General features: G+C 43.6%; 1 long non-coding RNA gene across 1 annotated transcript; it reads left to right on the top strand.

Moving 5' to 3' along the window:
* Nucleotides 1-35,133: 35,133 nt before the first annotated feature.
* On the top strand, nt 35,134-41,075 carry LOC121009592. Its single transcript, XR_005780781.1, has 4 exons — nt 35,134-35,144; nt 38,415-38,418; nt 38,923-38,933; nt 40,931-41,075. It is a non-coding gene; the product is annotated as an uncharacterized LOC121009592 (long non-coding RNA).
* Nucleotides 41,076-72,089: the final 31,014 nt, after the last annotated feature.

The raw sequence follows: 72,089 nt of genomic DNA, 5'->3' as shown, positions 1-72,089 counted from the left end.
GGCAAGGGTTATCACCCAACATCTGCTGCCCTTCAATATTGTGGACTGCAATCCATTCCGGCAGATGTTGGAGCAGGCCCAACCCAGATGGCATGTCCCCAGCCGCCATTTATTTGTCAGGACATGGGTCACTGCCCTACACCAACATATTGTGCAGAATGTTTCCCTGTCGCTGGATCATGCTGTCAGAAACAGGGTGCATCTGAAAATTGATGCCTGGGCCAGCAGACATAGGCAGGGACGATACATCAGCTTTACAGCACATTGGGTGTCCCACCGAAGCGCCGGGGAGGGATCATCAGATATGGTGGCATCTCAGTTTGTGGTGCCGTCCTGGGGTGTCCAGGGGAGAACTGCTGCTCTCCCTCAAGCCACAGTCCCCACTGTTGCTGAGCCCCCCAGCAAGCATCCCCATAGCTACATAAGTGTGGGGCATGTCCACTGCCAGGCCGTGCTCCAGCTTGTGAGCTTAGGGGAATGGAGACGCACTGGACCTTATGTTCTGGCCGCCCTCCTGGCTCAAGTCCACAAGTGGCTAACATCCCAAAGGCTCCAGGCAGGTACGGTTGTCTGTGACAACGGCAGTCACCTCCTCGCCGCCCTCCATGCTGGCAGTCTAACACACATGCCCTCAACCTTGTGGTACAAAAGTTCCTACGCACATACCTAAGGTTGAGCCACATTGTGCAAAGGCTACGGAGGATTGCCAGCCACTTTCGACGCTCCCCAAACGCCACCGCGTCCCTGTCCAAACTGTAGCAGCACAACAGCCTGCCACCTCACAGTGTGATGCGGTGGAACTCCACCCTTCACATGCTGGAGAGGTTGTGGGAGCAGCGAAGGGCGGTGAAGGAGTATCTGCTGGACCAAGCCACTTCCAGGCCATTATACCCACTCCCCCATAGTGATGAACGGCAGGGGCAATATTCAAATTCGTGATATTTCGCAAATATTTGTGCGAATATTCGCCATATATTCGAGAATTCGTTATCTCCAGTCATTATTTTCTTGATTGCGGAAATCGGCAATTAAAAAATTTGCGATCAAAAATTTCATTACGAAAATTCGCATTTAACACTATTCCTAAAGTCAAAGATATTGCAGCCTTCTCATTGACCACAAGCTAGAAGCAGGGAGGGATCATGTGAACTGATAAAAAAAAAAACTCTCAAATATTCGAAATTACAAATATATATCACTATATTTTAAATATTCGCAAATTCTCGAAGTGCCGATATTCACGATAAAAATTTGCAATTCGAATATTCATGATCAACACTACTCCCCTGCATCACCAATGTGGAGTGGGGGCAGATACACCAGGTCTGCCACGTGTTGGCCCCATGTGAGCAGGCAACCAAGATGGTCAGCGGGGAGCATGTCAGCCTCAATGACGTGCTACCCATAGTGTTCATGCTGGACAGGACACTAGAACGCTTGCTCGATGCTGGGGAGAGTGCCTTGGTGGAGCAAGAAGAGGCAACACTGCTCCACCAACATCAGGCCCAGGACGAGGAGGAGGAGAAGGAGGTAGAATTTGTTGAGAAGTTTCTTGACATCCAGGAGTCTGGGCCTGGTCAGGAGAGACAGCCGATGCTGGGGACGAAGCAGCAGGAGGACCAAGATGTCATGGTCCCGGGCAGCCAAGAAGAGTCACAGCGGGCTGTCCTCTACGCTATGGCTGCCCACACGCTGCTCTGCCTCCAGAGTAACCCCCAGAGTAAGGAGAGGGATGATTTTTGATTGGCCACCCTTTTAGACCCTCGCTGCAAGGGGAAACTGGAGCAGTTCACCCTAGCCAGCCAGAGGGATGCCCGTATGCAAAACCTGCGGGCCTGTCTGCTCCTTCAATATAAATAAATAAATAAAATAGTCTCTGGTACGTTGCCTTTTTCTGCGTCACAGGTCCCAATCGTGAAGTGTGTACAGTTCACATAAATCTCAATCCTTTTTCCAGTTGGACCGCGCTGCTCCAGAAGGCAGGAAAAACACCACTTTAGACTCCTTCCAATAATCCGTGGATATAGGGAAGCAAAAGGTCACAGAAAACAGCAGAGTCTCTACTCATTTGCCGATTTCAGACACCAAAGGATAGCCACAATAGTGAAAAACCATCACATAAATGTAATAACATTATTTATTATACTCACAAAAGTGAATAGAATACAAGCAGTATAAAATTGCATACACCCGACCCGAGTTTCGCTTCGAAAAGCTTCGTCAGGGGCCCCTGACAAAGCTTTTCGAAGCAAATTTTATACTGCTTGTATTCTATTCACTTTTGTGAGTATGATAAATACTGTTATTCCGTTTATGTGATGGTATTTCACTATTGTGGCTATCCTTTGGTGTCTGACAGAGGCAAATGAGTGGAGACTCTGCTGTTTTCTGTGGCCTTTTGCTTCCCTATATCCACGGATTATTGGAAGGAGTCTAAAGTGGTGTTTTTCCTGCCTTCTAGAGCAGCGCGGTCCAACTGGAAAAAGGATTGTCTGCTCCTTCGGCTGGAGCAGGCAAACCCTCTGCCATAAACTCCAGTTCTCCCCGCTCATCTCACCCAGCAGGTGGCTGGCCCAAGCAGCTCCAGTCGAGTAGGTGATCTTATGGGTGAGATGAGGTTGTTCTACCAGTCTGCATGATCCAGTAGCAGCAGCAGCAGTCACCACCAGCGGCTGGCCCGCATGGAGGCAGACTACATGGGGTCTGTTGGTGCTTCCGACAGCATGAGCACCGACGACCCCATGGAGAACTGGGTTGCCAGGCTGGACACCTGCCGTGAGCTTTCTCAGTATGCACTAAAAGTACTGTCTTGCTCCCCCTCCAGCGTACTGTCTGAGTGGACATTCAGTGCGGCAGGTGGGGTGGTCACCGACAAGCGGACGCATCTGTCCACAGACTCTGTGGATAGACTGACATTTATCCAAATAAATGAGTCCTGGATCGGCAGCGACTTCTTGGCCCCAGCCGTCGGTTCAGGCTGCTGAAGGTTCGCTTGTCAATCCCTCGCCTTGGCTCTTCCTCCAAAACATCGTTGTTTTTTAAATTCTGCATATATTTCTGGATAAATTTATTTATTTATTTAGGGATGAATTTATTTATATATTTATTTATTGATGACTTTTAATTATATATTTCTGTATTGATGAATTTATTTATATATTTATTGATGAATGTATTTATGTATTTATTTATTGATGACTTTATATATTTCTGTATTGATAAATTTATTTTTGTATTTATTTATTGATTAATTAATTTATGCATTTTTTTATTGATGACTTTTATTTATATATTTCTATATTGATGAATTTATTTATTTATTGATGAATTTATTTTTGTATTTATTTATTGATGACTTTATTTATATATTTCTCTATTGATTAATTTATTTATGTATTTATTTGGCGAATAATTTTTTTTTAAATCAATTAATGAGTTTATTTATCTATTTTTTCATTCATTTATTAAACCTCTTATTTATTTATTCATTCAATTAACTAGTTATTGGAAAAAATAATAATAATAATAAAAAATTAAAAAATATATATATATATTAATATACTGTATATATATGATATAAAAAGTCTACACATCTCTGTTAAAATGTCAGGTTTCTGTGATGTAAAAAATGAGACAAAGATAAATCATTTCATAACTTTTTCCACCTTTAATGTGACCTATAAACTGTACAACTCAATTGAAAAACAAACTAAAATATTTTAGGTAGAGGGAAGAAAAAATATAAAACTAAAATAATATGGTTGCATAAGTGTGCACACCCTTAAACTAATACTTTGTTGAAGCGCCTTTTGATTTTATTACAGCACTCAGTCTTTTTGGGTATGAGTCTATCAGCATGGCACATTTTGACTTTGCCCACTCTTCTTAGCAAAAACACTCCAAATCTGTCAGATTGCGAGGGCATTTCCTGTGCACAGCCCTCTTCAGATCACCCCACAGATTTTCAATCAGATTCAGGTCTGGGCTCTGGCTGGGCCATTCCAAAACTTTAATCTTTTTCTGGTGAAGCCATTCCTTTGTTTATTTGGATGTATGCTTTGGGTCGTTGTTCCTCTTCATGTTCAGCTTTCTAGCAGAAGCCTGAAGGTTTTGTGCCAATATTGACTTGTATTTGGAACTGTTCATAATTCCCTCTAGCTTAACTAAGGCCCCAGTTCCAGCTGAAGAAAAACAGCCCCAAAGCATGATGCTTCACTGTGGGTATGGTGTTCTTTTTTGTGCCAAACATATCTTTTGGAATTATGGCCAAAAAGTTCAACCTTGGTTTTATCAGACCATAACACCTTTTCCCACATGCTTTTGGGAGACTTCAGATGTGTTTTTGCTAAATGTAACCTGGCTTGGATGTTTTTCTTTGTAAGAAAAGGCTTTCGTCTTGCCACTCTACCCCATAGCACAGACATATGAAGAATAAGGGAGATTGTTGTCACATGTAGTGATGGACGAACATCTGCCGGGACGGTTTGTGAATGCAAACGCGCAAACGCAATCAAATGTTCACGAACTGCAAGTTTGCGGCGGGTCCCATTAATTTTAATGGCAGGCGAACCTGAAAAACATTCAGCTCATATTTGCAGCCAAGAAATAATTACTAGAAGTGCACAAATAGTCCCACAACATGGACAGGGACATACCAGATGTAGTATTCGAATTTGCGATCTCCATTAATTATTTTTTTCAATGCGAAAAATCGGAAATATAATTTTCGCGTACGCGCATGCTCGCACCAATTATTTTTTCCAATACCATTTGTCACTCTGTGTAGCAGAGGGAACGCAGCAAAAACGCAAACAAATGCTGCAGTACCCAAATGCACTATAAAGAAAGTATATTAATGGTATATAACACCCTGCTTCTATCAGTGTTTTTGGCCCTGGCTGTGTGACACTACCCCCCGTGTGTAGCCAAGCTTCACAGCTAAAGGCTTATTCAGCAGCCTGACCTGCGATCGATGATCCAGGCTGCGCACAGGAGGCAGCCGCCGAGGACCCCGCCAGCAGCCATGGACCATGACTGAGTCATCACCGAGGGGAGGGGAACTGATCCCGACAGCAGAGCCGGGGACACTTCCAGACCCAGGCCGAGGCAAGCTGGCTCCTCATTGGCTTTTGTGCTCAGACGGGCAGAGGAGGGCTGGGTGCTGCCGTGTGATCTGATCATGTATGGGTCGTGCAAGCGGCGGTAACCATGCCTCCTCACAGACAAAAGGAGGATGACAGAACCGCTGCTAAACCCCACCAGTCCTGCTGCCATCTGGCTTGGAGGAATTAGCACTTGGCATGGCAGGCTACGTTACCGCAGTGTTCTTCTCCAGACTCGATGTGCCCGATATAGAAACTGAGAGCAGAACGGTGCAGACAGCGTGTGGAGCAAATGTTGTACTAATTTATAGTGGGCTTTACAAACTTAAAATATATTTGAAAAACTATTTTGACAAAGGAAAATATAGCATTTTGTATGTATGGGTAGACATTCCTGCTCTAGACAAAGAACCTGCTGCTGTCAGAGGTGTTTAAGTTTATTTTTGGTGTTGCCCTGGTCTGGTGGGAGCTCATTCCTAGGAACACATTCCTGATGCAAACAAAGTTCCTGCTGCTGTCAAAGGTGTCTAAATTTATTTTTGGTGTTGCCCCGGTCTGGTGGGGGCCCATTCCTGGGAACACATTCCTGCCGAGTTATGTGTAGGCCTTATACTCCACCGTTACCTTTACCAGCTGCTGCTGTCTGTCCTGATCTTGATGAGTTATGTGTCGACCTTATACTACAGCGTTACCATTTCCCTAGTGCTGCTGTCTGTCCTAGAATTGCTAAGTTAAGCCCAGCTATGTGTATGCCTTATACTACAGCGTTACCATTTACCAGCTGCTGCTGTCTGTCCTGGACTTGCTGAGTTAGGCCCAGGTATGTGTATGCCTTATACTACAGTGTTAACATTTCCCTGCTGCTGTCTGTTCTTTTCCTGTTGAGTTAGGCCTAGCTATGTGAGTGCCTTATACTACAGCGTTACCATTTACCAGCTGCTGCTGTCTGTCCTGATATTGCTGAGTTAGGCCCAGCTATGTGTATGCCTTATACTACAGCGTTACCATTTCCCTGCTGCTGTTTGTTCTTTTACTGCTGAGCTAGGCCCAGCTATTTGTATGCCTTATTCTACAGCGTTACCATTTACCTGCTGCAGTCTGTCCTGCTCCTGCTGAGTTTGGTCGAGCTAGGTGTATGCCTTATATTACAGCATTACCATTTACCTGCTGCTGTTTGTCCTGCTCCTCCTGAGTTTCGTTGAGCTATGTGTAGGCCTTATACTATACCCTTAATAATTACCTGCTGCTGCTGTTTGTCCTGATCCTGCTGAAGACAACCAGCATGGACCATTTATTCACCCTTGGACGTTATCAACTATTGAGTATTAGAATTCTCTTAAACAGGTGTGCAGGCTTCATTTTTGCGCATGTGCTCTGTTCATTATATATTATAAACATATGTATATATATATATATATATATATATATATATGAAGATTTGTTTGAATAAAATACAATCATGTGGTGTTACGTTATTTTTTTACTTTATTTTATATGTTATAATTTTGCTTTACTTGGGTTTTGGGCGGCCCTGGTGTGGTTCTTGCTAAAACTAGATGGGGACCGCATGTGGGCTTCCCTTGTCAAAAGGTCTTGTGCAGTTAACATTGTACAGGACTGATTGAGGAACCTAATTATAGTTTTATTTTATTATTTTCTTGTTTGTTTAAATCAGGATTTAGGTTCGAACATGGAGTTGTCTGTCGTCCTGAAAAGGATGCCTGACTTCCATGTTGATCTCTCCATATGGTTGGGTGGAACTGGCATTATACTCATCCGTGTGGTAATCTGGTTTTGGGAATGGAGCGTTGTTGCCACATGTAGATATCTATATATATATTTACATTTTATGTGACTTCTTGACAACTATGTAATAATTTGCACATGCAATTTTTATATACTCATAGCTTTTCACTTTGTAATATAAACTGTGGTATATATAATATTCTTGAAGCCATTTTGGGAGTTATTCTTCTCATTTCCATGGTTGCTATCATGTGACCGCATAGACAGGATGCGTTTGTGGCTCAGCTTGCATTCAATTTCACGTGCGAACACGTGATCTGTTATGATGTGAATGCCCCGTCTATGGACACTTGCGGCCTATGTGTTCCTCCTTCGATGTGATCATGTGATTGCATCAAATGTTTCTTTATGTAATGCGGAAGCAATGCGCCAACATGCACTGTTAAACAAACGGGATGCTATATCGGATCCATGCTGGTTAGTTCTTGGCCCCCTCCATTATGTTTTAAGTCGGTACACCTGATATTGTAATGACACAATTGGTTTTGGACATCATTTTTTTTAATGTAATTTTGATGAATTAAGCACATATTATAAATTCACATAGTTTATTTGAAGTTATTAATCTCTTCATAGTATAGATACACATTAATTGTAACTCAATTATTAATACTTTTCATTAAATAATCACCTGAGTTCACCATTCACTTTTGTCACTGCTTGAGAAAGGTCCCATTGTGTGGACCGAAACATTGCTTTGGGGTGAATAAATGCACATTTTCTTGAGGCTCTGCCGTGGCATGAGTTTTTATATATATTCAGGTGAAAAATTAGAATATTGTGCAAAAGTCCATTTATTTCAGTAATGCACATTAAAACGAATTGCATTAATGCAGCTTAAAATTAGAATTTTATGAAAAGGTTTAATATTCTAGGCTCAAAGTGTCACACTCTAGTCAGCTAATTAATCCATACCCCCTGAGCAAAGGGTACCTCAAAATTGAGACTTTGGTGTTTTATAAGCTGTAAGCCATAATCATCCAAATTATAACAAATAAAGGCTTGAAATATCTCGCTTTGCATGTAATGAGTCTATCTCATATATTAGGCTACTTTCACACTAGCGTTCGGGGTTCCGCTTGTGAGCTCCGTTTGAAGGCTCTCACAAGCGGCCCCAAACGGATCCGTAGAGCCCCAATGCATTCTGAGTGGATGCGGATCCGCTCAGAATGCATCAGGATGGCTCCGTTTGGCCTCCGTTCCGCTTGCAGCGTTCGGGTGTCCGTCTGGCCGTGTGGAGGCAAACGGATCTGTCCAGACTTACAATGTAAGGCCTAGTTCACACGAACGTTTTTTTTGCGGGTGTACGGGCCGTTTTTTTGTGTTCCGTATACGGTCCGTATACGGAACCATTCATTTAAATGGTTCCGCAAAAAAACGGAATGTGTTCCGTAGGCATTCCGTTTCCGTATTTCCGTTTTTCCGTTCCGTTGAAAGATAGAGCTTGTCCTATATTTGGCCGTAAATCACGGGTCGTGCCTCCAATCAAGTCAATGGGTCCGCAAAAAAAACGGAACACATACGGAAATGCATCCGTATGTCTTCCGTATCCGTTCCGTTTTTTCTGAACCATCTATTGAAAATGTTATGTCCAGCCCAATTTTTTCTATGTAATTACTGTATACTGTATATGCCATACGGAAAAACGGAACGGAAAAACGGAAACGAAACGGAAACACAACGGAACTCAAAAACGGAACAACGGATCCGTGAAAAACGGACCGCAAAAAACTATAAAAGCCATACGGTCGTGTGAACTTGGCCTAAGTCATTGGGGACGGATCCATTTGAAGTTGACACAATATGGTGCAATTTTCAAACGGATCCGTCCCCCATTGACTTTCAATGTAAAGTCTGGACGGATCCGTCTGACTAACTTTCACACTTAGAATTTTTTCTGAACTATAATGCAGACGGATCCGTTCTGAACAGATACCAACGTTTGCATTATAGGAGCGGATCCGTCTGTGCAGACACCAGACGGATCCGCTCTGAACGCAAGTGTGAAAGTAGCCTTAGTTTCACCTTTTAAGTTGCATTACTGAAATAAAATAACTTTGCACAATATTCCAATTTTTCGAGTTTCACCTGTGTGTATGTATATATATATATATATATATATATATATATATTATTTTTTATTTCTTGTGGGCTTTACAATCTTAAAAATCCTGTTCTGACTCAGTTTGGCCCAGCTATATGTAGGCCTTATACTACCCCATTACCTTTTAGATGCTGCTGCTGTCTGTCCTGATGATTTTGGCCGATATATGTGTAGGCCTTATACTACCCCGTTTTACCACTTACATGCTGCCGCTGTCTGTCCTGACGAGTTTGGCGAGCTATATGAAGTCCTTATACTACCCTGTTACCATTTACATACTGCTGCTAGAGTCTGTCCTGATCCTGATGAGTTTGACCCTGGACTAAAGGGGCCTTACTGCAACCTTATTGTTCAAAATTACCCAAAAACAAAATAATATAAAAAAACGGAAGCACACGTTAGAACTGAAAAAAAATATTTATTTACAAACATGTCTCTATGGCAACTTTTTTGAGTTGGTCATGTTCCAACATCTCCTGCATCTGTTTGAGATGCAGAGCCTTCATCTTCCTTATCTGCTTGCACATCAGCTTCCGCATCTCGTGCATGCTGGCTTCGTGCTCCTGCTGTATCTGCCTCATTTTTTTTTTTATTACCGTTAGGATAAAAAAAAATGAAAATTACTTGCAATTCAGATTAAGAGGCATGGATACAGAATTCTGTTGCTATGTGCACATATTTACCCTTTCTGGCGGGGGCTGGTGACAACCTCCTCTTCATCGTCATCAGGAGCTGGGTGGGGAGGAATCCGGCTGCTGGGAGGGTCCAGCCTCTTGCACCTCCACCTTTTTACCCACATCAGGTGGGAGTGGTGCCTCATGCTGCTGCTGCTGGGAGGGTCCTGCCTGCTCTCGCTCCTTTCCCTCCTCCTCCTCGGGCGACAACATCACCACCTCCAGATCCTCTGTCGAAGGCCTGCAGCGGACAGAGGGAACGGGAACCAATAACAAATGCAAATTAAGAGGGGGATGTATCTAATGTAATGATGTACTGGGCCTTTTACTGGAATACAGAATGATGATTGCAGTTTATAACTATACACACACACACACACACACACATACATATTTATGTGTGTGTGAAACGCAAAAATAAAAGCCGGTTACATCATACATCTGTACCTCGCTGTGTGTATAAATATAAATATATATATATATATATATATATACTCATGGCGAGGTAGAGATGTATGATGTAACCTGCTGATTTGCTACGTGTCACACCAGGTACTAAGTAATCATTTGTAAAGGGATGAAATACTTACACTTACTTTTCATAACTGTATATATACATTACAGAGTGTTGGCGAGAGATACAAAAGTAATGTAAGCATTGTACCTGGGCATATTCGGTCACAGACCTCTGTGATCCACTCCGAGTTCCTCCTCTTCAAATCAGACTATTTTTTTAATATGGCCATCCTAGGTTGCCTGCCTTTAAACTTCTTTCAGAGCTCGAAACAGATCTCCCTCACAATCCTCTGCTTCTTAGCCTGGACCCGGGTCCTATCATAGCCCCACTCCAACATGCGCTGCAGGATAAAGATGCAAGAATATAATTCCAATTTTTTTTAATACAAGTATTGAAAATAATGTCCTCAACAAAACATCAAAAAGTATTTAAGTCTTTGAAGGGGAAATATTAGATTTAATGTTACCGTTATGAGATCGGATTGTATTGTGATTGTATGTGTGTGGGGTCTGAGCAATCGGATATTGGCCAGCTGAGCAGAGATGTACCTGTCTAGTGAAGTGACGGTATGGTATGGAGTGTACAGCTGGTTCGCCTCCCTATGGTGCACCCTGGGTAACGCAAAATGAACCAGCAAATACTGGCGGTAAGACAAAGAAAGCTTCTCCTGAGTCCTTACCAACAGGACAAAAACTCTAATCTATAGACTGTGTGTATGTGTGGTATATAGTGTGCGGCAGGAAAATAAATGTGCAATGTGAATGTGAGAGATATTTGTCTGTTGTCCATACATCCATACTTCAGACATAGTGCTGTGATGTCACAACAATACTTAGTGCACCAATCAGTAATATATACTTAGACCTGATAAAATGGGAAGTTGTATGAAACACATTCGTATCATAAGTGCCGATTTTTCGCAATAGCAAATATTTTATAACAGCCTATCTGCATATAAAGTGATTGTTCTGACATGCATGTGAAATGTAATCAAATACACTGCTGTAATGTCAAATTACTTACAGTAATCAGGAATTCTTCCTCACTGTTGCAAAAATTGCTGCCAACCATGTTTTCCAATCCCCTCAAACTTCAGGAATTTTGAAAACAGTTGCTAAACTAGGCCACGTCCCTTTTGTGCATGCGTAATAAGCATATTTTTTATTGTGATTTTCGCATTGATAAAAAATAATGACGTAGATAGCAAATTCGCGAATTCGTTAATATAGGACGAATATTCTCCCAAATATTCGGGAAATATTGCAAATTCGAATATAGCCCCTGCTGCTCATCACTAGTTCTGACCTCATTCGGTCTGACTACTGTTTTAACCTGCTAGGTTTAGACCCCTGCACTTGGAACAATGTCAAGTTGGGGACCTCCATTTTGGGTGGATCATCCAAGTACAGTAGATAGGACAGTGGTGCAGGTGGAGTACAGGGCTGCACTTTTCCCTACCATTCTTGACAGTGCTAAGTTATTGAAGCTGGTGCAGAGATATACCGATTTTATTAAGAACTAGACATTAAGCCCGTTACAATAACGGGCCCTAGAACAGTAGTGCATAAACATTTGTAGGAACAGTCTATATTAAATGGCAAGGGAACTTGACCACACTGACTGGTGTCTGAGACTGGTGGCTGTGGCTGGTGGCCGAGACTGCTGGCACTGACTGGTGACTGTGGCCGAGACTGGTGCCTGTGGCTGAGATTGCTGGCACTGAGTGCTGGCTGTGGCTGAGACTGCTGACTGCAGCTGGTGGCTGAGACTGCTGGCACTGACTGGTGCTATGTCTGAGACTTCTGGCTACGGCTGAGACTGCTGGCCTTAATCGCTTGGTATTACACTTTTTGTGATGTAAGGCGATAAAAAACTGCTGCTCGGATGCGGACTCAAAAAACGGTTGTGTGCATGAGGCCTAAGCCTGATCAGGCTTAGATATTACATAGCAAGCCGGATGGCTGTGAAGGCGTCCAGTAGCCATGGTAACCATTAGGATGCTGACACAGCGCAGCGGCCCGATGGGGGAATGAGCTCCCTGTCTTAGTTTACCCTTCAAGCAGCGGCCTGATGGTTAGCCCCTCCATACAGCGGTCCCTAAGGACCACTGCATGGAAGGGGTTAAACGGCCGACATTGGTGCCCGCACCGATGTCGGCGATTTCAAGCAGAGTGTTAGCTGTACATCTGTACAACACTCTGCCCGCTGCCGCCATGCCATCCTGAAAGGGTGTGAAAGGGGGGGGGGTGCTACGTGCTCTGCCATCTTGAAAGGGAGGGGCTGGGGTGCTGCGCGCTCTGCATCTTGGCATCTTGAAGGGGGGACAGGGTTGTTGTGTGCGGGGGGCATTAACCCTTCAAGCATCGGGCCGCTGCCAGGGCAGAGCAGCGACCCGATGGTTAGCCCCTCCATTCAGCGGTCCCTAAGGACCACGGCATGGAAGGGGTTAAACGACCGACATCGGTGCCAGCACTGATGTCGGCCATTTCAAGCAGAGTGTTAGCTGGACATTACAGCTAACGCTCTGCCCGCTGCCGCTCTGCCATCCTGTGCTAAGCGCTCTGCATCTCCTGAGCCGAGAGAGGAGCGGACAGTGGTGGGGGAACTGTGGCAGGAGCAGACGGCGGCGAGGGAGCTGTGGCCTTGGAGGTATCTATGGGCAGTCAGGCTGCAGGGAAACTTGTGTGTGGCTCTGTGTCCGTGTGGAGCGCTGTGTCCTGATTGGAGGCCGCGCATGCCCAGTGAAAAACTGGTGACACACACACGGACACAGCGCATTCACACAGGGATTTTATTATTATAGATGCATAATATTCTTTTCAGATTGTAGAACATTCAGCAAAATGCTCAGTTCCCAGAAATCTGTTCCTTGGGTTAAAATGATTTTCCATTGTGGAATCTCCAAAACAAGACAGGAGATCATATCAGCATAATATACTGTATCTACAGAGATGTCCTGAAAGCCCAATGGAAAGAATTCAGATTGATGTCTCTGCGAAGCTGTTTTGTCAGAAGCAGCATTTCCTTTAGAAGTACTATCAATTAAAATGCAAGCTGTTGGCAATATTAATGACATTTCTTAAAAAATATTGAAGTCAGGTAAGGAGACAATAGTAGTGGGAAAAAATGTTTCATTGGAGAACAGTGATAACCATAGCACAGTATTTGTATGTTTCTGCTACTCTAGTTAATATCGATCCTATATTCACATTAAAATGTTGAGTGGGTTTCTCTTTTTCTATCTTGAAAAAAAAAATCAATAAGTAATTGATGGGAGCAGAATGTAAGAGTTAAGGCTACACATTGAATCTTGTACTCAAACAACATTACCTTAATAAACCCTGTTACTCTGTGCTACAAAATCTTTCTGGGAGATTTCTGGTGATGATGAGGTCACTGTTTTTTAGTAGTTAGGGATAGCTATAGATGATGAAAAATAGATATCAATACACTGAGAATTGTTTAATAAAGTGTCAAGAGGTTGCAAATTTGAAACTGGTTCATATATGCATAGTAAATATGGTTGAAAAAAGACATAAGTCCATCAACTTCAACCAAGGGATAGGTGGGGACGTAAATCCCAGAAAGGAAGTGAGACTCAGATTGCTATACATTTTCATAAACATGAATGTCATTTAGGAATTTAAGAATTCATCCAAACCCTTTCTAAAACTGTCAATTGTGACCACGCCACAGATCCACAGTTCTTACAGTAAAGAGGTTTTGACTAGAGTTAAGCGAACCCGAACTGTAAAGTTCGGGTTCGTACCGAACTTTAGGTTTTTCGGCACCCGGACCCAAACATTTATGTAAAAGTTCGGGTTCGGTGTTCGGCGATTTTTATGGCGCTTTTTAAAAGGCTGCAAAGCAGCCAATCAACAAGCGTCATACTACTTGCCCAAAGAGGCAATCACAGCCATGCCTACAATTGGCATGGCTGTGATTGGCCAACTGCAGCATGTGACCCAGCCTCTATTTAAGCTGGAGTCACGTAGCGCCGCCCGTCACTCTGCTCGGATTAGTGTAGGGAGAGGCTGCAGCTGCTGTGAGATATAGATCAGGGAGAAATCTTATGAAGAACTGCTTTTTTACTCAGCGATCTATAGCAAATATGTTTTGTGGGTGCAGTGCACAATTGTTTTAAGCCTGCCCTGAGCCAACTACTACTGAAAATGAACTTTTTTTCCTTTAGTTAGTCAATACATAATCGGCAGCCAATTTATGCAACGATAGTGCACCAGCACAGGATATCTGCATGTCTGCAAGTCCAGAAATACTGCTTTGAGACACTGGGGTTTAAAAAACCCTCTGTTTCATATAGTGCACATCTAGGATTATCGCTGCATAAGATACTGTTCAATTTAGGCCAGAAATACCGCTTTCTCATACTGGGGCATACTGGGGTAAAAAAAAAACCTCTGTTTCATATAGTGCACATCTGTGATTATAGGTGCATAAGTGAGTGTCACATTTAGGCCAGAAATACGGCTTTCTCATACTGGGGAATACTGGGGTGAAAAAAAAACATCTGTTTCATATAGTGCAGGTCAAGGATTACACGTGCATAAGTGAGTGTCACATTTAGGCCAGAAATACGGCTTTGGCATACTGGGGCATACTGGGTGAAAAAAAACAACTCTGTTTTATATAGTGCACATCTAGGATTATAGGTGCATAAGGGACTGTTCATTTTAGGCCAGAAATATGGCTTTCGCATACCGGGGTGGAAAAAACACTGTGTTTTATATACTGCACATCTGTGATTATAGGTGCATAAGTTACTGTGAAATTTAGGCCACAAATATGGCTTTTGCTTACTGGGGTAAAAAAAAAAAAACTCTGATATACTACACATCTGGGATTAGAGGTGCATACGTGAGTGTCACATTTAGGCCAGAAATACGGCTTTGGCATACTGGGGCATACTGGGTGAAACACACCCCTCTGTTTCATATAGTGCACATCTAGGATTATAGGTGCATAAGGGACTGTTCATTTTAGGCCAGAAATACGGCTTTCGCATACTGGGGTGGAAAAAACACTGTGTTTCATATTGTGCACATCTGGGATTAGAGGTGCATAAGTTACTGTAAAATTTAGGCCACAAATACGGCTTTTGCTTACTGGGGTTAAAAAAAAACTCTGATATACTGCATATTTGGGATTAGAGGTGCATAAGTTACTGTGAAATTTAGGCCAGAAATACGGCTTTTGCTTAATGGGGTTAAAAAAAAAAAAAATGATATACTGCACATCTGGGATTAGTAGAGGTGCATAAGTGAGTGTTACATTTAGGCCTCAAATACGGCTTTCTCATACTGGGGCATACTGGGGTGAAAAAAAAAATCTGTTTCATATAGTGCACATCTAGGATTATAGGTGCATAAGTGAGTGTCACATTTAGGCCAGAAATATGACTTTGGCATACTGGGGCATACTGGGTGGGAAAAAAAAAACTCTGTTTCATATAGTGCACATCTAGGATTATAGGTGCATAAGGGACTGTTCATTTTAGGCCAGAAATATGGCATTCGCATACCGGGGTGGAAAAAACACTGTGTTTTATGTACTGCACATTTGTGATTAGAGGTGCATAAGTTACTGTGAAATTTAGGCCACAAATACGGCTTTTGGTTACTGGGGTTAAAAAAAACTTCTGATATACTGCACATCTGGGATTAGAGGTGCATAAGTTTCTGTGAAATTTAGGCCACAAATACCGCTGTCATATAGAATTAAAAAAAAAAATTTGAGTTCAATACCCTACATCAGGGTTTTTATTGGCGGATAATTATTTTTAACAGACTCAACCACTTTTTACTTTGCTTGGTGAACGCTAACTATGAGGCAAACATCTAATAAGGGACTCAGTCGTGGTGGTGGTGGTGTTGGTGGAGCCTCTGGTGCAGGAAGAGGACGTGGCCGTTCTACTACCTCAGGTCCCAGTAGCCGCCAGAATCTACAGCGATATTTGGTCGGGCCTAATGCCGTTCTAAGGATGGCAAGGCCTGAGCAAGTACAGGCGCTAGTCGATTGGGTGGCCGACAGTGGATCCAGCAGGTTCACATTATCTCCCACCCAGTCTTCTGCAGAAAGAGCACAGGTGGCGCCTGAAACCCTTGCCCATCAGTCTGTCACATCACCCCCGCGCATATCGGGGAACCTGTCTGAGCCTCAAGTCATGCAGCAGTCTCTTATGCTGTTTGAAGACTCTGCTGGCAGGCTTTCCCAAGGGCATCCACCTAGCCCTTCCCCAGGGGTGGAAGACATAGAATGCACTGACGCACAACCACTTATGTTTCCAGATAAGGACATGGGAATACCACCTCAGCACGTCTCTGATGATGACGAAACACAGGTGACAACTGCTGTGTCTTTCTGCAGTGTGCAGACCGAAAAGGAGGTCAGGGAGAAAGACTGGGTGGAAGACAATGCAGGGGACGAGGATGTCCTAGACCCCACATGGAATGAAGGTCATGCCACTGACTTTCAGAGTTCGGAGGAAGAGGCAGTGGTGAGACCGAGCCAACAGCATAGCAAAAGAGGGAGCAGGGTGCAAAAGCAGAGCAGCCGTTGCCAAAACAGTACGCCTGCTACTGGCCACCGCCACCAGGGACCGAGCACACCAAAGGCAGCTTCAAGGAGTTCCCTGGCATGGCATTTCTTCACACAATGTGCTGACGACAAGACCCGAGTGGTTTGCACGCTGTGTCATCAGAGCCTGAAGCGAGGCATTAACGTTCTGAACCTTAGCACAACCTGCATGACCAGGCATCTACATGCGAGACACAGGCTGCAGTGGAGTAAGCACCTTCAAAACCAAGAAAGGGCTCAGGCCCCTCCTGCTCCCTCTTCTGCTGCTGCCTCGGCCTCTTCCTCTGCCTCTGTAGGAACGTTGGCACCTGCCGCCCAGCAAACAGAGGATGTGCCACCAACAACACCACCTCCGTCACCAAGCATCTCCACCATGTCACACGGAAGCGTTCAGCTCTCCATCTCACAAACCTTGAAGAGAAAGCGTAAATTCCCACTGAGCCACCCTCGATCCTTGGCCCTGAATGCCAGCATTTATAAACTACTGGCCTTTGAAAAGCTGTCATTCAGGCTGGTGAAACGGACAGCTTCAATCAGCTCATGTCGCTTGCTGTCCCACAGTGCGTCGTTCCCAGCCGCCACTACTTCTCCAGGAGAGCTGTGCCCTCCCTGCACAACCAAGTATCGGATAAAATCAAGTGTGCACTGACCAACGCCATCTGTGGCAAGGTCCACCTAACCACAGATACGTGGACCAGTAAGCACGGCCAGGGATGCTATATCTCCCTAACTGCACACTGGGTAAATGTAGTGGCGGCTAGGCCCCAGGCGGAGAGTTGTTTGGCGCACGTCCTTCCGCCACCAAGGATCGCAGGGCTTCATTCTTTCCTCCTCTTGCCTCCTCTTCCTACTCGGCTTCCTCCTCCTCTTCTACCACCTCCTCATCCGGTCAGCGACAGACCTTCACCACCAACTTCAGCACAGCCACGGGTAAACGTCAGCAGGCCGTTCTGAAACTGATGTGTTTGTGGGACAGGCCCCACACCGCGCAGGAGTTGTGGCGGGGTATAGAACAACAGACCGACGAGTGGTTGCTGCCAGTGAGCCTCAAGCCCGGCCTGGTGGTGTGCGATAATGAGCAAAATCTCGTTGCAGCTCTGGGACTAGCTGGTTTGACGCACATCCCTTGCCTGGCGCATGTGCTGAATTTGGTGCTGAAATTCATTCACAACCGAGATGTCAGAACTGCTGCATAAAGTGCGGGCCATCTGTGCGCACTTCCGGCGTTCTCATCCTGCCGCCGCTCAGCTGTCTGCTCTACAGCGTGACTTCGGCCTTCTCGCTCACCGCCTCATATGCGACGTGCCCACCAGGTGGAACTCCAACTTGCACATGCTGGAGAGACTGTGCGAGCAGCAGCAGGCCATAGTGGAGTTTCAGCTGCAGCACGCACGGGTGAGTCGCACTGCGGAATAGCACCACTTCACCACCAATGACTGGGCCTCCATGCGAGACCTGTGTGCCATATTGCGCTGTTTCGAGTACTCCACCAACATGGCCAGTGGCAATGACGCCGTTATCAGCGTTACAATACCACTTCTATGTCTCCTTGGGAAAACACTTAGGGCGATGATGGAAGAGGATGTGGCCCAGGAGGAAGAGGAGGAAGAGAGGTAATTTCTAACATTTTCAGGCCAGTCTTTTAGAAGTGGTTCAGAGGGAGGTTTTTTGCAACAGCAGAGGCCAGGTACAAATTTTGCCAGCCAGGGCCCACTACTGGAGGATAAGGATGAGGAGGAGGAGGATGAGGATGAAGCATGTTCACAGCGGGGTGGCACCCAACGCAGCTCGGGCCCATCACTGGTGCGTGGCTGGGGGGATACGGAGGACACAGACGATACGTCTCCCACAGAGGACAGCTTGTCCTTAACTCTGGGCAGCCTGGCACACATGAGCGACTACATGCTGCAGTGCCTGCACAATGACAGCAGAGTTGCCCACATTTTAACGTGTGCTGACTACTGGGTGGCCACCCTGCTGGATCTCCGTTACAAAGACAATATAACGTCCTAAATTCCCTCACTGGACCGTGATCGGAAGATGCGCGACTACAGTCGCACGCTGGTAGACGCGCTCCTGGGAGCATTCCCGACTGACGCCAGGGGACAAGTGGAAGCACAAGGCGAAGGCAGGGGGGGAGGAAGAGGTCGCCAATGCAGCTGTGTCAGCGCCAGCACCTCAGAAGGCAGGGTTAGCATGGCCGACATGTGGAAAAGCTTCGTCATCTCGCCGCAACAACCGGCCTCAACTGCTGATATGGAGCGTGTTAGCAGGAGGCAGCATTTGAACAACATGGTGGAACAGTACCTGTGCACACGCCTATACATACTGACTGATGGTTCTGCCCCATTCAACTTCTGGTCTCCAAATTGTCCACATGGCCAGAGCTTGCCCTGTATGCCTTGGAGGTGCTGGCCTGCCCTGCAGCCAGTGTGCTCTCTGAACGTGTATTTAGCAGGGCAGGAGGCGTCATTACAGACAGACGCAGCCGCCTGTCCACAGCCAACGTGGACAAGCTCACGTTCATTAAAATGAACCAGGCCTGGATCCCACAAGACTTGTCTGTACCTTTTTGCAGAATAGACAGTTCCAACAGCCTCAACCATCCATCCTTGTACTAAAGTGCACTTATTCAATTATTTTTTTTTTTTTTATATGTCCCAATATTTTGGGGGATACCCCTATGTAAAAATGCAAAATAACACACATCTGTGTTGGCTACCTATTCCTTCTTCGCAACCGCTTCCACCTAGACCGCCACGTGAGCCTACACTGCCACATCCACCCATTTACCGCCTCCTCAACCTCTTCCTCTTACATCATTCCTAATTTAATTTTTTTTAAGGTCTTTTATGTTTTTTAATTCATTTCCCTATCCACATTTGTTTGCAGAGCATTTGCCATGCTCTTGAAGTACATTTTGCTGCCTTTTGCAGCCTCTAGCTCTTTCCAGGGCTATTTTATAGCCATTTTAGTGGCCAATAGTTCGGGTCCCCATTGACTTCAATGGGGTTTGGTTTCGGGTTCAAGTTCGGGTCAAGTTTTGGTCCCGAACCCAAACTTTTTTTTTTCAAGTTCAGCCGAACCTGCCGAACCCGAACATTCAGGTGTCTGCTCAACTCTAGTTTTGACGCTTCTGGAGACTGATCTTTTTCTTCTCCAGTCTGATTTGACCAAATTGCGAATCCAATTTGATTCAGCCCTGAATGGATTCTACCCAAATCGAAAGTGCTTCAATCTCCCCAAAAAGCTGTGAAGGACATTCTGGTTCTTGTGCTCTCTCTCTTTCTCATTCTCCCGAATAGAATCACATACAATTCTCAGGTCCAATTTGGTTTCTGTACAATCTAATCGCTCATCTTTAAGTCTATTGATGGCAGTGAATGGCTGCAGTGACTACATGCAGTATACAGCACATCATTGCTTCAGCCAAAACCTTAAGTCACGGCTGCAAGAAGCGAGGAAAAAGCAGGACATTGGAACGGAGGACATTCTGGAAATATTTCATTATTATAACACTGTTCCTTCTGATTATTAAAAAAAATAAAATGGCACAAAAATTTGTGTTTACTTGAAAATGGCTGTTCATTCTTGATCCACGTTAACACACATTCAAATAGGTATGCCTGCGTGACAGTGGTAGAAGAAAGAAAAAATGCTCTCTCATGGTAACTGGCTGATGGAAAAACCCCAAATAATATTAAATAGTATTTTCTATACTTTTTGGCACGCTACTTACTCTCTTCACATGCTATTGTACAGTTGATGGGTAATCCAGAATTATACAGAATTAAATAAAACATGTAAATACTGGTAAACACATTTTAATTCATTTTGTATAAACTCATTAATTGGAATAAATATAAATGACATTTTTAGGTCCATTCAAACGCTTTGTCTCATGTCCATTTACATTATTTGTAAAATCACTCATAATAAATATAAGTGGCATATGATAGTAAAGTGTCAGAACATATTTCATTTCATCTGCTGATGCAACACACATTAACATCATTACTTTCACTGAAGAAGGCATAGGGGGCAGCCTTGATCAATTTTTCAAACGAGAAAATCTGGCTTCAACGCTAATGATTTTTTGTAGAAGCTGAATTTATTTTAAACTGTGCATCATCCCTGCAAAGTTTTCCATACAAGATAATACAATTTTGCATTAAAATGTGTTGTGAACAGATTTTAGGTTACACGGATACAAGGTGTGTAATAAAGTTAGGAATCTTTCACTGTAGGTGTATTTCAGGTTCATTTTTAGACTGGAGGCATTATGCTCACCTGCTGCAAATTTATAAAAATAGCACAACGGTAGTAGTAAATTTGGCACAAGGGCAATGTTGTTGCACCTATTTCAGTGAAAGTATGCCAGGCATGGAGTTGTGGCTTTTATAAAAGTCACAAATGATGAATGAGGCAGAAAAATGATCTACTGGCAAAACCCAAATTCTCACTCCACATCTGAAAGTAGCACCGGTGGGAAAATGGAGCAAAGTTTTGCACGAAAGCCGGAGTGCAATAACACTTGTAACATTTTAGCCCCATAAAACTGTCATAATTCATTTGATAAGTGTCCCTCAAAGTGTGTATCTCTCTCTCAAGAATACTTATCTTAAAGAGGACCTTTAACTGATACTGACATTACCATATAAATAGCTGGCAGGGTAGGGCATACTGATGCATGTGATATCACTTACTATTTTTTTTCTATGCGCTGCTCCGTTCCCCCGCTGTGCCCCCCATTCTGCTTTCTCGTCTGGTATGTTAATCCATACCATCGGTACAGGGAGGATGAGCTGGCCAATCACAGCGAAGAGTGTCACAGCCAGGAAGGAGGAGATGCCCCTTGAGAAACACGGCCTTCTCCTCCTCCCTGTACCGGTGGTACGGATTTACATATCAGGCGGGAAACCAGAACGGGGAACACAGCGGGGAATGGAGCTGTGCATAGAAAAAATTGTAAGCGATATCACATGCCATCAGTATGCCCTACCCAGCCAGCTATTTTTATGGTAATGTCAGTATCGGTGAAAGATCCTCTTTATCTGAAGAGACATCTGAAAACAACTAGGATATTTTAGTTAATTCCTTCATGCAGATATATAGAGACATTATATACTGCTACGCTGTACATACAGGTGAAACTCGAAAAAATTTGAATATTGTGCAAAAGTCCATTTATTTCAGTAATGCAAATTAAAAGGAATTGCATTAATGCAGCTTAAAATTAGAATTTTATGAAAAGGTTCAATATTCTAGGCTCAAAGTGTTACACTCTAGTCAGCTAATTAATCCATACCCCCTGAGCAAAGGGTACCTGAAAATTGTGACTTTGGGGTTTCATAAGCTGTAAGCCATAATAATCCAAATTATAACAAATAAAGGCTTGAAATATCTCGCTTTACAGGTAATGAGTCTATCTCATATGTTAGTTTCACCTTTTAAGTTGCATTACTGAAATAAATGAACTTTGCACAATATTCTAATTTTCGCGTTTCATCTGTAGATTGCAGTCATTGCTGTCTCCAGTGAGGCTCAAAGTCTTATTTCTCTATGAGCCATGGTGAATAAGGGGTTCCTGTCGTTACTTTTTTGTGAATAAACCTACAGCATGTTGTTATACCTCCAGGGCTTTGGTGCTCTAAACATGCCCGTCATGCCCGTCCAGAGTCTGCCATGTCACATTAAGTACAAAAAGAAGTTATCATTCAGCATACACTTTATCTACATTTCCAGAGAAGTGCCCAGTGGCATCTGACACATGCGCAGTGAAGCAAGGATCAGTGTCCTCTTGTTTATCTACACACTACGCATGTGCTGGATCCCGTGGACTCTTATGTGATTATTTATAACTTCTTTTTATAACTTCTATCTTCTTCGATAACATTGTTAGAAGCTCGTAAATGTCACAACCAGACAGCTGAGAAGCTCTGACAGAAGCCTTTCAGAACCTCCTCCTTGAGTTTTCTTTGTTTTGGTTTTCAGTTCCTCATCTCGTTAGCCTCTCTCAGCTGTCATGTGTTTGGACTGATTGCATCCCTTTAAATTCCTCCCCATAATGCAATAGTGTGCGGCTTATACAACTTCCTGGAGTGTGTGTGCATGCTGTTCCTATTGCCCAGTCTTCTACTAAGATAAGTGCTGTACTTTTATTTGTGATTTTCTGTTTGCTGGATCTCAGTTGACCCTGACTCCCTCCGTGTCTAGTGTAGGGAGCCGGTGGTCGTGTCCCCTCACTATTGTAGGGTATTCAGGTGGTAGATAGTCGAGGTACGTGGATATGCGACCATCCACCTTTGGGGTGTTCGCATAGGCTGAGCAGTCAGGGAGAGTGACAGGTCTTATGCAGGGGTCTCCCTTTTGTCCCTTAGTTTTGGATCCAGTGAGTCATAGATTCTTTTGCTTTGTCTTGTTTCCTGTACACCATCCGTGACATTATAAGCCGCCAAAACCGTCTCAAGCATGGATCCGGTTTCACTTTTGGCTGAACGCTTCCAGGGTCTTTTATTGGAGGTAGCTGATCTCCGTAAGACTTTTTCTCAGTTTCAAGTGACCAGTTCAGCTTGCGTTCATGGAGATTGTTCTGAGCCTAAGATCTCGCTCCCGGATACGTTCTCCGGGGGTAGTGAGAATTTTGTGTGTTTTAGAGAGGCTTGCAAACTCCATTTTCGCCTTCTTCCCCATTCCTCTGGTGATGAGGAACGGAGGGTGGGGATCATTATATCGCTGCTCAGGGGTAACGCTCAGTCCTGGGCCTTTTCGCTGCCGGAGGCGGCACGGCCTCTCCGTTCAGTGGATGAATTCTTTTTAGCCCTGGGTCAGATATATGATGATCCGGATCGTATTGCTCTGGCTGAGTCTAGACTACGTCTGTTATGCCAGGGTAAACAATCTGCAGAGACATACTGCTCAAAATTTCGGAGATGGGCAGCTGATACTGGTTGGAATGATGCTGCACTCCGAAGTCAATTTTGCCATGGTCTTTCAGAGGGATTGAAAGATGCATTTGCCTTTCATGAGAGGCCTATCTCCTTGGACTCTGCTATGTCCCAGGCCGTTCGTATTGACAGGCGTTTTAGAGAGAGAGGAGAGATCTCTCCTTCCTGTCATACTCAGTCCCGGGACAGTGCAGCGGTCTCATTCTGTGCGCAGGGCTCTCAGTCGTTGTCAGCCCCTTCTGAGCAGGAGCCCATGCAGCTGGGGTTGATTGCCTCTGACAATAGAAGATTCAGCCCACATGGGAGGGTTTGTTTTTGTTGTGGAGGTATAAATCATTTGGCAAATGTTTGTCCCTCTAGGAGATACAGGCAGTTTTCTGGGAGTAATAAAGAAACAAAAAGGAAAAAATCTTTTAAAAATGTTCCGTCTGTTACTATTGGCAGGGTTGAGGCGGAAATTGAAGGTTTTCCGTTTGCTTGTAGTTCCCGTTTTGTCCTGCCTGCTAGGGTGGCGCTAGAGAGCAAGAGCATTTTTTGTGAGATTTTTGTGGATAGTGGAGCAGCTGTCAATCTCATTGATAATCAATTTGCAATAACTCATGGTTTCCAGGTATGCACTTTGGGAAAGGATATTCCTGTTTTTGCTATTGATTCCGCTCCACTTTCTCAGAAATCATTAAAGGGCATAGTTCACAATATCCGTTTAATTGTGAGTGATGCTCATGTTGAGGATGTGTCATGTTTCGTCCTTAGCGGTTTGCCTACTCCTCTAGTGTTGGGGCTACCCTGGCTCACTAAACATAACCCCACCATTGATTGGCAAGCTAGGCAAATAAATGGTTAGTGTTGATCACGAATATTCGAATTTCGAATTTTTATCGCGAATATAGGCACTTCGAAAATTCGCAAATATTTCGAATATAGTTATATATATTCGTAATTTCGAATATTCGAATTTATTTTCCAATTTTCAATCGATTTTTTTTTTTTTTTTTTAATCAGTACACATGATCCCTCACTGCTTCTAGCTTGTGGGCCAATAAGAAGGCTGCAATATACTTGACTTTTTGCGTGTTTGCGAATTTTGCTCTATATTAGTTTTTTTTGAATATTCGCTATATTGCTATATATTCTTGTTTTAGAATATTACGAATATTCGAAAAAACTAAGTTATAGCAATATAGAGAATATTCGAAAAAATCGAAAATATAGAGCAATTTAGCTAATATAGTGCTATAATCTTCTTTGTCTAATAGTTGTAAGTTGAAAAATTCTCAATAAAAAATTCGAATCCGAAAATTCGATTTCCGAAAATTCGCATATTACACAATCATTACATTTCCGATTTTTCAAGAAAAAAAAATCGTGAATTTTCGATTTTTTGACTAATATTCTACAAAATATTCGCGAAATATTGCGAATTCAAATATGACCCCTGCCGCTCATCACTATAAATGGTTGGAGTGACTTTTGCAGAGAGAGAATTGCCTCACGACATCTGTTTCTGAGGTTTCTACTAAGACTGTACCACCTTTCCTCTCTGAATTTTCGGATGTCTTCTCTGAGAGTGGAGTTCAGGATTTGCCCCCGCACAGGGAGCACGATTGCCCTATTAATTTCATCCCAGGCGCCAAGCTGCCTAAATCTCGTTTATACAATCTTTCCCAACCTGAGAGGGTCGCTATGCGTGCTTATATCTCTGAGAGTCTGAGAAAAGGACACATACGACCCTCGAAGTCACCTGTTGCCGCTGCTTTTTTCTTTGTTAAGAAGAAAGATGGTTCTTTAAGACCTTGTCTGGATTTCAGGGAGCTGAACAGTATCACTATTCGTGACCCTTATCCGCTTCCTCTGATCCCGGACCTGTTTAACCAGGTTGTTGGGGCTAAAGTCTTTTCCAAATTAGACCTAAGAGGGGCATACAACTTGGTCAGGGTCAGAGAAGGAGACGAATGGAAGACGGCCTTCAATACCCCTGAGGGCCATTTTGAGAATTTGGTTATGCCTTTTGGTTTGATGAATGCCCCAGCCGTTTTTCAGCATTTCGTGAACAGCATTTTTTATCATTTAATGGGATAATTTGTATTAGTGTATTTGGATGACATTTTGATTTTTTCTCCTGATTTCAAAACTCATAAGGAACACTTACGTCAGGTCTTGCTCATCCTGCGGGAGAATAAATTATACGCGAAACTGGAAAAATGTGTGTTTGCGGTTCCAGAGGTTCAATTTCTGGGGTTTCTTCTCTCTGCTTCTGGTTTTCGCATGGACCACGAGAAGGTCCGCGCTGTGCTTGAGTGGGAGCTTCCTGAGAATCAGAAGGCGCTGATGCGTTTTTTGGGCTTTGCCAATTATTACAGGAAGTTTATTTAGAATTATTCCTCTGTTGTTAAACCACTCACTGATATGACCAGAAAGGGGGTCGATTTTTCTTCCTGGTCGGTAGAGGCGCGTAAGGCTTTTTCTAATATCAAGGAGAGTTTTGCTTCCGCTCCCATCCTGGTACAACCTGATATTTCTTTACCCTTCATAGTTGAGGTTGATGCTTCAGAGGTAGGTGTGGGTGCGGTCTTGTCTCAGGGTTCCTCTCCTGCCAAATGGCGACCGTGTGCCTTTTTCTCGAAGAAACTCTCCTCCGCAGAGAGAAGTTACGATGTGGGAGATAGGGAATTGTTGGCCATCAAGTTGGCTTTTGAGGAATGACGCCATTGGCTAGAGGGAGCCAGACACCCTATTACCGTGTTTACTGACCATAAAAATCTGGCCTACTTGGAGTCAGCCAAGCGTCTGAACCCGAGACAGGCCAGATGGTCTTTGTTCTTTTCAAGGTTTAATTTTGTTGTCACGTTCCGCCCTGGGGTTAAGAATGTGAAGGCAGATGCCCTGTCACGTTGTTTTCCGGGAGGTGGGAATTTTGAAGACCCGGGTCCCATTTTAGCTGAAGGTGTGGTGGTCTCTGCTCTTTTTCCTGAATTGGAGGCAGAGGTGCAGGCAGCCCAGTCGGAGGCTCCTGATCTTTGTCCTCCTGGGAGGTTGTTTGTGCCTCTCGCTTTGAGACACAAGATTTTTAAGGAACACCACGATACGGTCCTTGCTGGGCACCCGGGGGCAAGAGCCACACTGGATCTCATCGCTCGGAGATTCTGGTGGCCTGCGCTTCGTAAGTCGGTTGAGGGTTTTGTGGCAGCCTGCGAGACTTGCGCTCGTGCCAAAGTCCCTCATTCACGGCCATCAGGTCCTCTCCTTCCCTTACCCATTCCTTCCCGTCCTTGGACACATCTATCCATGGACTTCATAACGGACCTGCCTCGTTCCTCGGGGAAGACTGTGATTCTGGTGGTGGTGGACCGTTTTAGCAAAATGGTGCATTTCATCCCTTTTCCTGGTTTGCCCAATGCTAAGACGCTGGCGCAGGCATTTATTGATCACATTGTCAAATTGCATGGTATTCCTTCAGACATAGTCTCTGATAGGGGCACGCAGTTTGTTTCCAGAATCTGGAAGGCTTTCTGTTCTCGCTTGGGGGTTCGGTTGTCATTCTCTTCTGCTTTCCACCCGCAGTCGAATGGCCAGAAAGAGCGCGTCAATCAGAATCTGGAGACATATCTGCGCTGTTTTGTGGCGGAGAATCAGGAGGATTGGTGTTCTTTTTTGTCCCTTGCTGAGTTTGCTTTAAGTAACCGTCGTCAGGAGTCCTCTGATAAGTCACCATTTTTTGGTGCATATGGGTTTCATCCGCAGTTTGGGACTTTCTCGGGAGAGGGGTCTTCTGGTTTACCTGATGAGGACAGATTCTCCTCGTCTTTGTTATCTATTTGGCAAAAGATTCAGGATAATCTAAAGAGCATGAGTGAGAGATATAAGCGTGTGGCGGATAAGAGACGTGTGCCTGGTCCGGACCTGAATGTTGGTGATCTGGTGTGGTTGTCTACCAAGAATATCAAATTGAAGGTTCCCTCCTGGAAGTTGGGTCCTAGGTTTATTGGGCCTTACAAGATCCTGTCTGTCATCAATCCTGTTGCCTACCGTCTTGATCTTCCTCAGACTTGGAAGATCCATAATGTTTTTCATAAGTCCTTATTGAAACCTTATGTTCAACCCATTGTACCCTCGCCTTTGCCTCCTCCTCCGATTATGGTTGATGGGAATCTTGAATTTCAGGTCTCTAGGATTGTGGATTCTCATCTTGTCCGCGGTTCTCTCCAGTACCTCGTTCATTGGGAGGGTTATGGTCCTGAGGAGAGGATGTGGGTCCCAGTGACGGACATTAAGGCCACTCGTCTCATCAGGGCTTTCCATAGGTTCCATCCTGAGAAGGTGGGCTCTGAGTGTCCGGAGTCCACTCGTAGAGGGAGGGTTACTGTCACAACCAGACAGCTGAGAAGCTCTGACAGAAGCCTTTCAGAACCTCCTCCTTGAGTTTTCTTTGTTTTGGTTTTCAGTTCCTCATCTCGTTAGCCTCTCTCAGCTGTCATGTGTTTGGACTGATTGCATCCCTTTAAATTCCTCCCCATAATGCAATAGTGTGCGGCTTATACAACTTCCTGGAGTGTGTATGCATGCTGTTCCTATTGCCCAGTCTTCTACTAAGATAAGTGCTGTACTTTTATTTGTGATTTTCTGTTTGCTGGATCTCAGTTGACCCTGACTCCCTCCGTGTCTAGTGTAGGGAGCCGGTGGTCGTGTCCCCTCACTATTGTAGGGTATTCAGGTGGTAGATAGTCGAGGTATGTGGATATGCGACCATCCACCTTTGGGGTGTTCGCATAGGCTGAGCAGTCAGGGAGAGTGACAGGTCTTATGCAGGGGTCTCCCTTTTGTTCCTTAGTTTTGGATCCAGTGAGTCATAGATTCTTTTGCTTTGTCTTGTTTCCTGTACACCATCCGTGACAGTAAATCAGTGAAATAAAAATACACACTAATCATTCCATTTAGCAAGCCTTGGCTCGATCTCAATCTGCATTCTTTTTGTATTTTATCTGCAGCCAATCTAAATTTAATGTAAACAAGAAAGAAGAAAAACTAATCCTGACTGCACTAATATATTTACATATTGGAAAAATAAATTCATGAATACTAAATTCTGCATGCAATTATACAATACTTGTCCATAATAACATAGAACTATGGTATATCTATCTGTAATACACCAATCAGAAGATTAATTTCCCTGAAATCGCATGCCATGGTTAATGTTTAATTAAATTGAAACATATTAGGACCCCTTTGGCTCATTGTTACATGTTTACTACACCTCTATTATGTAATGGCACTGGTTCCAAATTGTCTTAACCACCTAACTGTTTTGCCAAAGCTCAGCGCCGGCTGTGGGAAAAGTACTTAACTGTTCAATCGGGCAGAAAGTGGAGGGGGGAGGGCTGGTTTATATGCTGATATCTCCTCAATAATAGCAACTGGTCTTGTTTGAAAGCTGGCATTCCAGGCTTTCATACAAGACTACCATTAGTCCAAGGAACAGAGGAAAAATCACTGTTAGAAATCAAGTCAGGAATAATTGCAGGTAAAACCTGCTTTTACTTTCACTTTCATCTACATTCCTTTAGTCTGGAAGAGAATGAGGGAGCAGCTGCAGAGCTGACAGCCTGCAGGAGGAAAGGAAAAATAGTAAAAATGTATAGAAATGTGGCATTATCATCAATGTACAGACCCACATAATAAAGTTATGTTATTTTTACCACAGAGTGAACACCATAAATAAATTCCACAAAATAATGTAAAAATTGCAGTTTTATTTATCTTTCCACCTAAAAATGAAATAATAAGTTATTTAATACACTATATATACCCCAAATTGGTTCCTAATAGACTTACAACTAATCCCACAAAATAAAATAAAAATATAGAAAAAAAAACAATGACTGGTAGAACACAAAGAAGGAAAATATTATTGGTCCTTAAGGCTAAAATTAACTATGTTACTAAGAGGTTAAAAATGCTTTTGTTTCCCCTGAGCTGTGCGCCAACAAGATTTACTGCAGACACACATTAAAAATCTACAATAAAAAAGTGACATTTTTGGGAGGATTTTTTCAATTTTTATGGCACTGTTAGGAGGTTAAGCCAAAGCGTCTCCAAACACTACTTCAGATATTCAACTGTCTAAGGCCTCATGCACACAACCGTTTTTCAGTTCCGCATCCGAGCCGCAGTTTTTGCGACTCGGGTGCGGATCCATTCACTTCAATGGGGCTGCAAAAGATGCGGACAGTGCTCCATGTGCTGTCCGCATCCTTTGCTCTGTTCCTTGGCCTCGCAAAAAAAAATATAGCATGTCCTATTCTTGTCCATTTTGCGGACAAGAATAGTCATTTCTACAATGGGCTGCCTGTTCCGTTCCGCAAATTGCGGAAGGCACACAGGCGGCTTCCGTTTGTGGCGTATCCGCGGTTTGCGGACTAGAAAAAACGGAACGGTTGTGTGCATGTTGTCTAAGTCACTGGTGAATGCATAACTACTGTATATCAGTAATGCAAACTTTATTCAACTTTTATTAGCTTTCTTCTGATAGTTCAGTGTCACTCATGGTTTGCATGGCACTTATTTTCTTTGTTTTTGCCATGCTACCCCAAATGCATGTGTGGCTCCAAAGACATTGACTTCAAAATTTTCAGGAAGCCTGTGATTCCCTAGACAGTCTTTCTGCAGTTATTAGCCTGCTAGGGTTCCGCAAACGCTTGCACTATCGAATTTATCTAATAAATTCTACAAGGGCTACACGACGACATGTGTCGCGTAACATTTTGTCTCAACAATTTTTATAATGATAGGCTATGGTGTCTGCGACATGTGACATGCTGCGACAGTTGCAAAAAATCCATCCAAGATGGATTTTTCTGCGACTGTCTCGTCGCAGTCGCAGCATGTCACATGTCGCAGTGCAACACCATTGACTACCATTATAAAAATTGTCGCACAACATTGGTGCAACATCAATGTCGCGCGACACATGTAGCAGTGTAGCTGTGCCCCATGTGTTGTGCGACTTATTGTCGCACGACACATGTCGTCATGTAGCCCTAGCCTAAAGCTGACCTACAGCAGTGAAGAAAATTGGCTGGGTTGTTATGGAAACCTGAAGTAAAACTGTGTGTATGTGGAGACTAGTGTGGGTCGAGCACCAAAGTGCTTGTGTGCTCTGGTGCTCGAGTAGAACACTTCCCGATGCTCAGGTGCTCTACAAAGCACCCGAGTATAATGGAAGTCAATGGGAAAACTCGAGCATTAAACCAGGCACCCCCTGCTCTGAAGGGGGGAGGGTGTCAGGATTCCAGTTCAGCTTAGGAGTCCCTGCTCTGACTCCATAAATAGCTGTGTCCATATATGAAGTCAGTGTTTGGGGGACACCCAGTGTATTGAAATCTAATTTAGCCTCTGTTTCTGAAAAGTTTCTGGTGGGATTCAAACTCACAACCTTCTACATTACAGCTAAGTATCACTACACCACTAACCACTACACTATAGAGCTGCATGGTCAGTTACTTAAAAAAAAAAAAAAGAGACTTCTGCTATATAGGAATACTCACTAGTATTAAGTATCCCTATATAGCAGTGGTCATATATATATATATATATATATATATATATATATATATATATATATATATATATATATATATATATATATATATATATATATATATTTATTTATTTATTTTTTTTTAAAGTTACTTGCTATGCAGCTCTATAGTGTAGTGGTCAACATTCTGAGCTGTAATGTAGAAGGTTGTGAGTTCAAATCCAGTCAGAAACTTTTGAGAAATAGAGGCTAAATTTAATTTAAACATACACTCACCTAAAGAATTATTAGGAACACCTGTTCTATTTCTCATTAATGCTATTATCTAGTCAACCAATCACATGGCAGTTGCTTCAATGCATTTAGGGAGGTGGTCCTGGTCAAGACAATCTCCTGAACTCCAAACTGAATGTCAGAATGCGAAAGAAAGGTGATTTAAGCAATTTTGAGCGTGGCATGGTTGTTGGTGCCAGACGGGCCGGTCTGAGTATTTCACAATCTGCTCAGTTACTGGGATTTTCACGCACAATCATTTCTAGGGTTTACAAAGAATGGTGTGAAAAGGGAAAAACATCCAGTATGCGGCAGTCCTGTGGGCAAAAATGCCTTGTGGATGCTAGAGGTCAGAGTAGAATGGGCCGACTGATTCAAGCTGATAGAAGAGCAACGTTGACTGAAATAACCACTCGTTACAACCGAGGTATGCAGCAAAGCATTTGTGAAGCCACAACACGCACAACCTTGAGGCGGATGGGCTACAACAGCAGAAGACCCCACTGGGTACCACTCATCTCCACTACAAATAGGGAAAAGAGGCTACAATTTGCACGAGCTCACCAAAATTGGACTGTTGAAGACTGGAAAAATGTTGCTTGGTCTGATGAGTCTCGATTTCTGTTGAGACATTCAAATGGTAGAGTCCGAATTTGGCTGTGTATCCATCCTCTGATGGCTACTTCCAGCAGGATAATGCACCATGTCACAAAGCTCGAATCATTTCAAATTGGTTTCTTGAACATGACAATGAGTTCACTGTACTAAAATGGCCCCCACAATCACCAGATCTCAACCCAATAGAGCATCTTTGGGATGTGGTGCCCTGGATGTGCATCCCTCAAATCTCCATCAACTGCAAGATGCTATCCTATCAATATGGGCCAACATTTCTAAAGAATGCTATCAGCACCTTGTGGAATCAATGCCACGTAGAATTAAGGCAGTTCTGAAGGCAAAAGGGGGTCCAACACCGTATTAGTATGGTGTTCCTAATAATTCTTTAGATGAGTGTATATGTATACATGTATATGTTTTTAGCCATAATATATGCTATTATATATTTAGAATATATTATATATTATAATATATGTAAATATATTATGGCTAAAACATCAGTAGTGGTTTCCCACATATTATGATTTCATATATATCAGAAGTATGATATATATACGGTATATATATATATATATATATATATATATATTATTATTATTATTATTTTTTGTAATTACACATTTTTTACAATTACTAAAAAAAATATATAAATTTAATTTAGCCTCGATTTCTGAAAAGTTTCTGTCAGGATTAAAACTCACAACCTTCTACATTACAGCCCAGAATGTTAACCACTACACTATAGAGCTACATGGCCAGATCCTTTAAAAATTTTTTTTTTAAAGTGACACTTCTGATATATAGGAATACTTACTACTAGTAAGTATTCCTATACAACAGAAATCTCATATATATATATATATATATATATATATATATATATATATATACTGTATATATAAAATTATAATTTTTTTTATTAATTTTTTTATTAATTTATTTTTTAAACTGGCCATGCAGCTCTATAGTGTAGTGGTTAACATTCTTGGCTGTAATGTAGAAGGTTGTGAGTTCAAATCCTGCCAGAAACTTTTCACAAATAGAGGCTAAATTAGATTTAAATACACTGACTCGAGCACATGCGATATTCTGCCAAGCATAGCGATAACTGGTGTTCGGCCAAGCATGCTCGCCTAACACTAGTTGAGACTAAGGGCCTGCGAGCTTCTATTGGCTGATAAGAGACATGTGACCATGTGTATGACAGTTGGGATATGAAGAGAAACAGTTGCAGGCTTATATTGGCTAATGCAGGTAATTTTTTTGGGAATATCTCAGGAACGGTACATCCTAGTGAGCTGTGACCCCCACAAGATTTCTTTCCAGGTAGCAAGGGATGTGTATACCAAGTTTAGTTGAAATCGATGGTTGTGTTTTTGAGGGATCACGGAACATACATACATATGTCCTTCTTTATATATATAGATTATTAAAGTGCCATTCATTCCATGCACAGAGAAAAAGAAAAGGGGACAGGTGCAGTGCATCATGTGTGGCGTTGTTGGCCAAATATAAATAGTGTAAGTTTTGTTGTTCACCTTCCAGAACTTGTTGTGAGAGACTCACAACAGCTATGCAGATTTTGTTGGTTTTGTTCCCACCAGCATACAGGATTACTGAGCTGCAGCCTGGGTTCATGCCCGCATTGTTCTGTCGGATGCCAGGATTCAATAAAACGTGAAGAAGAAATGCAGAAGAACCTCTATTGCGGCGCTGCCAGTAAGGACATCTATCGCTACATGCAGTGTTCCTGCCAGGTTCTTCTGCATTTCTTCTTCATGTGCCATTCATTCCATGGCGCTGTACATATGAAAAGGGGTGCACATACATTATACAGACATTATACAAGACGAGTTACAAACTGGTACAGAAGGAGAGAGGGCCCTGCCCGCGAGGGCTTACAATCTACAAACCATATATGGAAGCATAGGTGGTTCCAACCGCCAGGTCTCAGGCAGTTGAGTTGACATTATCGAGCCAGTATGCAGGCAGTTCAATGTCTTCATAGCAGCCACCTGCAGCGGGACTCTGGGAAATGGAAACACAGGCTGCAGGCTGGAAGAGACCTGCTTTACAGATTGATGTAAGGAGCAGGCACGGGCAGGTGAGGGCTGGCAGCCTTAGTCCTGGGGGGCAAATCCAGTCAAGTGGCCCATTTTTAGCCCCGCCCATTATTAAAAGCCCCTCCTATATATAATAGGCCACTCCCAACAAACACTGTACAGCTGAAATTCTATTGTTGAGGCCTGTCTCTACACATCATACCGAGAGGGGAGGACCTGCCTGCTTCACATTATACAATAGACAACAGCAGGCTACAGCCAGGAAGCTCCTCCGCTCTCCTCCCTCCCCAGATCCTGCTCAAGGCCTGTGGTTCCCCCCCACCATCTGCCACCCGCCCGTGTCCTGCTGCCCCCTTTGGCCGTCCTCATCCAGCTCTGAATCCTCCTTCTGCAAATGGCAGATGTAGGAGACGGAGCATCTCCTCTCCTACATAGCGCCACATACCTCTTACATCCAGTGATGTCAGCTTTGTTGTAGACGTTCTCTTTCCTCCTCTTCTCCATTCAGACCAGACCGCCATGATGATTTTTCAGCTATCTCCCGTCTCTGCAGAGATTGAGAAACAGATATTAGTTTCCCACATTTCCATCATCTTCACATCTTCTGAACACCCTTTCCTGCCACCCCCAATACTATACTGCAGAAACAGTCTCCCTGGAAATACTACTACCACACAGATAGTGCCCCCTTCAACAATTATTGGCACACAGTGCTCTAAAAAATAACTGCGCCCAGACACTAATAGTATAAAGATAATATCCCCCAAAAATAATTGTGCTAAGCTGATACTATGCCAGGGTGCCCCCCAAAGTAACAGTGCTCCCCAAAATCTCACCAATAGAAATAATTATCTGCCAGAGCACACTTAGTAGTAATAGTGCCCCTATAGTGCCCATACTAGTAATCATGTTCCTCATAGCCCCCCAGTAGTAGTAAAGCTCCCCATAATACCCCCTAGTAGTAATAATTTTCCCTATGATATGACAGTACATGAAATACCCCTGCTTAGTGCCCGCAGTTGAGCTAATGTCCCCATAATGTATGCCAGTATAAAATACCCCTATATAGTGCCCTAGTAAATGCCCTCATAGTGCTACTCTCCCCTTCCCCATAGTGTCCCCATAATATGCCAGTAAAAAATGCCCCTTCTTAGTGCCACCATATTCCCCAATAGTGCTCCACTCCCCCATAGTGCCCCAAATAATGCCCCATAGTGACGCTCTCCCCTATAGTGCCTCCTATAATATGCCAGTAAAAAATGCCCCCTTAGTGCCACCAAATGCCATAGTGCCCCCCATAATGTGCCAATAAAAAAGGCCCCTTTAGAGCCCCCACTTCCCCATAGTGCCCCCAAATAATGCCCCTATAGTGACACCAGATGCCCCATGGTGCCTCTCACCCCTGTAGTTCCCCCATAACGTGCCAATAATTTAAAAAAAGCCCCTTTAGAGCCCCTAGATACCCCTATAGTGCTCCTCTACCTCATGGTGCCCCCCCATAATGTGCCAGTAAGAAATACCCCCATAGTGCCCCCCCCATAGTGCCAGCTCCCCCCCCATAGTGCCAGCTCCCGACCCCATAGTGCCAGCTCCCCATAGTGCCAGCCCCCCATAGTGCCAGCCCCCCCATAGTCCCAGCTCCCCCCCATAGTGCCAGCCCTCTTCCCCCTATAGTGCCAGCCCCCCCATAGTGCCAGCTCCCCCATAGTGCCAGCTCCCCCATAGTGCCAGCTCCCTCCCATAGTGCCAGCTCCCTCCCATAGTGCCATCCCTCTTCCCCCTATAGTGCCAGCTCCCCCATAGTGCCAGCCCCCCCCATAGTGCCAGCTCCCCCATAGTGCCAGCCCCCCCATAGTGCCAGCTCCCTCCATAGTGCCAGCTCCCCCCGCAAAGAAAAGAAAAAAAACACTAATACTTACCTCCATCAGCAGCGATGCGATGCAGACCTCTTCCGGCCTGTGTCCCTGCTGTGTGTGGCCCGGCTCAGGCGGCGCGATAATAATGACGTCATCGCGCTGCCTGAGCCGGCCTCTGATAGGCTGCAGGCATTAGTGCCTGCGGCCTATCAGAAGAACAGGGGAGGGAGACGCCTCTGCCTCCTCTGCCCCACAGCACAGCTGAATAAATATGGAGATGAGCGCTTCCACAATGGAAGCGCTCATCTCCTACTGCCCGCCGCCACTGCTGCCCGCCGCAATTATATCCAGGGCCGCGCCGCCTGTGGTGATCGGCGGTGCGGCCCTGAGGAATTAAAAAAAAAATATATATATTATTTGTTAAAGACGGCCCAGCGGCCGTTTCTTTTAGGGCGGTCTGGGGGGCAATTGCCTCCCTGCCCCCCGGCCCAGCTACATTTTGGCCATGTCCATTTCTTGCCCCCCCCCCCATCATTTCACATTTCTGCCCCTCATGATTCATGTCCATTTCTTGCCCCCCCCATCATTTCCCATTTCTGCCCCTCATGATTCATATCCATTTCTTGCCCCTCCCATCATTTCACATTTCTGCCCCTCATGATTCATGTCCATTTTTTGCCCCCCCCATCATTTCACATTTCTGCCCCTCATGATTCATGTCCATTTCTCGCCCCCCCATCATTTCACATTTCTGCCTCTCATGATTCATGTCCATTTCTTGCCCCCCCCCCATCATTTCACATTTCTGCCTCTCATGATTCATGTCCATTTCTTGCCCCCCCCCCATCATTTCACATTTCTGCCCCTCATGATTCATGTCCATTTCTTGCCCCCCCCATCATTTCACATTTCTGCCCCTCATGATTCATGTCCATTTCTTGCCCCCCCATCATTTCACATTTCTGCCCCTCATGATTCATGTCCATTTCTTGCCCCCCCCATCATTTCACATTTCTGCCCCTCATGATTCATGTCCATTTCTTGTCCCTCGTTATTCATGTCCATTTCTTGCCCCCCCCTCATGTGCCAGTATCAAGTGCCTCTCTCCTCCCCCCTCCATGTGCCAGTATCATGGCGCCAATAGCTCCCCCTCCCCCTCCTCCGTGGCAGTAAAGTAACAGTCCGGTATTTAAAAAAAATATATATATTTTTTATACTTACCTCCATGTCAGCGATGCGATGCAGGCCTCTTCCTCTTCCTGTGTTCCTACCAGCCTCTAGTGTTGAAGATTTGGTAATCGTGTTCTTATTTAGCCTGTCTTTCAGAAAAGTTTATGATGGGATTCGAACCCATGACCTTCTGTATCAGCGGCAAAGCACTTACCCACACAGCTATGAGAGCTGTATAGCCAGTTACTTTATATATATAAATATATAAGACTTCTACTGTAGATAACTTTGATACCTAGTGTACAAACATACACATGACAGTTTCCCCAACACACCCAGCTCTGCCACATCCATACACAGTGTGCTGGGGCAGCTGTCATGTGTATGTACACAAGGTATCAAAGTTACCTACAGTAGAATATATATATATATATATATATTTTTTTTTTTTTTTTAAGTAACTGGTTATAGAGCTCTCATAACTGTGTGGGTAAATGCCTTGCCTCTGATGTGAAAGGTCGTGAGTTCAAATCCCAGGAGAAACTTTTCTGAAAGACATGCTAACTGAGATTTAAATACACCAGGGTCTCGTAGCTCAGAGTGTGTGTTGCTGCCTGTCAGCTGCGTGCCGCTCTGTGACTGGGACGGGGGGCGTCCGAGCTGCTCGGCACACAGGCTCAGCGGGGTAAATGTAAGTTAACAAGTCAATTGTTTTCCACCCCGACGCTGCCCCCCCTTCTCTGCGCCCTCAAGCAGCCGCTTGGGCTGCTTTATGATAGAGCCGGCCCTGCTGCTTGTATAATATGTGTGCAGTATCATCTCTGAGTAGAATATCTCTCTATTGTAAAGTCACTGTGAGCATTATGCCTGTACGGTGACATCCCTGTGCTCCTTATTCCTGTATGGTGAAATCATTTTGTACATTATTCCTGTACTGTGAATCTGGGATATCAGTGTGTGAATTACCCCATGTACTTAAGATAGATCAATCATGAGCTTTTATGAACTTGCTGCGGTAGTCCACAGCATAGGCGATAAGAGGAAGTCCTGTTTCCCCTGCAGCCCTCCTGAAATTAATAGAGCGGTTGGGCATGTGACTTGGCTATATCCAGAACTCCCATAATTAAACAGCCATTAGGGTACGGGGCCCCAGTACTGTTGTAAGACCTAAGGTGGTAAATCTAATAGTTATCCCCTATCCTGTGGGTAGGGAATAACTTCAAACAACCGAAATACCCCTTTAAGTCTTTGCAGGCCCTGCTCCGGAAGGACATTTTAGCCATTCACATAAACGCATGAATGGAAGCAGCATACCTAGCAAACCTATACTTTAAATCACACTTATGTTAAAACATATATTTTCAGAATGTTTGGTGATTTTAGTTTTTATTTTCTGTCACTATATACAGTATAATTAAAAAAAAACTATCTAAAATCCTGCAGTTTTTGCCCTGGCCACTAGGCTTAATAATATATTGAGACTTCCTGTTCTGTACAGGTAACTTTTCAGCAGCTATCACATTATCATCACAGGCAGAATTACAATACACCTTTGTATACACAACACAGGGTCCATCATTTACAATAGGTGATGGAACAGCTTATCTACTCCCTCTTCACAACTGCACAGGTCACATAACATGCCTAGAAAACTCCTGTAGAAGTCAATGAGGTCCTCTCCTGTCCATTGTGTCTATGGTCAATGTGGTTTCTCTCGAAAACAGGAAGTCTTGACATATTTTAGTCCTAGTGGCTAGTGCGAAAACTGCACAATTTTATGATTTTTATTTAATTATAAATACTGATATGGGGAAAAAAATCACCACACAGAGTCGAAAAAAACTTGATTTAAACAATAGGTCATATTCTGATGACATTTTCCCTTTAATCGAGGATAGCTGACAATAGTGGACTGTAGCTGACAATATGATGGATCAGAGTCGCTATCATCGTGATGGGGCTAGCATTGTGTTGTACTGTTGTAAGACCTAAGGCTCCTTGCAGACAGGCGTGTCTGGATTAGGTCCGGATGCGTCCCGGTGCATTGCGGCAAACCCGCGTGAGTAGGTACGCAATTGCAGTCAGTTTTGACTGCGATTGCGTTCCGTTGTTCAGTTTTTATCGCGTGGGTGCAATGTGTTTTGCACGTGCATGATAAAAAACTGAATGTGGTACCCAGACCCGAACTTCTTCACTGAAGTTCAGGTTTGGGTTCGGTGTTGTGTAGATGTATCTATTTTCCCTTATAACATGGTTATAAGGGAAAATAATAGCATTCTTTAATACAGAATGCTTAGTACAAGGACATTTGAGGGTTAAAAAAATATATATAATTAACTCACCTCCTCCAATTGATCGCGTAGCTGCCGGTCTCCTGGTTCTTTCTTCAGGACCTGTCAAAGGACCTGTGGTGACGTCACTGAGCTCATCACATGGTCCAATCACATGGTTCATCACAACGGTGATGGACCATGTGATTGGGCCATGTGATGTGATGTCACCACAGGTCTTTTAGCCGGCAGCTCATTATTAAAGAAGTAAGAAGAGACCGGCTGCTACGCGATCAAGAGGAGGAGGTGAGTTAATTTTATTTATTTTTTTACCCTCAATTGACCTTCTACTAGGCATTCTGTATCAAAGAATGCTATTATTTTCCCTTATAACCATGTTATAAGGGAAAATAATACAGTGAATTAGACTGTCATCTTAGCAACCATGTGTGAAAATCGCACCGCATCCGCACTTGCTTGCGGATGCTTGCGATTTTCACGCAGCCCCATTCACTTATAAGGGAAAATAATAGCAGAATGCTTAGTAAAATAGGGCTGGAGGGGTTAAAAAAAAAAGAAAAATAATTTAACTCACCTTAATCCACTTGTTCGCGCAGCCCGGCTTCTCTTCTTTCTTCTTTCTTCAGGACCTGGGTAAAGGACCTTTGACATCACTGCGCTCATCACATGGTCCATCACATGATCATGGATTATGTGACGGACCACGTGATGAGCGCAGTGACATCACCACAGGTCCTTCTCCTCCTGCACAGCAAAGAAGAAGAAAGAAGAGAAGTCGGCTGTGCAAACAAGTGGATTAAGGTGTGTTAATTATTTTTTTTTTTTTTTTAACCCCTCCAGCCCTATTTTACTAAGCATTCTGTATTAAGAATGCTATTATTTTCCCTTATAACCATGTTATAAGGTAAAATAATAATGATCGGTTGCCCATCCTGATCATCTCCTAGCAACCATGCATGAAAATCGCACCGCATCCGCACTTGCTTGCGGATGCTTGCGATTTTCACGCAGCCCCATTCACTTCTATGGGGCCTGCGTTGCGTGAAAAACGCACAAAATAGAGCATGCTGTGTTTTTTATTCAACGCACAAGTGATGCGTGAAAATCACCGCTCGTGTGCACAGCCCCATAGAAATGAATAGGTCCGGATTCAGTGTGGGTGCAATGTGTTCACCTCACGCACTGCACCCGCGCGGAAATCTCGCCCGTGTGAAAGGGGCCTTAGATTTTTGTTCATTCACTTTGCATCTGTCAGCAGATTTGTACCAGTGAAACTGCTGACCTGTTGCACTTGGCAGCTGAAGGCATCTGTGTTGGTCCCATGTTCATATGTGTCCGCATTGCTGAGAAAAATGATGTTTTAATATATGCAAATGAGCCTCTAGGACAGTGGTGGCGAACCTATGGCACGGGTGCCAGAGGCGGCACTCCGAGCCCTTTCTGTGGGCACCCGCCCCTGGAAAAACTCTACAGTGTACCAATAAGCCTTAGACTTCTAATGGAATTCATCAGCGCAGGGCGCACTATGAACAGTACAGGCAGCACACTGAATGTAGGCAGGCTATTATAGATAAGTGATAAAGTATATGGAAGATATACTATTGGACTGCAGTATTCTGGTTAAATTGCTGTGTTGGCACTTTGCAATAAATAAGTGGGTTTTGGGTTGCATTTTGGGCACTCGGTCTCTAAAAGGTTCGACATCACTGCTCTAGGAGAATGAGGGTGTTGCCATTACACCTAGAGGTTCTGCTCTCTCTGCAACTACTGCACCCTCTGCACTTTGATTGAGAGGGCCAGAAGGTGTAAATGTGATCATGACTGACCCTGACTTCCCCTAAAGTTAATCAAAGTTCAGAGGGTGCATCAGTTGCACAGAGAGCAGAGCCTCTAGGTGTAATGGCAATGCCCCTGTTGCTCCTAGAGGCTCATTTGGATATATCGAAAATGTATTTTTCTCAGCAATGTGGATACATAGGAACATGGGACCAACACAGGTGCCTTCAGCTGCCAAGCGTACATGTAACAGGTCAGCCAGTGTCATAGGGACAAATCTGCTGACAGATGCCTTTTAACAAAATGCAAAGTGAATGAACAAAAATGTAAGTCAGATCAATATTTGGTGTGACCACCCTTTCCCTTCAGAACAGCATCAATTCTTTTAGGTACCCTTGCACACAATTTTTGAAGGACCTCAGCAGGGAGGTTGCTCCAACCATCTTGGAGAACTAAGCACAGATCATCTATGGACGTAGGCTTGCTCATATCCATCTGTTACTTCATGTAATCCCAGATAGACTCAATGATGTTGAGATCAGGATTCTGTGGGGACCATGATGAGCGGCAGGGGCAATATTTGAATTTGCAATATTTCGCTAATAATTTGTAGAATACTCGTCATATATTTGCAAATTCGCTATTATTTTCTTGATTTTAAAAATCGGCAATGTAATATTCACGTAAAGTGCACACAATACAGGCGTGGGTCACTTTTGCTACATTTTCCAAGCTGCTAAAAGTTTCCTGAGACTGGAGAAAATGGTTGGCACGGCGGAACAGTAAAAATGGCTTTATATGCAGATAGAATGCTCCAATATATTCACGATTGCGCTAATCGGCAAATAATGATGCGCAAATTTTGGCGCAATACGTGAAAATTCACATTTTAGCAGGTCTGACTAAATATTACTGATCGGCGCACTATGTATTGTTGTGACATCACAGCACTATGTCTGTAGCATGTATGTATGGACAGTAGAACCTATCACACTACCTAACACCCTGCACTGCAACAGCTACACTATATCAGGATATAACCTACACTGAATATCTGTATTATATATATGAGCTATCTAACTATCTATCTAATGTAGTGTGGAAAGCAGAGAACACAGCAATCACACTGCTGTCTCTTTCAGAACTTAAAAAAACTGCAGAAAATGGCTCCTGGGGAGGTCCTTATATAGTAAGGGGTAGGCAACTTTCCTATTGGTTGCTAGGGATGTTGCTAAGCTCTGACAAAGACATTGCAGCCTTCTCATTGGCCCACAAGCAAGAAGCAGGGAGGGATCATGGGTTCAGATGAAAGAAAATCTAGAATATTCGAAAATACAAATATATATCACTATATTCTAAATATTTGCAAATTTTCAAAGTGCCGATATTCACGATTAATATTCGCTATTGGAATATTTGTGGCCAACAATAATAATCACTTTCAGGACTTCTTGTTCTTCTTTATGGTGAAGATAGTTCCTAATGACATTGGCTGCATGTTTCAGGTCGCTGTCCTGCTGCAGAATACATTTAAATATAAACTATTAGCACTTCTGTTTTCCCGAAGGCATACTTATTTTGCTGAATTTTTCCATATCTGCCTAACTTTTGCACAGTACTGTATGCGATGAGATGTACCAAACTGTGTGAAAATGTATGCCATTCAGGAGAAGCCACAAATGTGGGTCATTCAGTCTGATATTTCATCTTAAAAAAAACCTCTGAAAAACAGCAGTGATATCAACCAGCATAATTACTGGTGAGAATTTACACGACAAACTATGGTTTTCTCGGAGTTTCACGTTCAGCTTTCTGTGATTAAAAACAAAAAGTCTGCTGACAAAGAATAGGAAATAAATCTATAAAGAAGCCCTTTTGTCTTTACAGTGTGGTTGAGAGGCGTAATAATGTTCTACAAAAAATTCATTAGGAACATATTTTTCTCATGGCATTAATGAAATTCCATCGCAGAACAGAGACAATGAACAGAGAGTGGTTTACATTACGCATTGCTCCATATTTTTTCAATTGACTTGCCATGTTGTCTATTGTAGCTCAGCTGGAGATTGTGCAACGCTTACCATACAAGCAAAGGGTTATACGTGGCTTTATCGTGGCTGCACATTCTGCTCAAATAAAATATTTACTAAGCTAAACTTCAAAAAACTCACATATGTTGGGACTTTGCATAATTTATGGCTTCCTCTTTTAGTTTTATTTTATCAAAATGCTCTATTAACATAGTGTCTTTAATTGCTCTTTACTTCTAGGTAAGTATACAAAACTATAAGATAGCCTTCATATAGTAGACAATCAGATAAGGTATATTCTAGACCACTTGACCTAAAGCAGTGGTTCTCAAATCCAGTCCTCAGGACCCACCAGCCGGTCATGTTTTCAGGATTTCCTTAGTATTGAGCAGATGATATAATTGGTGTCAATGCATCAGGACTTACCACAGGTATTTATTCTCTGGGATATTCTCAAATCATGACCGGTAGGTGGGTCCTGAGGACTGGAGTTGAGAACCACTGACCTAAAGGAACATAAGGCCAGCTAGAGATATAGCTTGAAGCTGCTGGTCTCCAACAATTTGCATGAAGGTCCTTTAGAATTTAGAATACTAATGCCCATCTATGTCAGGGATCAGCAACCTTTGGCAATCCAGCTGATGTGGCACTCCACTCCCAGCATACAAACATATTCAGCTGTTCTTCTCATTCCTATGAAAGTGAATGGAGCATTCTGGGAGTTGTAGCTTCAGAACACCTGGCGTGAATAAATTAGAGCGCTGAATCGTCTTCAAACAGCTGATCAGTGGGGCGGCAGGGAGTTGGACCCCTGACAATCTGATATTGATGAGCCATCCTGAGGATAGGTCATCAATATTAGGCCTCTTTCACACGGCCGTTTTTTTTTTTCCGTTTTGCGGGCCGTTTTTTGCGGTCCGTATACGGAACCATTGATTTCAATGGTTCCGCAAAAAAAAACGGAATGTACTCCGTATGCATTCCGTTTCCGTATTTCCGTTTTTCCGTTCCGTTTTAACATAGAACATGTCCTATATTTGGCCGCAAATCACGTTCCGTGGCTCCATTAAAGTCTATGGGTCCGCAAAAAAACGGAATGCATACGGAAGTGCATCCGTATGTCTTCCGTATCCGTTCCGTTTTTTGCGGATCCATCTATTGAAAATGTTATGCCCAGCCCAATTTTTTCTATGAAATTACTGTATACTGTATTTGCCATACGGAAAAACGGAACAGACAAACGGAACGGAAACACAACGGAAACAAAAAACGGAACAACGGATCCGTTTAAAACAGACCGCAAAACACTGAAAAAGACATACTGTCGTGTGAAAGAGGCCTTATGACACTGCACAACCTCTTTAAATAACATCTGGCCTTTAAGGCCTCTTTCACACTACCGTTTTTTGTTTCCATTTTGCGGGCCGTTTTTTGCGTTCCGTATACGGTCCGTATACGGAACCATTCATTTCAATGGGTCCGCAAATAAAACGGAATGTACTCCGTATGCATTCCGTTTCCGTATTTCCGTTCCGTTGAAAGATAGAACATGTCCTATATTTGGCCGCAAATCACGTTCCGTGGCTCCATTAAAGTCAATGGGTCCGCAAAAAAACGGAATGCATACGGAAATGCATCCGTATGCCTTCCGTATCCGTTCCGTTTTTTGCGGAGCCATCTATTGAAAATGTTATGCCCAGCCCAATTTTCTCTATGTAATTACTGTATACTGTATATGCCATACGAAAAAACGGAACGGAAAAACAAAACCAAAATGGAAACAAAGAAACGGAACAACGGATCCGTGAAAAACGGAACGCAAAACACTGAAATCGACATACTGTAGTGTGAAAGAGGCCTAAACCAGTAGTAAAAACAAAAATGAAAAATATGCCAGAAAAAAGGTCACAAAAAATTTAATTTCCCTATTAAAAGTTCAGATTTAGGCTACATGGACACGAACATTGTTTGTTTCTGTGTCTGTTCCATCCAGATAAGATGCGGACCCATTCATTTCAATGGGTCCGCAAAAAATGCGGACAGCACACCCTGCGGACAAGATGAGGACATGTTCTATTTTTTTTTTGCGATGCTACAGAACGGACATACTGATGCAGACAGCATCAGTATGTCCGTTCTGTAGCACCGCAAAAAAAAATAGAACATGTCCTATTCTTGTCCGCTTTAGGCATTGTTACAATGGATCTGGAAAAAAAACATGTCATATGGATGTCATCGTTTTTAGTTTTTTTTTGCGGATCCGCCATTTCCAGACCGCGAAGATGGTCGTGTGCATGTTGCCTTATGGTGTAAAAAAAAAATGGAATTTTTTGTGCAAATATTTAAAACTTTTTACCCTTATATCAAGCTTGCCACTTTTATAAAAAGTGGGTGGGGTGTGGATGGATGGGGCCAGTGTCACACAACCAGCCCTACCTGACCCTTGTTAACATGTTTTATGTTTTCTCCTCTGACTGTGCATTGCTCACATTTCAGATTTCATACAAACCACTGTTAGACTTTTTTTTATAAAAACTGCTAAAGAAAATGTATTTCATGTTTATTATTTGGCAGATGGAGTACGCAGACACGTGCTATTCATTTCTCACAGCAATATTCAAGGGTCTTTTGATCATAATGGAATAAAGAATAGTTATACAAAAATACAGACAGACATGGATTTAGGTGATGAGTAGTTGCTATGATGCTTAATAGTGTGAAAGATACAGCATTACTATATACATACATACAATGTATTATGCATACTATATAGTGCAGTTATGTCAATACAAAATATAAGGTATAATATTAATATGCATGCAAAAGAAAGCTTGCTCTTCAATAGCATGTCTTTATGTCCTCTATCTGATTCCCATGCAGAATTTGAAAACAAAAACTAGACCAAGAGTTGTCTCTATTCTTGGAGACGGCAGTCAGCAAAAACGCCATCCGAAGTGAAAAATCATATTAAAGTGGCTGGCTAGTTTAGAAGAGACATTAACAAATGCCCTTTTAAAGGAGTTGTCCAGTATTAGATAAACATGGCGTCTTAGTTCCAAAAATAGCGCCACACCTGTCCTCAGGCTGTGCATGGTATTTCAGCTCAGCCCCATTCACTTCAAACTGAACTGCAGTGCCATAAAAAACCCATGGACAAGTGTGGTCCTGTTTCTCGAAGCAGCCATAGTCATAGACTTTCTACACCTTCAGCCGAGAGGAGAGACAGCATTCAGCTGTCACACAGTCAGTGTTTGATCTGTAATTTCCATCAGTTATTGTGAACCAAAACCAGAAGCAGAGCATATACACAAATGAAGTATAATGGAAAAATTTGTACATTTCCTGTTCTGTGATTTTGACCCACACTCGCAATCACTGATGGAAGTCTCTGACCAGAACACTGACCAAACACTGTCTGTGAAAGTTGCCTAAGGCCCCTTTCACACGAGCGAGTATTCCGCGCGGGCGCAATGCATAATGCGAAAGCATTGCGCCCGCACTGAATCCTGACCCATTCATTTCAATGGTGGCATATCCTAGCGATATGCCCCCATTGTCTAAGATGGAAATACCCCTTTAAAGGGAATCTGTCACCTATTTTGACCATATAAAACTGTTAACATAGCAATGTGCGATAAAGTACCTTCATTCCTGCATGTGTCCTCTTTCTTTTATTTAACTTTTCATTTAGATGAAAAAGCGATTTTTCTGATATGCTAATGAAGCCTCAAGGTGCCCAGAGGGGCGTTATTACTCTCCTCTAGTGCCCAGTAACGCCCCCCTGCAGTGCCCAGCCAGCCTTTCCTCCAAGCCCAGCACGGCTCCTAAGAAATAAATGTCCTCCCACATCCTTGCCGAACAGCGCCGCCCCCCTCCACTACGTCATGTAATTTATTCCCCCCACCATCCTTGCGTCCTCCTCTCTTGGCCTCCGAAATCCCGCTAAGGCGCAGTATTGCTGAGTGCCTGCGCCTGTACGATACTCCTGCTCCAGAGGGCAAAAAAAATTGAAAGGGTCTGTACTGGAGACCTTCAGAGTGCATTGTATGTGTAAAGAAATTACTTGAGCGTAATGTATCACTCCTGGGTGAATAACATTTTGCTGGAAGCCCACTTTCCACCATCTATATTGATGAGAACAGTTAATGTATAATAGAATAGTACAGCAGCTACAGAAAATCTATGCCAATTATCCTGAACTAATGTGAAATGAAGGAACATCATTAAATTACCCACCAAATGCCAGATTTTTTCCCCTTAACTATTTAAACTATCAATCAAATGCATAATTAGACTGTTTGTTTTATTTCAATGCTAACCTGAGAACATTGAATATCTAATCACTACAAGGCAATTAAATCGTCAGTCATTCCTTGGCATCACTGGACATACTGTACAATGTTTGTTCCTTTTTTCTTATTCCAAACCTTACAAATTCTGTCGTACTATGAAAACCATCGTCTAACAGTATCCAAAAATCAAGTGCTGGAATAATATGGGTTATGAATACTGGTTGATGACTCAAAATGAATGAGTTGATCTGCATCTGCTTCGAGAAAGCATGTCATTCAATTTGTCCAAATTTAAAAGGTTTATACAGCTAGGGCAATTATATAGAAAACAGTTTATAAAGTTGTAAAATGACAAAGGTCACTCTCATCTTACTGTTTTCCTGCCACCGTAATAAAAAAAATTGTCTTTATTTCTATAGCACCAACCAGGGGAAGAACTACTGCTGTAGAACCTGCTACAGGGCCCACAATGGAAGTGGGTCTGGGCAGTTAGGCAGGGCCGGGACGAGGGCGCAATCCAATTTTAAAAGTGAGGATGTGCAATTTAAATAAATTGTCTCTTTAACCCCTTCACGATATCTGCAATACATATACGACAGATGTTGGGTCTTTTAAGATGGTGCCTGCTCTTGAGCGCAGTGAGCAATATAGCTAGCCGGTGCCTGCTGTTTCATACAGTAGACACCTGCGACTAATGTCTGAGATCGGTAGTATAATGACAGTGGACATTTAAGCTCTCAGATGCTGTGGTCAAATGTGACCATGGATCTGATAGAGATGTCGTGAACATAAAATTTTCCGTTGGCGAACACGAACTTCTGTGAATGTTCGCGAACGGGCGAACCGGGCGAACCGCTATAGACTTCAATAGACAGGCGAATTTTAAAACCCACAGGGACTCTTTCTGGCCACAATAGTGATGGAAAAGTTGTCTCAAGGGGACTAACACCTGGACTGTGGCATGCCGGAGGGGGATCCATGGCAGAACTCCCATGAAAAATTACGTAGTTGACGCAGCGTGTGGTAAGTTGAATTCGCAATGCGATTAATATAACCTGCATTAATCGTATTGCAAATTCAACTTCGAGCTAAGTTCCTAATGGTTGTATTGCTAGAATTGACGAATATAACGAATATAGCACTATATTGTCAATCTTCGTTATATTCTAGCAATACAACCATTAGGAACCCAGCTCTAAGTTGAATTCTCAATGCGATTAATATAACCTGTATTAATCGCATTGCGATTGCAACTTAGTCAAATTTGTGACACTGCAGCTTCAGAATGAATCTAAGATGGATGCTGTCCTTGCTTTTTGATAGGAGGTGGGAGGGTCTGGGAGGGAGGGTATGCTGATTGGCTGGAATGTGTCTGCTGACTGTGAGGTACAGGGTCAAAGTTTGCTCAATGATGATGTATAGGGTCGGACCGAACATCGCATATGTACGCCCGCCGCGGGAACTGTTCGCCGGCGAATAGTTCGGGACATCTCTAGTATATGAGAGGACTAAAACCTAGTAGCACGCGCTTCCGGGGTTAGAACGCTTTCCCCGAGCGGAGATTGGTGGGAGTGTTCTATGCTCATAATGAGCCTGAACCTGTACTAATTTATTTACATTAGACCCGCTAGCACGTGTTGAGACGTAATAATATGAATATTTACAATTGGTCACTAGAACCATTAGTTGTCTCTGGGTTAACACGTGTTGCTGATTTAACAGTACTAAAAATTAACATTATTTATCATTAAAATTAAACTAGAACGGACATGGTTAAAATTATCAGTTGTGCCTGCTCTATTACTATTGGTACTGTATAGTTTGTATATTGTTGTGAACCACTAGGGGACAACCTTCACTTGTATTCCCTGGCTATCTCTACTGCCTCCACATGGCAACTACTGTGCTTTGTTTGCTGCACACTGTTAGTATCACAGTGCGCTACCTTCAGATAGCGAATGTTCTCCTGTGTTCACTTTTTTGCTTATAATCAAACTACCTTGCTTGGCTCGGCACTAACTGGCTAAAATGTCACATATCACTCTCTGCCCCCATATCACTCTCAGCTAAGTTCCTAATGGTTGTATTGCTAGAATTTACGAATATAACGAATATAGCACTATATTCTCATAATGGGCCTGAACCTGTACTAAGATTCCAGGCTAATTATTTGCATATTATAATTCAGGCCAGCAGGTAACAGCACTGAACAGTAATGTTTCTGTATAGAATAATGGAGCAAATTCCATTATTTCATACAAATTGCAATCTGATGATTGCAAGTCTGAGTCTAGTGATGAGCGAGCATACTCGGCCGAACTCCTCGGCAGATCCGAGTGCTCGGCCGAATATTTTGACTGCTCAAGTACAATTTAATACAATGAAAGTCAATGGGAGACCCGAGCATCAAACCAGGCACACCCTGCTCTAAAGAGAAGAGGGTGTCTGGTTCACAAAAAAAAAGGTTAGAAATTGATGGAAACCCCATAAAAATGGTTTGGAAACAGTATTAAGAGGATAGCTGTATGCATCTTAGACTTCTTTTATGTACGACATACAATAGACAACCACACAAAGGCTATATGCCAAAATCCAGGTATGTACAAACCATCCATTTATCCATGAGACAGATAACATCCAGCATACCTTAAATGACAGCCTTGTGCACTATGAGATATTCTAAACCAGCTCTCATATGACTGAGAACCAGTAAACCTCAAAGTTTTTTTGCATCTGTTGGTTGGCTTGGGTGGACCTGCACACCTAGATCAATATCATTAGGGCGACAAAAAGTTTTCTGATTGTCCTAACATAATATTCAATAACCTTTCTATACAATTTTGTCATGTAAAAACTAATTTGCATAAACATGGGAATATGGGAAAGACATGCAAATGAGCAGAGTCTGCCTTGTTTTTCAGCTGTATTAGACTATGAAAACCAATAGATGGTGCAATTGAGTTATGAACAGTGCCAGCTATTGGTTTCACAGTCTTATGACAAGAGTAGACTAAAAGTTTTGTCAGAAAACTATGAGACCAATAGATGGCACTGGTTACAACTCAATAGCGCCATCTATTGGTTTCATAGTCTTCTGACAAGAATATTAGACTATCAGTCTTATGACAAGCTTATTAGAATCACAATTAGAATAGCTTGATGGCTTGCACATACCTGGCTTTTGGCATATAGCCTTTGTGTAGTTGTCTATTGTATGTCGTACATAATAGGAGTCTAAGACGCATCCAGCTATCCTCTTAATGCTGTTTCCAAACCATTTTGATGGGGTTTCCATCAATTTCTAACCTTTTTTTATGAATCAGACACCCTCTTCTCTTCTGAGCAGGGCGTTCCTGGGGTTCTCCCATTGACTTCCATTGTGCTCGGGTGCTCGGTAGAACACACGAGCATACTGATGTGTTCGGCCAGAGCACACAAGCACTTTGGTGCTCGCTCAACACTATTGGAGTCCACTTGGAGACAAAAAAAAAGTTTTGAAAAATATAACAAAAATATGAAAATTAAAATTACCCCCTTTTCCCCAAAATCAAAATAAACTAAAAAAAAAATAACATAATGGGCAAAAACGCCCGTACTATTAAAATATAAAAAAAAACATGCCATATGGTGAATGGTGTAGTGGAAAAAATAAAAATGTCCGATTAACCGTTTATCACTTTACTTCCCCAAAAAATTGAATAAAAAGTGATCAAAAAGTCATACACACACCCAATCTGGTATTAGTATGGCAAAAACTACAGATTGTCAAGCAAAAAATGAGCCCTGACTCAGCTTCTTAGACATAAGTATAAAAATGTTATGAGGGTCAGAATATGGTGATGACAAGAAAAAAATAATTTTTTCAAATGTTTTTATTTTTTTTTGTATTAAAATGCAAGAAAAACTATACATATGTGGTACCACTGTAATCATACTGACCTAGAGAATGAAAACCCCAAGTCAGTTTTACCATGTAGGGAATGCCGTAAAAACAAAACCCATAAAACTGGCAGGTATTGCGTTTTTTCCAATTTCACTCCAACTTGTCCTGCAAAAAAACAAGCCCTCATACAGCAATGTGAACAGAAAAATTAAAAAGTTATGGCTCTGGGAAGGCAGGAATCAAAAAACGAAAATGCAAAAAAGGAAAATCACTACGTAAGGAAGAGATTAAAATGATATTCCACCTGCTCAGCACTACCTCTGCATATGGTAATACACTGCAGATTTCGAGGGTGTGAGGGAACTCCTAAGGGAGCATTTACACGACCGTGTTGGATTTGCGGTCCGCAAATCACGGATCTGTGTGTTCCGTATGTGTTATCTTTCCGTTTCCGTTCCGTAAGTCCGTATAATACGGACGTGGTGCTTCCGTGTGTCATCCGTTTTTCACGGTCCGCAAAAAACTGAAATGGGGTTTCCTAGAATGTTTTCAGTCCAGGGGTCCGCAAAAAACGGATGACATACGGATGCATTTCCGTGTGCTATTTGTTTTTTACGGACCCAATGACTTTCTATGGGGCCACGGAATACAATTTGCAGCCAAGTATAGGACATGTTCTAAAATAAAAGCAACGGACACACGGAACGGACAGCACATGAATGACAATGAAAGGTATTCCCCAATTTTTGCGGACCCATAAAAAATGAATGGGTCCGTGCATTGTCCGCAAAAATAGCAGAACGGACGCGGAACGAACACGGAAGAAAAACACGGCCGTGTGAATGCTCCCTAAAACTGTGTTTGTTGCAAGTTAATCTACCTGTCTAGGGTAGCACGTTGTAAAGAACTGATGCAGCTTGAGGAAGTTTTGGAGACAGTCATGAGAGGTTCAGATTATGGTATCTCCCCGGTCTCTGAACTCCATCAAAGCCCAGACATGTGATCGCTCAGTTAATCACTGCCTATAGTGAGTCACTGTTGCGGCCAGTGATTGACTAAGGCTACTTTCGCGTTTTGGGCGGATCCGTCATGGATCTGCAAAAATGGATCCGTTACAATAATAATACATGCATCCGTCATGAATTGAACCGATTGTATTATCTGTAACATAGCCAAGACGGATCCGTCATGAACTCAATTTTCTATTGTGCCAGATTGTGTTAGAGAAAGCGGATCCGTCCCCATTGACTTACATTGTGCGCCAGAACAGAACAGTTTGGCTCAGTTTTGTTTAACCACCTCAGCCCCCAGTGCTTAAACACCCTGAAAGACCAGGCCACTTTTTACACTTCTGACCTACACTACTTTCACCGTTTATTGCTCGGTCATGCAACTTACCACCCAAATGAATTTTACCTCCTTTTCTTCTCACTAATAGAGCTTTCATTTGGTGGTATTTCATTGCTGCTGACATTTTTACTTTTTTTGTTATTAATCGAAATTTAACGATTTTTTTTGCAAAAAAATGACATTTTTCACTTTCAGTTGTAAAATTTTGCAAAAAAAAATGACATCCATATATAAATTTTGCTCTAAATTTATTGTTCTACATGTCTTTGATAAAAAAAAAATGTTTGGGTAAAAAAAAAATGTTTGGGTAAAAGTTATAGCGTTTACAAACTATGGTACAAAAATGTGAATTTCCGCTTTTTGAAGCAGCTCTGACTTTCTGAGCACCTGTCATGTTTCCTGAGGTTCTACAATGCCCAGACAGTACAAACACCCCACAAATGACCCCATTTCGGAAAGTACACACCCTAAGGTATTCGCTGATGGGCATAGTGAGTTCATAGAACTTTTTATTTTTTGTCACAAGTTAGCGGAAAATGATGATTTTTTTTTTTTTTTTTTTTTCTTACAAAGTCTCATATTCCACTAACTTGTGACAAAAAATAAAAACTTCCATGAACTCACTATGCCCATCACGAAATACCTTGGGGTCTCTTCTTTCCAAAATGGGGTCACTTGTGGGGTAGTTATACTGCCCTGGCATTCTAGGGGCCCAAATGTGTGGTAAGGAGTTTGAAATCAAATTCTGTAAAAACTGACCAGTGAAATCCGAAAGGTGCTCTTTGGAATGTGGGCCCCTTTGCCCACCCAGGCTGCAAAAAAGTGTCACACATCTGGTATCTCCGTATTCAGTAGAAGTTGGGGAATGTGTTTTGGGGTGTCATTTTACATATACCCATGCTGGGTGAGATAAATATCTTGGTCAAATGCCAACTTTGTATAAAAAAATGGGAAAAGTTGTCTTTTGCCAAGATATTTCTCTCACCCAGCATGGGTATATGTAAAATGACACCCCAAAACACATTCCCCAACTTCTCCTGAATACGGAGATACCAGATGTGTGACACTTTTTTGCAGCCTAGGTGGGCAAAGGGGCCCATATTCCAAAGAGCACCTTTCGGATTTCACTCGTCATTTTTTACAGAATTTGATTTCAAACTCCTTACCACACATTTGGGCCCCTAGAATGCCAGGGCAGTATAACTACCCCACAAGTGACCCCATTTTGGAAAGAAGAGACCCCAAGGTATTCGCTGATGGGCATAGTGAGTTCATGGAAGTTTTTATTTTTTGTCACAAGTTAGTGGAATATGAGACTTTGTATGAAAAAAAAAAATATATAAAAAAAATCATCATTTTCCACTAACTTGTGACAAAAAATAAAAAATTCTAGGAACTCGCCATGCCCCTCACGGAATACCTTGGGGTGTCTTCTTTCCAAAATGGGGTCACTTGTGGGGTAGTTATACTGCCCTGGCATTTTCCAGGGGCCCTAATGTGTGGTAAGTAGGTAAATGACCAGTGAAATCCAAAAGGTGCTCTTTGGAATATGGGCCCCTTTGCCCACCTAGGCTGCAAAAAAGTGCCACACATGTGGTATCTCCGTACTCAGGAGAAGTTGGGGAATGTGTTTTGGGGTGTCTTTTTACATATACCCATGCTGGGTGAGAGAAATATCTTGGCAAAAGACAACTTTTCCCATTTTTTTATACAAAGTTGGCATTTGACCAAGATATTTATCTCACCCAGCATGGGTATATGTAAAATGACACCCCAAAACACATTCCCCACCTTCTCCTGAGTACGGAGATACCAGATGTGTGACACTTTTTTGCAGCCTAGGTGGGCAAAGGGGCCCATATTCCAAAGAGCACCTTTCGGATTTCACTCGTCATTTTTTACAGAATTTGATTTCAAACTCCTTACCACACATTTGGGCCCCTAAAATACCAGGGCATTATACCTACCCCACAAGTGACCCCATTTTGGAAAGAATAGACCCCAAGGTATTCGCTGATGGGCATAGTGAGTTCATGGAAGTTTTTATTTTTTGTCACAAGTTAGTGGAATATGAGACTTTGTATGAAAAAAAAAAAAAAAATAAAAAATCATCATTTTCCACTAACTTGTGACAAAAAATAAAAAATTCTAGGAACTCGCCATGCCCCTCACGGAATACCTTGGGGTGTCTTCTTTCCAAAATGGGGTCACTTGTGGGGTAGTTATACTGCCCTGGCATTTTCCAGGGGCCCTAATGTGTGGTAAGTAGGTAAATGACCAGTGAAATCCTAAAGGTGCTCTTTGGAATATGGGCCCCTTTGCCCACCTAGGCTGCAAAAAAGTGTCACACATCTGGTATCTCCGTACTCGGGAGAAGTTGGGGAATGTGTTTTGGGGTGTCTTTTTACATATACCCATGCTGGGTGAGAGAAATATCTTGGCAAAAGACAACTTTTCCCATTTTTTTATACAAAGTTGGCATTTGACCAAGATATTTATCTCACCCAGCATGGGTATATGTAAAATGACACCCCAAAACACATTCCCCAACTTCTCCTGAGTACGGCGATACCAGATGTGTGACACTTTTTTGCAGCCTAGATGCGCAAAGGGGCCCAAATTCCTTTTAGGAGGGCATTTTTAGACATTTGGATACCAGACTTCTTCTCACGCTTTGGGGCCCCTAGAATGCCAGGGCAGTATAAATACCCCACATGTGACCCCATTTTGGAAAGAAGACACCCCAAGGTATTCAATGAGGGGCATGGCGAGTTCATCGAAATTTTTTTTTTTTGGCACAAGTTAGCGGAAATTGATATTTTTTATTTTTTTCTCACAAAGTCTCCCGTTCCGCTAACTTGGGACAAAAATTTCAATCTTTCATGGACTCAATATGCCCCTCACGGAATACCTGGGGGTGTCTTCTTTCCGAAATGGGGTCACATGTGGGGTATTTATACTGCCCTGGCATTCTAGGGGCCCTAAAGCGTGAGAAGAAGTCTGGAATATAAATGTCTAAAAATTTTTACGCATTTGGATTCCGTGAGGGGTATGGTGAGTTCATGTGAGATTTAATTTTTTGTCACAAGTTAGTGGAATATGAGACTTTGTAAGAAAAAAAAATAATAATTCCGCTAACTTGGGCCAAAAAAATGTCTGAATGGAGCCTTACAGAGGGTGATCAATGACAGGGGGGTGATCAATGACAGGGGGGTGATCAATGACAGGGGGGTGATCAATGACAGGGGGGTGATCAGGGAGTCTATATGGGGTGATAACCACAGTCATTTATCACGCCCGTGTAAGGCTTCATTCAGACGTCCGGATGCGTTTTGCGGATCCGATCCATCTATCAGTGGATCCGTAAAAATCATGCGGACGTCTGAATGGAGCTTTACAGGGGGGTGATCAATGACAGGGGGGTAATCAATGACAGGGGGGTGATCAGGGAGTCTATATGGGGTGATCACCACAGTCATTGATCATGCCCCTGTAAGGCTTCATTCAGACGTCCGGATGCGTTTTGCGGATTTGATCCATCTATCAGTGGATCCGTAAAAATCATGCGGACGTCTGAATGGAGCTTTACAGGGGGGTGATCAATGACAGGGGGGTAATCAATGACAGGGGGGTGATCAGGGAGTCTATATGGGGTGATCACCACAGTCATTGATCATGCCCCTGTAAGGCTTCATTCAGACGTCCGGATGCGTTTTGCGGATCCGATCCATCTATCAGTGGATCCGTAAAAATCATGCGGACGTCTGAATGGAGCTTTACAGGGGGGTAATCAATGACAGGGGGGTAATCAATGACAGGGGGGTGATCAGGGAGTCTATATGGGGTGATAACCACAGTCATTGATCATGCCCCTGTAAGGCTTCATTCAGACGTCCGGATGCGTTTTGCGGATCCGATCCATCTATCAGTGGATCCGTAAAAATCATGCGGACATCTGAATGGAGCTTTACAGGGGGGTGATCAGGGAGTCTATATGGGGTGATCACCACAGTCATTGATCATGCCCCTGTAAGGCTTCATTCAGACGTCCGGATGCGTTTTGCGGATCCGATCCATCTATCAGTGGATCCGTAAAAATCATGCGGACGTCTGAATGGAGCTTTACAGGGGGGTAATCAATGACAGGGGGGTGATCAATGACAGGGGGGTGATCAGGGAGTCTATATGGGGTGATAACCACAGTCATTGATCATGCCCCTGTAAGGCTTCATTCAGACGTCCGGATGCGTTTTGCGGATCCGATCCATCTATCAGTGGATCCGTAAAAATCATGCGGACATCTGAATGGAGCTTTACAGGGGGTTGATCAATGACAGGGGGGTAATCAATGACAGGGGGGTGATCAGGGAGTCTATATGGGGTGATCAGGGGTGATTAGGGGTGATCAGGGGCTAATAAGGGGTTAATAAGTGACGGGGGGGGGTGTAGTGTAGTGTAGTGGTGCTTGGTGGGACTTTACTGAGCTACCTGTGTCCTCTGGTGGTCGATCCAAACAAATGGGACCACCAGAGGACCAGGTAGCAGGTATATTAGACGCTGTTATCAAAACAGCGTCTAATATACCTGTTAGGGGTTAAAAAAAACACATCTCCAGCCTGCCAGCGAACGATCGCCGCTGGCAGGCTGGAGATCAACTCTCTTACCTTCCGTTCCTGTGAGCGCGCGCGCCTGTGTGCGCGCGTTCACAGGAAATCTCGCGTCTCGCGAGAGGACGCGCCGGCGCGTCCAGGAGGAATGAATCAACCACCTCCAGGAAGCGTCTGTGCGTACAGCGGTCCGGAGGTGGTTAAGCGGACAGCAAAACACTGCAGGCAGCGTTTTGGTGTCCGCCTCCAGAGCACAATGGAGACTTATCGGAGGCAAACTGAGGCATTCTGAGCATATCTCTTTCCATTCAGAATGCATTAGGGAAAAACGGATCCATTTTGGAACGCATGTGAGAACCCATGATAGATCTCACAAACGGAAAGCCAAAATGCGAGTGTGAAAGTAGCCTAAGCATTTTTCCAAGCCGGACAAGTCATTTATTCATAGGACTCATTAGTTCATTTAAGCTAATGCCTAAAGGCTCAGTAACCTAAGCTAGTGTCCATATTGTAATAAGAAAAGTTTCCCAATGATCCATTTTTCCTTCAGTGTTTCACGGACCTGTGCTGTATGTGTTCTCCACGGACAGCACACGTCCCCATTCATTTTAATGTGTGTATTCAGACATCAGTGTTTTAGCACGGTACGTGGCTCAGTGATTTTAGCACGGATGCATGCGCTATTTTGTCCGTGTGCACGGATCCATCACGTTCATTATAGTCTATGGGTCTGTAAAAACCACGGATGTAACACAGATGCCATCCATGTTGCATCCGTGTTTCACAGGTCATTAAGAAGAGATGCTTTGAAAATTATTTTTCAGCTGTTCAGTGTCAGTGAAACACGGATGCAACACGGACAGCAAAAAACAGACACACGGACCCAACACGGATCCTTCACTGACAGCTTCACAGATGCATCACTAACAACCTGCTCACGGATTTGAGTACGGACACGGACGTGTGAATGAGGCTTTATGCTGGGATCTTCTGCTCTCTTTGGTTTAAAAAAAAAAGAAAAAAGAATGGAAGGTATCAATTGTCACTATGGCATTAATGAGAATAGCCCTAATAAATGTGAACTGAAACCTAAGAGGCACTGTTGGGATTCTGGCAATAATGATGCAGTAAGCACTAATTTGTTAATGCTGTACTCTGAGGATAGAAAGAATAATCCCACTGCACAGCTAGAGTGATAAGCAGTAGAGCATATAATCAGCGCTAGAGATGGCCTTGCAGTTCGCCCGGCGGTCGTTTCGCGGCGAACTTTGCGCGTTCGCGATTTGCTGAACATGCGAACATATAGTGATGTTTGCATGCGCCACATTCTTTGGCATTGCGCCGAAATTTGACCCATGACACATTCATCAGGTGGGACAGGACAGCCAATTGAGACGTTTCAGCACATGGGCACCCCCCACCCTATAAAATAACCCGATCTGGCAGCCATTTTACATTCTGTGTTTTGCCAGTGTAGGGAGAGGTTGCTTTGTAGAACAGAGACAGACCGTTAGGGACACCAAACGCTAGCTAATAGGGCCACAAAAGTCCTTTTAAGGACTTTTATAGGTGTGCTATCAATAGGTGTGATATACTGAGGAGTGTGATATACTGTACTTACAATATACTTTTTAACATAGAAAGTATATTATAGTGCATTTGTATTGTGCAGCAGTTGTGAGCGTTTCTGCTGTGATACCGCAAGTATATAGAGGGACAAGTGCTATTGGAACAACTATTTGCTATTGGTGTGATATACCTGTTGCCCCAAAAAAACAACTGATTGAGGGGTGCAATATACCTGCTTCCTCAAAATACTGATTAAGGGGTTTGCTACACCTACTTCCACAAAATATTGATTGAGGGGTGCGATATACCTGCTTCCACCAAATATTGATTGAGGCCTGCGATATACCTGCTTCCACAAAATACTGATTGAGGGGTGCGATATACCTGCTTCCACAAAATACTGATTAAGGGGTTTTTATATACCTGCTTCCACAAAATACTGATTCAGGGGTGCAAAATCCCTGCTTCCACAAAATATTGATTAAGGGATTCTATATACCTGCTTCCACAAAATACTGATTGAGGGGTGTGATATACCTGCTTCCACAAAATACTGATTAAGGGGTGCGATATACCTGCTTCCACCATATATTGACTGAGGCCTGCGATACACCTGCTTCCACAAAATACTGATTAAGGGGTTTGATATACCACTTCCACCAAATACTGATTGAGAACTGCGATACACCTGCTTCCACGAAATACTGATTGAGGGATTTATATACCTGCTTCCACCAAATATTAATTGAGGCCTGAGATGCACCTGCTTCTACAAAATACTGATTGAGGGGTGTGATATACCTGCTTCCACAAAATACAGATTAAGGGGTTTGATATACCTGCTTCCACAAAATACTGATTGAGGGGTGCCTTATACCTGCTTCCACCAAATATTGATAAAGGGGTTCTATATACCTGCTTCCACAAAATACTGCTTGAGGAGTGCGATATACCTGCTGACACAAAATACTGATTGAAGGGTGTGATATACCTGCTTCAGCAAAATACTGAATAAAGGGTTTGATATACCTGCTTCCACAAAATATAGATTGAGGGTTGCGATATAGCTGCTTCCACCATATATTGATTAAGGGGTTCTATATTCCTCCTTCCACAAAATACTGATTAAGGGGATTGATATACCTGCTTCCACCAAATTTTTATTTAGGTCTGCAATACACCTGCTTCCACAAAATACTGATTAAGGGGTTTGATATACCAGCTTCCACCAAATACTGATTGAGGCCTGCGATACACCTGCTTCCACAAAATACTAATTGAGGGGTGCGATATACCTGCTTCCACCAAATTTTGATTTAGGCCTGCAATACACCTGCTTCCACAAAATACTGATTAAGGGGTTTGATATACCACTTCCACCAAATACTGATTAAGAACTGCGATACACCTGCTTCCACAAAATACTGATTGAGGGGTGCGATATACCTGCTTCCACCATATATTGACTGAGGCCTGCAATACACCTGTTTCCACAAAATACTGATTAAGGGGTTTGATATACCACTTCCACCAAATACTGATTGAGAACTGCGATACACCTGCTTCCACAAAATACTGATTGAGGGATTTATATACCTGCTTCCACCAAATATTGATTGAGGCCTGCGATGCACCTGCTTCTACAAAATACTGATTAAGGGGTTTGATATACCGGCTTCCACAAAATACTGATTGAGGACTGCAATATACCTGTTTCCACAAATACTGCTCTTCTCTAGGGACTTTGGCACAGGATCATTTTGAAAATGACAGCCAGAGAAAGAGGCACGCTATTCCGCAGGGGTGGTAGGGGTTGGGCAGGTGCAACAGGACGGAGCCTAAGTGGGAAGTTGGAGAAGGTGCATGCGATTACGTCAAAGGATGCACCAGAGTTGGTTGAATGGCTCACTCAGCCTTCCGCTTTTGCAACCTCCTCATCCTCTGTATACGCCTTCTCCTCACTCTCTGCTGTGTGCACCCCCAAATACACCACCACTACTACCACCATAGCCCCTCCACTCGAGTCATCCATTCCCAGACCTTACCGATGCACAGCCATTCTTGGCATCGAATCAGGAAGAGGAGGTAGCAACAGCCGCCACCCAGCAGTCTGACGACAGTTCCCAGATCAGCCCAAGGAGGGTGGTCCCCGCTGTTGCTGCTTACTCCGAGATCTCTAATGTCAGTGGTGGTGAAGGCGACGATGATGACATGTCGATGGACGTCACTTAGGTGCCCACAAGAGAGGAAGAGGAGGGAAGTTCAGAGGGAGAGACGGAGCAGCAGATAGGGAGGAGAGGGAGGAGAAGCAGGCAGAACTTGCAGTGCACAGGAGTCAAAAAGCACAATGCAAATGTATCTGGAGTGAGCCATCCACCATGCATGGTCATATCTGGCACTCCCAGGACGCTGGCACATGGCTCCGCTGTGTGGGCTTTTTTTAACGTGCCAGCTGCTGACAATAGTGTTGCCATCTGCAGCCTGTGCTGTCAACGCATAAGTTGCAGTAAGCCCAACACTCACCTAGGCATGACCGCCTTAAGAAGGCACCTGGCCCCCCCCCCATCACCGACCCCAGTGGGTGCAATGCCGTCAGAACCCACAAAGCCACACTCCCGGCGCTCCACGTCCTGTCTCTTCTCCTTCTCCTTCTCTCCTCCCATTTGTCCTCCACTCCACCTTCCACCGTGCCGTCGTCACGTTCATGTGGCACAAGGCAGGCTTCCATGGCCCAAATGTTCGAGCGTAAACAAATGATGACGCTGGATAATCCTCTTGCCCAACAGCTGACCGCTGGCTTGTCGGAACTGCTAGCCTACCAACTACTACCATATGGATTTTGTGTTACCCCCATGGATTGCATGCAGACTTGCCTCTTCTTCTCCTCCTTCTACTCCATTCTCTGTCTCCTCCTCGACTGACTCCTTTTCCACTGCTACAGCCTCTTCTGCTGCACCCCCCAAGCTCCCCAGAACCTATTCGATGTGCCAGTTGAGACGTTGCTATGCTGTGCTGGGGCTGTTGTGCCTGGAAGCCAAGAGCCACACTGGTCCTGCACTCCTTTAAGATCTGCGGTCACAGGCCGATCAGTGGCTAACCCTGCTCAATTTGACAGTTGGTAAAGTGGTGTGCGACAATGGTGCCAATTTGCTGAGCGCGCTGAAACAGGGCAAAATTACACATGTGCCGTGCATGGCACACGACCTGAACTTAGTCGTGCAGCGATTAGTTGCCAAATACCCCGGGGTCCAGGACGTCTTGCGGCAGGCCAGGAAAATTTTTCCTGGCCATTTTAGAAGATATTACATGGCCATGGCTTGTCTTGCTGACATTCAGCGGCGACACAACCTGCCCGTCAGACATCTGATTTGTGACTGCCCGAAGCGCTGGAACTCCATTTTGTATATGTATATGCTTGAAAGGCTGCTCCATCAGAAACGTGCCATTAACAACTACCTGTACGGGTTCTGGGGAGCTTGTTTTTTTTTCAATGCGCCAGTGACTACTCATGCGCGACGCATGCAGACTTCTGCGGCCATTTGATGAGATCACCAAACTGGTCAGTCGCAGCAAGGGCTTCATCAGTGACATCGTACTTTACGCCTTCTTTCTGGAGCGTGCATTGCATCGTGTCATTGATCAATCCGTCACGGAGCAGGAGCTGGAAGATGAGGAAGTCGCAATGCTGAATGAATTCCCAGAAGGGCTAGTCCATCTGAGACAAGTCAGCAGGAGTCTGAAGAGGAGTCAGAGGGTGATGGTGGGTGGGGGGAGGAGGAGGAGCAAGAAGAGCAGGCTTTGAGGGGGACTTTTAAACTTTTCGGCGATCTCTGGTGTTGTACATGGCTGGGGGGAGGAGACCGAGGACGACATTCTCCTGGGCAACGAGCAGGAACCACGGCGCTCGACCGCTTCCAATTTAGTGCAAATGGGGGCCTTCATGCTCCAGTGTTTGAAGAGGGACCCCTGTATAAAAAGCATAAAGGTGAAGGACCAGTACTGGTTGGCAATGTACTTAGACCCCCGGTACAAACACAAAATGGCGGACATGTTACCAGCATCACAGAGGGCTGTCAGAATGCAGCATTTTCAGGACTTTCTGCAAACTATGCTGCATTCTGCTGTTGCAGGCACTGGCAGAGGAATTTTCACCCACAGCGAAACAGGTTCTGGTACCAATCCTACCGCACCTGCAAGAAGAGTGCAGTTTGAAGATGTGTTGGTCACTTCGGATATGAGATCATTCTTACAAGCAAACCCATCGAGAGCTGCCCTCCGGATCCAGTCTCAGGGAATGCCTGGACCGACAGGTGTCTGACTACATCGGGTTAATGGCCGATGTGGACACTCTGAGAAGCGAGGAACCCCTTGACTACTGAATCCACCATTCTCCCTACTACAAACACTAAGGCCGTGAACAAGGTCTAAGACTAGACCGAAACGTTGGCCAGTGGCTATATTTGTGGATTGATATATAAAAGAAAAATATAAATAAAAAAAATATATAAATAATTTTTGGGGCTAGTACTGGCCGACAGTTATATATTTTTCCTGTGATCGCCTAACATACCTCCAGCCACAGAATCCAAAGTTCTTTGCTGTCAGGTGAATGCCTATTGGCCAATTTTTGGGACCTGTACTGGCTGACAGTTACATATTTATTCTGTGACCGCCTAATGTACCTCCAGCCACAGAATCCAAAGTTATTTGCTGTCAGGTGATTGCCTATTGGCAAATTTTTAGGGCCTGTACTGGCCGACAGTTACATTTTTATCCTGTGACCGCCTAATGTACCTCCAGCCACAGAATCCAAAGTTCTTTGATGTCAGGTGAATGCCTATTGCCAAATTTTTGGAGCCTGTACTGGCCGACAGTTGAATTTTTTCATCTCTAGCCGCATAATCACATCCTTGTGTCACTCCTCTGCCTCTCAATATGGTGGTGTATGAACCGCATTCATCAAAAAGACCTTCTAATGTCATAGTGTCATGTGACTGTGCCCCCACCCTGTACTGTGCCCCCTTATATCCTGCATTGTGTCCTCTTACCACACCCTGTGCAGTGCCCCTAGTCATTCCCTGTACTGTGCCCTCTTATACCTTTTTATCCGGTCACGGTATGGCGGTGTTATCCAGTCACTGTACAGATGTGTTATCCGGTCAATGTATGGCGGTGGTATCTAATAACTGGATGGCCATAACTGTATCCATTTTCCTGCCCACGCCATTCTTTTTTAGACCTGGCATGAGTGGGAAAATATGCACAATCTGTGTCAGAAATACGCCTAAAATAGACATATTTCTATATAATAAAATGACCACCTAATTGAATTATTATTTGGGGGTAGGGATAATATCTTTATATTATATAGATTCTAGTGTATTATACTGTGCCCTGTATTTCCCAGTAGAAAATGATCCTTGGGAAACACAGTCCTCATCCCTGACCACCAGGACCAGGTAGCGCTCTGTCTGTACCTAGCGGCCTCCCCTCTCCGCCATGCTGCTCCGATGTGTACTGATGCTTATTCTGACACTAGCGCTGGGTTCACATCCTATTTTTGCCATCCATTTAATGCATACCTGTCACGGCGGGGAGTGGGGTAAACCCCCCACCGTGCGATGTCAAAGAGTAAAAGGGAATCAGCCTGGCCAAAAGGAGTAATAAGGGAGCAGGTCACCTCCTACAGCTTCCCTAATCCTCTCCCTGACTCCTCACCGTATGAGCGGACCCCGATGGTAGGACGGCTCGTACTCTGGATTCCTAGAGACCCTGAGACGCCCTGGTAATCCCTCACCAAGGAGCCGGGAAGAGACGACCTGTTCATACCAGCCATGGAGGAACAGGAGTCTCTATCTGAGGCCAGGCTGCAAGGAGAGGGGAACTCATACAGCATAAGTAGATGGCAGGTAAGCAAAACCAATAAAGCCACAGACACACTGACTGGAACCCATGCACTAGTGCTGCTGTCCACACCAACATTAAAGGACACAGCACACACCACAAACCACTCAGGAACCCAGGACACCCATAGCTGCAATAAACATGAGACAGGGGAATGTCTAGTAAACATACTGGACACCAAACACCACCAGACATGTAACACCAAACTAGACATACAAACACCCTGAACATAACCCACTCCAAACAAATAGGGACAGGAAGGGAAGGAGACATCGTGATAACATTGATGATCACAAGGGTGGCCCTCACTGGACAGATGGAACACCCTGGACTGGAGCAGAGCTCCAACAACAGCTGAATTACAACTGACTCCAGCCAGGAAACCACAGAAGATATAAGGAAAGTGACCACACCCAGTCAGGGAGTTAACCCTTACAGCACCAGACAGAGGGAGGCTACAACTTAAAGGGAAAGTGCACACACAAGCATACCAAACATGTAACCACCGGCAACAGCATGCGTGGCAACCATGTCACGGCAATCACCCAGAAGGCCGAGACACTGCCACCGCATACTCTCACAGCAACACGTTGCCGCGGGCAACCGCAAGTGTGGCAACAGTGTCACAGCATACACCATAGGCCGTGACACTCCCACCCCTCAAAGCCCACCCAACAAAAAAAAAGGGGAACAAAACAGAACACCCAAAAAACAACAGTGCGGGGCGGTACGGGAAAGTAACAGGATCAGCGTCAGTGCAAGCAAGTCTCTAAAAGACTGCTGCCAGCCCCTGGAACCACCTAGAAACCAGGCAGCCAGCAACTATACTGCTCAGAGAGACCGCACTGAACACTGTGTCCACCACAGACCCAGTTCACACAAGGTCGCTGCCAGCAAGCATTACCAACCAGCACACAGCCAGTACACCACAGGAATGCAGCCAGCACACAACACAAGTGACAAAACTGCTGAGACATGGACAAGGGTAAGTATGTCTCTCAAAGACTGCCGCCAGCCCCTGGAGCAACACACAGGAACCAGGGCACCAGCCACCAGACAGCCCAGAGAAACCGCACTGAACGCTGCGTCCACCTCAGACACGGTTCACACCAGGTCACTGTCAGCGTGCATCCCCAACCAGCACACAGCCAATACACTAAAGGAATGCATCCAGCACACAACACAAGCACCTGAACCACTGAGAAATAGACGAGGGGAAACGCAAACACTAGTGACGGTTCACACCAACTGCAACCAACTGTCACAGGGAACCCCACTGTTAACAGCGTCTCACCTTTCACCCTCCCTCAGGAGGATAAGCATGTGCACCAGAAAATGGCAGGCGACATATGCTGGGCCCTCTTCCGAAGGCTTCAAGCAAGGAGCCCTTGAGTTCACACTGTCACGATGGAGAGTGGGGGAAACCCCCCACCGTGCGGTGTCAAAGGGTAAAAGGGAATCAGCCTGGCCAAGAGGAGTAATAAGGGAGCAGGTTACCTCCTACAGCATCCCTAAACCTCTCCCTGACTCCTCACCGTATGAGCGGACTGCAATGGTAGGACGACTCATACTCAGGATTATTAGAGACCCTAAGTCGCCCTGGTAATTCCTCACCAAGGAGCCGGGAAGAGACGACCTGTTCTTCCATGACTGGGATGAGTCTCTATCTGAGGCCAGGCTGCTAGGAGAGGGGAACACATACAGCATAAGGAGATGGCAGGTAAGCGAAACCCATAATTCCTCACCATCTCACAAAACCATTTTCTTTAAGCTCCACACTTCTTATGATTGAATCACCCAGCAACAGCTGCTTCCTTTGAGACTTCACTTTATCTTTTTTGTTGCATACATTAGACATAGGAGTGTGAAACCATCGACTTCTATGTCTAATGTATGCAACAAAAAAGATAAAGTGAAGTCTCAAAGGAAGCAGCTGTTGCTGGGTGATTCAATCATAAGAAGTGTGGAGCTTAAAGAAAATGGTTTTGTGAGATGTCTCCCTGGGGCTACTGCTAGAAGAGATAGAAGATGTATTATTAATATTGTTAAGCAAGCAAAGCAGGAAGGGGACGTGGATGTTCTTGTCCATCTAGGGACAAATGACCTGGCTTGCAATGAAGTGTCAGAGGTGAAAAAAACTTTTATCACACTTGGTAATGACGTACAGGATTTTGCATCCAGCATTTCATTTTCTGAAGTTCTGCCTGTGCATAATGTTCAGAATGATAGGCAGAGGCGCATAAAGGAGTTCAACATATGGCTTGGTAAATGGTGTCAAGAGCAAGGATTTGGCTTTGTTTCTCATGATAGCTCTACTTGGAATAGAAAGGAACTGTACAAAAAAGATGGTTTGCATCTTTCTCTCAAAGGAACAAATGTACTTAGTGAACAACTCCAAGAATTTGCGGAAGAGTATTTAAACTAGGAAGGGGGGGCAAAAGAGTGAAAATAAAAGAGTCCAATTGCCCCCCGAAACAATGCCAGAACAGGTCAGAAGCACAGAGGTTAAGAAATGATAAGCTCAGAGTCCTGTCTACAAATGCTCGCAGTTTAGGTAAAAAAATCAATGAACTTGGGTCAATAATGGCATCTGAGAATGTAGATTTAGTGGCTGTTACGGAGACATGGTTTAATGAAAGAAATGACTGGGACATAACCATACCAGGGTACTCTTTATACAGAAGAGACAGAGAAGGCAAGAAAGGAGGAGGAGTGGTCCTGTATGTGAAAGATAGCATTAAATCTAACCTAATACAAGTTGGTGAGGCCAACATAGAGTCAGTTTGGGTTACGTTGCAGTTTGCTAACCATGCAGTAACTCGTGTAGGTGTGATATATAGACCACCTGGTCAAGTTAAAGAACTAGATGATCTACTAGTTGAAGAAATGGCTAAAATGACAATGAAAGGAGAAGTTATCATTATGGGAGATTTCAATCTTCCAGATATAAACTGGAAAACCAAAATAGCAAGTTCTACCAGGAGTACAGATATTCTAAATTCCCTACTGGGGTTATCTCTACAACAAGTGGTTGAGGAGCCAACCCGGAGGGAGGCCATTTTGGATTTGGTATTCACAAACGGGGATTCGGTATATGATGACATTGTAGGCGAAACCTTGGGATCTAGTGATCACCAGTCAGTGTGGTTTAATATAAGAATTGTGAAAAAGTCCCACCGCACAAAAACAAAAGTTTTAGATTTTAGAAAAACAGACTTTTCAAAATGAAATTAGTCATAAATGAGTCCTTATCAGACTGGAACGGATTACATGGAGTCCAGGAGAAATGGGACTACTTAAAAGGTGCATTATTGAAGGCAACAGAAAATTGCATTAGACTTGTCAGTAAAAACAAAAAAAGGAGGAGACCACAGTGGTACTCAGCAGAAGTGGCCCAAATCATTAAAAATAAAAAGCTAGCATTTTGTAATTATAAAAAAACCCAGAGCAATGAAGATAAGGAAATCTACAAGATTAGGCAGAGAGAGGCCAAGCAAGTTATAAGAACTTCTAAAGCGCAGGCAGAAGAAAAACTAGCTCAGTCTATGAAAAAAGGGGATAAGACATTCTTCAGATATATAAATGAAAAAAGGAAATTAAAACAAGGAATAACTAAATTAAAAACAAAGGACGGAAGGTATGTAGAAGAGAATAAAGGGCTAGCCGACTGCCTGAATGAATACTTCTGTTCAGTTTTTACAAAAGAAAAAGAAGAAGGACCTCCACTAGAAAGAATGACTAATAAATCGTTTGATGCATGTATCTTTACAGAGGAAGATGTTCTAAGTTTGCTGTCTAAGGTGAAGACAAATAAGTCACAGGGGCCTGATGAGATACACCCAAAATTATTAAAAGAGCTTAGTGGTGAGCTGGCAAAACCGTTAACAGATTTATTTAACCAATCATTAGTAACAGGAGTCGTCCCGGAAGATTGGAAATTGGCTAATGTCGTGCCCATTCACAAGAAAGGTAGTAGGGAGGAATCGAGCAACTATAGACCAGTGAGTCTGACATCAATAGTAGGCAAATTAATGGAAACCCTATTAAAGGATAGGATTGTGTAACATCTAAAATCCCATGGATTGCAAGATGAAAAACAACATGGGTTTACTTCAGGGAGATCATGTCAAACAAATCTTATAGATTTTTTTGACTGGGTGAATAAAATAATAGACGGTGGAGGTGCAGTAGACATTGCATATCTAGATTTTAGTAAGGCTTTTGACACTGTCCCACATAGAAGACTTATCAATAAACTGCAGTCATTGAGCATGGACTCCCATATTGTTGAGTGGATTAGGCAGTGGCTGAGTGACAGACAACAGAGGGTGGTAGTCAATGGAGAACATTCAAAACAAGGTCATGTTACCAGTGGGGTTCCACAGGGATCTGTACTGGGACCGATTTTGTTTAATATCTTCATAAGTGATATTGCAAAAGGCCTCGCTGGTAAGGATATAGATACTCTAGAGAGAGTTCAGAGAAGAGCTACTAAACTAGTACATGGATTGCAGGATAAAACTTACCAGGAAAGGTTAAAGAACCTTAATATGTATAGCTTGGAAGAAAGAAGAGACAGAGGGGATATGATAGAAACTTTTAAATACATAAAGGGAATCAACTCGGTAAAGGAAGAGAGCATATTTAAAAGAAGAAAAACTACCACAAGAGGACACAGTTTTAAATTAGAGGGGCAAAGGTTTAAAAGTAATATAAGGAAGTATTACTTTACTGAGAGAGTAGTGGATGCATGGAATAGCCTTCCTGCAGAAGTGGTAGCTGCAAATACAGTGAAGGGGTTTAAGCATGCATGGGATAGGCATAAGGCCATCCTTCATATAAGATAGGGCCGGGGGCTATCCATAGTATTCAGTATATTGGTCAGACTAGATGGGCCAAATGGTTCTTATCTGCCGACACATTCTATGTTTCTATGTTTCTATAACACACTTACCTGCCACAGAGACACTGACTTGAACTCGTGCGCTAGTGCTGCTGTCCACACCAACAATAAAGGACACAGCACACACCACAAACCACACAGGAACCCAGGACACCCATAGCTGCAATAAACATGAGACAGGGGAATGTCTAGTAAACATGCTGGACACCAAACATGTAACACCAAACTAGACATACAAACACCCTGAATATAACTCACTCCATACAAATAAGGACAGGAAGGGAAGGAGACACCGGGATAAAATTGATGACTACAAGGGTGGCCCTCACTTGACAGATGGAACACCCTGGACTGGAGCAGAGCTCCAGCACTAACAACAGCTGAAGTAAAATTGACTCCAGCCAGGAAACCACAGAAGATATAAGGAAAGTGACCACACCCAGTCAGGGAGTTAACCCTTACAGCACCAGACAGAGGGAGGCTACAACTTAAAGGGGAAGTGCACACACAAGCATACCAAACAAGTAACCACAGGCAACAGCATGCGTGGCAACCATGTCACGGCATAACCCAGAAGGCCGAGACACTTCCACCGCATGCGCTCTCAGCAACACGTTGCTGAGGGCAACCGCAAGTGTGGCAACAGTGTCACAGCATACACCATAGGCGGTGACAATACCAAAAATGTATGCATTAACAGATGCCTCAGAATGATGCCGAACAGTGGTGTCCGTTCACCATACAGTTAACGTATGCATTTTTTAATGGACTCTGCAGGATACAAAAACGTGGAGTGCTGCACACTTGTATACATCAAACTGATAGGAAATAAAATTCTTCTAGTCTACAGCAGGGCACATTTTTGAGAGTTTCACTTTAAGATGCATAAAAATGGCCCCTGATTAAAATACATATTTTTTGTCAGAATTTTTGCCAATGATCCCCCTCTGGTATATCACTGTCCAGGTTGTGGGACTATTTGTGTACTTCTAGTAAGTGATTGCTGGCTGCTAATATGACCTTAAGGTTTTTGAGGTTCGCCTGCCATTAAGTAAATGGGGTCCACCACGAACGAGCAGTTTGCGAACATTTGATCGCGAATTATCCCGGCCGATGTTCGTCCATCACTATCCCTAATTCAGTTTTGGAAGCCAAAACTAGAAGTTAATTAAAAAAAGAGGAGACGTAGACATTCTCTCCTTTTATGATCCACTCCTGTTTTAAACTTCTCAAACTGCATCAAGAAATCTGACAATGGCTGTACCAAAACAGTAGACATAACAGCAAGTTCAATTCTTGTTTTCTGTTGGGCAGTTTCAATGTACCATGATTGGCCAATGCTACTAAAATTATGGGTCAATTTAGCATTAAAAAGAGTCTATTACATACTTGAGAGGACTCCTGCATAACAAAAACCAGGCGGATCAATTATGCGGCCTATAGACTTCTATTATGACAGAATGCAAAACGGAATGACTCTTAAAGGCATTCTGTTATGCATTCTGTCATAGAATTCCGTTTTGGCCTGTGGTGAGGGACTCCATAACGGAATTGCCAGAAAACCAGAACTTGAACTTCAAAAACATGAAGTTCGCTCATCACTAGTCCTCTGTTAAAGACTTTTCATCAGCGCTCTTAAAGATTTAGAGGAGTTTTCTGGGCTCCTAACATTGATGACCTATGCTCAGGATAGATCATCCTTATCAATTAAGCAGGGGCCCGACATCATTCACTTCCACGATCAGCTGTTGTCTGCAGTCACTAGTGCAGAAATCAGTACTTTGAAGGCAGTTGGAAGCACAGCTCTATTAAAAGTATAGTGCTGAGTAAATGGTAGGCTGCAGTAACTTGGCACAGCCATTACATTTAAATGGATCTGCACTTCCAACTCCATTCAGAGTTGTAGAGCTGTTTGCTGAAAAGAACAGCTGAATGGTGGGGGTGTTGGACTCCCACCAATTCGATATTGATGACCTATCCTAGGAATAAGTCATCAACATTAGGAGCGCAGAAAACCTCTGATGAACAGTTTCAGGTTCAGTTTGTCAGGTCTTTGGTACTTCTTAATGCTCAAAAAAGAAAATACTTGTTAGGCCTCATGCACACGACAGTATTTTTTCACGGTCCGCAAAACGGACGGGCGCTCCTCCTACTGGTAAGTGAAAGGTCTGTGTGGCGCATTGCCTATAGCACAGACCTGTCACTTACCAGTAGGAGGAGCGC

This window comes from Bufo bufo, chromosome 8 (genome assembly GCF_905171765.1).
Source record: "Bufo bufo chromosome 8, aBufBuf1.1, whole genome shotgun sequence".
Lineage (NCBI taxonomy): Eukaryota > Metazoa > Chordata > Amphibia > Anura > Bufonidae > Bufo > Bufo bufo.
The sequence above is the reverse complement of the archived record's forward strand: the minus strand, read 5'-3'. Positions and strand labels throughout refer to the sequence as shown.